This window comes from Ornithorhynchus anatinus, chromosome 1, assembly GCF_004115215.2.
Source record: "Ornithorhynchus anatinus isolate Pmale09 chromosome 1, mOrnAna1.pri.v4, whole genome shotgun sequence".
Taxonomy (NCBI): domain Eukaryota; kingdom Metazoa; phylum Chordata; class Mammalia; order Monotremata; family Ornithorhynchidae; genus Ornithorhynchus; species Ornithorhynchus anatinus.
Window position 1 is genome coordinate 147213494 of NC_041728.1, and position 72089 is coordinate 147285582.

Consider the following 72089-nt stretch of genomic DNA (forward strand, 5'->3'; position numbering starts at 1 on the left):
CTTGAAAATGACCCAAACACTTGGAACAGTGCTCAAAAGGATTTTTTTTTTTCAATTTTCTTGGAAGCAAATTAAACAGGATGTCTTTTGGTCTTCCACCAATGTCCGGAGTTATATCCACAGTAATCCACCTATTCAGCTAGGAAACTGGGACTTCCAGAGCCATAAAGCTGCTCTTGGCTCAACATAAAGTTCACTTTCTGTAAGCAACACGCTCACATATCAGTGGAATGTCACCAGTGCCCGTTGACACTTTGGGTTCCATCTGAAGGAGGTAGAAGCCTTTCTGACCTTTACTGACAGCACAGAGCTCCAAAATACTAATCTCTGTTTGTCTCCAATTTTCCTCATTAATTCCTGTTCCAAGTCTACATTTTCAGCCAGTCTTTCATTTAAAAACACAATCTCATTCAAAACCTGTCTGGTAACTTTATCACTGGGGTAACTGTTACCTGTGATGCAGGGCCGACCCGGGTCCTGGTAGCACTTGACATCATCTTTTGGACAGGTTACAGAGCCTTTTGAGTGAGTTGTTAGAAGCAGGCTCACCCTGCAATGCAGAAGCAGACATAGAAGAAAATTAGTGCATTTATCTGTCAGCATTCAGCTAGATTTTCAATCCAGTTCACTAGTCACAGGGTCTGGTTTTTTCTTTCTCTGGGGAGTGGAAGCTGATACGCTGGTAGGTAGCAAAGGTGTCAATTATAAATTGGACTATTGACTCAAAAAAGGTAGGCGTGGAGTATATTTTAGACAATACATTTTCACCTAGGCATTTAAGTATTTCCTCCTAGATCGTCTATATGTCGAAATAATGCGAAGAGAATGAAATCATTTTTGCTATCAAAACCTGGTAGTGCCTTCTCGATTCAAAATGACTCAAGTTTTAAACAGTCTCTCATCTGTTTTTTTTATCATCCAGGGTTGGCCCTGACCAAGTCGAGGAACAAGACAGAGGCGCACTGTGTCTTCCTCCTCTGTACGGCCCCGAGAAGAGGTGGGTGGGGGAGTGATCTGTCTGCTTCTAGCTCTGCTGAGACTTTTTTTGAACAGATAGTGACCATGGCAGAGGAGCTGTCAGTAACTGGTAGCTGGGGAGGAAGAGGGAGTCTGGAGTTGGGGCAGTAGACTCGTAGCATTTGGCCATTTACCAACTTCGATTGCCATTAGGTCGGTACTGTCTTTGGAATACCTTAATTTCAAAATCTGCTTTGAATCTCATAAATTCCCCCTATTTTCCCTCCTATTTAGATAGTGAGCCTCGTGAGTGATAGGGCCTGAGTCTGACCTGATTATCTCATATCTCCTCATCACTTATTGCAGTAGTTGGCACATAGTGAATACGTAGCAAATACTGTGACTATTATTATTATTATTACTACTAATGATAAAATTATTGTGTAGGAAGGGACTTTGCAGCGGAAACTGCTCCAATAATGAAGCAGGATTCCAACTTCCTCTTAATTCTCTAACTCATTGCATGTCATCCATCTCTTAGCTAACTAAACCGAAAACTTTTTGGTAAATGAATTAGAACGTGAACTCAAGGTAGGATGTGGTACTTTGAATTTCTTTTTAAGTAGTCAGTGTTCTTTCTTTGGACTGGTTGTACTTTAAAACCACTTCTGCTTGAAGTAAGCCTGATAACCCTGGAGAACCAGGTAATTTAATAATCCTATTTACCAAGATTGCACGTTAAAATTTCCCCCAAGTGCTTGAGGACCGTATTTTTTTCTGGCAGCTCAGGAAAACGGGACTACAATTCTGCTGGGAGCAGGACACAAGCAGGGACCAAAAAGAAAGAGCAATCTAATTAACAATGGTATAACTGCAGGATTTTGAATTTCAAATCCCATTCTCCCAAATCTGGTCAAGTTGACAACTAACAGTTTGAGAAATCAAATAGCCAAGGCTTCCTTCCAAAGGTTGGCAAGGAAACCATGAAATTCCAAACCACTCTAAAAGGCATTAGCGGTTGAACAATAGAAAAGTAAACAGGGAGTCTTGCCACCTTCAATATTAGATCCATAAGAACCTCTGTAAGTAGAGTTTGGAATACCAAGCAACAAGAAATCAAGTAGCTGGTTTAAGCACAATGTCCAAATTTAAGATTAAATTGTCCTGATAAATAACCTGTTATAATTCATTTGAGGACATTTTTTCTCAGCTTTCTGTCATGAAGCAAAGGCAGAGGAGAACAGGAAGAAAATTAGTAGAGATGAACCTCTGGACAAACTATTCTCCATCACAAACATCCTTTGCTTGGGTAGAAAATTTAGAAAAATGAATTTCTGATAATAATAATAATAACTGTGTTATTTGTGAGTGTTTTGTGTACTCTGTGCACTATACTAAGTGCTGTGTTAGATATACGATAATCAAGTCCCACATTCATTCATTCAATCGTATTTACTGAGCACTTACCATTTGCAGAGCACTGTACTAAGCACTTGGAATATACAATTTGGAAACAGATAAAGACAACCCCTGCCCAACAACGGGCTCATAGTCTAGGTAGTTGGCAGCTAATATTTCCAAAACTGTCGTTATTTTCTAGCAAGACCTGTGGAAGAGCTTGGTCCTCAAAATCAGGAGACCTGAATTTTAGTCCCAGCTCTACCACTGACCTGGTTGGGTGAATGTGGGCAAGTCAACTTCCTGGGCATTAGTTTCCTTATCTCTAAACTGGGTATAAAGTATATCAGCCCTGAGTGGGATTGGGACTGTGTCCAGTCTGATAATCTTGCATCCATCCCAGGGTTTAACACTTAGTGCTTAACAAATGCCATTGTTATTATTAATATTACTATTATTGAGATCAAATTCTAGGTAAAGAAAAAGTAGTGCTGATTGTGCTGATTTAGGACTCTCATATTCTTCTGAATGGAATTTCAAAATAGTCTCAAATAATGTTGGGAATAATGTTGAAGATCATGAGGAGAGGAAGACTAACGGATCAGGCACACATAACGTCACATCATCTACCTCATTAAACTGGTTTAGTGGATAGGGCATGGGCCTGGGAGTCAGGAGGTCATGGGTTCTAATCCAGGCTCTGCCACTTGTCTGCTCTAAGGCCTTGGGCAAGTCACTTCATTTCTCTGGGTTTCAGTTACCTCATCTGTAAAATGAGGATTGAGATTGTGAGCCTTATGTGGGAGAGAGACTGTAACCAACCTGATTTGCTTGTATATACTCAAGCATTTAGAACAGTACCTGCCAAATAGCAAGCACTTAACAATTACCATTATTATTATTATTATTATTGTTAATAATAATAATAAATGATGGCATTCCAACATATTGACTAGGTAAAGTTAATTTATAAAGTTTCAGAATTATGCTCCAAGAAGAAATGAGGGCAAAGGAGTTTTTTTCCTGTAAATTTCAGAGCCTTTACAGGATCCTCTGGATTCATGTAAATTTGACTACTGAGTCAAAACCCACTTTCTTTATGTTTTATGTGTAGGGAAGATGTCCTGCCTAAATTTATTAAAATCACAAAATCATCCAGCCTTTGGACTTAAACAGATATTTCTGTTAATATCAAGAATGTTTGAGAGTTACGTTTTACCTTTTTTATGGTATTTAAGTGTTTACTACGTGTCAAGCACTGTATAAACAGCTGAGGTAGATATTAGCTAATCAGGTTGGACACAGTCTAAGGCCCATGTGGGGCTCATGGTATTAATTCCCATTTTACAGGTGAGAGAACTGAGGCACAGAAAAGTTAAGTGACTGGCAAAGCAAATCAGGTGGGTCCCACGTGGGGCTCATAGTTTCAAACCCCATTTTATATTTGAGGTAACAGGGCCCAGAGTAGTAAAGTGACTTGCCCAAAATCACACAGTAGTCAAGTGGAGTAGCTGGGATTAGAACCCATGACCTTCTGACTCCCAGTCCTTTGCTCTATCCACTATACCATGCTGCTTCTCTAATTATGGTATTTATTAAGTGTTTATTATGTGCCAGGCACTGTACTAAGTGCTGGGATGGATCCGAGCAGATCGGGTTACCCACAGACCCTGACCCACATGGGTCTCACAGTCGCAATTCCCATTTGACAGATGAGGTAAGTGAGGCACCAATAAGTAAAGTGACTTCCCCAAGGTCACACAACAGACAAGTGGCGGAGTCAGGACTAGAACCCATGACCTTCTGACTTTCAGGCCCATGTTCAATCCACTACGTCACGCTGCTTCTCCAACCTGATATGAGCTGCTCCAGGACAAGGGACCATGTCTAATTCCTATTTGAGCATTCTTTTACCAATAATAACAATAATGATAACATTTAAGTGCTTACTATGTGCAAAGCACTGTTCTAAGTGCTGGGGAGGATACAAGGTGGTCAGGTTGTCCCACGGGGGGCTCACCAGTCTTGCTCCCCATTTTACAGATAATGTTGGTATTTATTAAGCGCTTACTATGTGCAAAGCACTGTTCTCAGCGCTGGGGGGGATACAAGGTGATCAGGTTATCCTACATGGGGCTCACAGTGTTAACCTCCATTTTACAGATGAGGTAACTGAGGCACAAAGAAGTTAAGTGACTTGCCCAAAGTCTCATGGCTGACAAGTGGCTGAGCCAGAATTTGAACCCATGACTTCTGGGTTCTTTTCCCATCCTTAGCACAGTAGTTGCTTAATAAATATGATTACTACTATGACTACTACTAAAATGATATATTGTTTCTTCCAAAAATCTAGGGATTAAACATTTAAGCAGTAGTATCTCCAGGATTCCTATGCATTCTTAAGACTGCTCTTTAGTAGCAAATCAGCATTTGAGAACTACTATTGAAAAGAGAAATAATGGGATGCATATCAACCTTCTATACTAATCTCCTTACTGTGCATAGTAACTCCTCGAACTCATCAAGTTGATGAGTATATGCAACAATATAATCATGGAATAGTGCAACCTTTTGATCTTCTAGTTTGTCTTAATGCTGATTTTATTGATGCTATATGCTGAAAAAGAAGACAGTGATGTAAAGCAAGAAAATATTCAGTAAAGCACCCACATATATGGATGCATGATTCAAACACATGACTTAGAAATCGGTTCAGGTTTTCCCCATATACTAGAAGTAAACCTGCCTAGGCAACAGAGGCAGCATCACATATTCACAATGTACATGGCCCCTATTCTTGGCAGTTGAAAATAATTTTTCATTGTTTCAAGTTATAGAACAGTTAATGCGTGAACCTCCCCTGATATTTTTGGATTTTTTGAAGCTGTCGACAGTTTAGTTGTAAAACTGGTGATGGGGACCATTTTTCAAAGAACTGTTTTAGTTTTCAAATATTAAATGGTTTTCAATTAATCTTAATTAAACATGGACAAATAATCAGGCTTAAGTAACATTTTCCTTTCACATTTCATTAAATATTACCCTATACCATAAAAGGGATGTTAAATTTATATTAGAACACAGATTTAAAAAATTACACTCATTCAGCTGTAAAGTGTTAGGTTGTTGTTTCCATTTACAAATTTACCCTTTTTTCAAGTATGAAAACAGAGAAGGAAGTAGTATTTTTAATGCAAATATAACCAATATTTTTGGAAATTGTTCTGGCCATTATCATTATGTTTTATAGAGACCAGTAGAAAGAGCATGGACCTGGGAGTCAGAGGTCCCAGATCTGCCATATTCCTGTAGTGTAACTTTGGGCAAGTCAGTTAACTTACCCATCACCCTCATCTGTCAATTGAGAATTTGATTACTCTTCTCCCTCCTAGTTAATCAATAGTTTTTATTGAGTGCTTACTATATGGGCTGAGCAATTACTTGGGAGAATACAATATAACGGAGATAGTAAACAAGTTCCTTGCTGACAACTTTCATTCATTCATTCATTCAATCGTATTTATTCATTCATTCATTCAATAGTATTTATTGAGTGCTTACTATGTGCAGAGCACTGTACTAAGTGCTTGGAATGTACAATTCGGCATCAGAGACAATCCCTGCCCAATAACAGGCTCACAGTCTAAATGGAGGAGACAGAAGGCAAAACAAAACAAGTAGGCTGGCGTAAATATCAAGATAAATAGAATCAAGGATATATACACATCATTAACAAAATAGAGTAATAAATAATATATACAAATATGCACAGTGCTGTGGGGAGGGGAAGGGGGAAGAGCAGAGAGCAGGAGAAAACCCTACTGAGAGCTCATCTCCTCTGGGAGGTCTTCCCAGACTGAGCCACCCCTTTCCCTCTGCTCTTTCTCCCCTCCCTATTCCCCCCCATGGGTCAGTAACCGTGTCTGACATGCTTATCTGGCATCCGTCCCAGTGCTTAATACAGTGCTTGGCACGTAATATGCATTTAACAAATTACCACAATCATTTTGTTCATTATTAGAGTTTGCAAGCTCTGAGTTACCCACCAGTGCACATTCTCACTACTACAGATGTGTTTCTTCCAATCATATCCACTGCATATTTGGAGTAAAAACACCTTTATTTGTAGAGGATATCAGGAAGAATTTAAGTTGACTGCCCATTATTAGTGGATAGAAAAATTCCTGGAATTTTTACATTTCTCCCTGCCAAGAAATTTGAGATATTTTTCTTTATTTCTCCTTCGGTTCCAAGTGCTTTTTGGAATTGAAGAATGAAGAGGTAGAATTTAAGTCTCAATTTAAAATGAATATTATGATTTCACAGGCTGGGACCATATGGACACCAAAATAAAAATGTCCAAGGTCTAAAAACTTCCTTCTGTGAATATGGTTTCACACTGCAACTTAGCCTGGCAACATTTGGAGTTGATTTACTGTCTCTTAATAATGAGCTAAGATTGTTTTCCTACACATAGGGTTGCACACTGACCAAACAAGGCACATAGCGAGTTAATGCTGAGATTTCTAGCCCAAAAACTCTTGAGAGAATCCATGGCATTAAGATCCCAAAGGGGAGATCTAGTTTTCACCTCTTTCAATATAATCCAGCCGTGAGCAACAGAGAGAACATAGTAGGTTCACTGAAAGAAATAGCCCACAAACAAAAAGTGAACATGCTAAAGAACAGAAAGGGATCATGAGGTGAGCCACTGTTACAGAGCTGACACAAGTTTTAGCATTGCCTTTCAAAACTACAAGAAGAAACACTTCATGGCCATCATAAACTAGTCAAGCAGACATGACACCTTTACTCCAAGGAAATTATATCAACTGAAAAGATAGTTGAGAACAAATAAAACTGCCAGGACTGGACCGATCTGGCAAAGGTAATCTAAAGCTAATATGGCATGGTAGACGGTTCAGAAAATGGCCTAGATGAGGACCATCTTAGAATGATATTCCTGGAAGAGAGACTTTATCTCCAGTTTTGGTTTCATCCATTTATGATGAAGTAGGGAAGCAACGTCCCCTAAGAATTGCAATTGGAGAGTTTTCTGTACTCTACTAGTCTCGGCTATGGGAGAGACAGATAAGCAGAGGCCTACCTATTCCATTCCTAGCTTGGGTGGTGGCTAGCGAGTGGAAGGCAATCTGCTACAAGTCAAAACTCACCTGTCCTGGGCAGCAGCAGCATGGGAGAGAGTCGAGGGTGGAGACTCAAATTTATTGTGTCGAGGAAGGCAATGGTGAACCACTTCAGAAATTTACCAAGAAAACTCTATGGATTCACTACCAGAATGACTGCAGATGGAGGTGGGGCATTCTTCTATGGTGGGCCTGTTTTTTGATTTTTCAGAAATAAAGATTGACAAATTTTCAGGCTGATGGGCCACTGGGCAGGAATTCCAAAGAATAACGCTTTAAAGGGAGTTGGCAAGACAGGTTCCCTGCTCACAATAAGCTTACAGTCTAGATGGGGATAATAATCATAATAATAACATCACCCATTAGGTGATATCCAAGGGACCTCAAAGAATTACCTAAGCATCTAACTTCCTCCTGCAATGGAGTAAAATAAAGTAATTTAAGCTCCACTCTAGTTGCTGTGAAAATAGAACATCATTAATCACAAACAGAGAGGAGAGTGAACAAAATTTGAGAAAGGGCAAAACGATAAAGAGACACCATGAATGGCAGTGAATATCCCATCTTGATTTCTGACCAAGATAACAATCAGTAGTAATAATTATAGTACTTACTACATGCCAAGCACCGTTTTAAGCACTGGGGTAGGTACAAGTTCATCAGGTTCAACACAGTCCCTGTCCCACATGGGACTCACACAATTAACCCCCATTTTACAGATAATAATAATAATTACTATTATTATTATGGTATTTGTTAAGTGCTTACTCTGTGCTGAGTTCTGTTCTAAGCGCTGGATTTGATACAAGGCAATCAGGTTCTCCCCTAAGGGGCTCATGGTCATAATCCCCATTTTACAGATGAGGTAACTGAGGCACAGAGAAGTTAAGTGACTTGCCCAAAGTCACACAGCTGACAAGTGGCAGAGTTAGGATTAGAACCCATGACTTCTGACTCCCAAACCCGTGCTGTTCCACAAAGCCACTCTGAGATGAGGTAACTGAGACCCAGAGAAGAAAGTGACTTGTCCAAGGTCACATAGCAGACATGTGGCAGAGCCGGAATGACCCTGCAAAGCTTCCAGCACAAAAACAGTAACCATACTGATGAGTCCCTGGGTTTTGAAAGACTTCATTTATCTCTCATGGAGCAGCATATCCTCTACAGAGAGAATTTAGCTCGCCCCAAAAGACTTCAGTATAGGCCAGTTGTGAATCCCTGAGCACGGTTCATGGCCTGCAACTCCAACGAAGCATTCAAATATGTTATAGATTGGCGCCATGCCCAACCACTTCTGAACTTGAGGGCAGCTCATCTGGCCTGGAATCTCTATAGATTTCTGCCCTACTAGTCTCACCCAGCTGTTTGGTTTTCTTAGCGCTGACACAGTTTGCAACACTAGTGAATCAGGTACGGAAAATAAATCCTGCCAGCCTCTTCCTTTCCTCCAAGCAATAAGGAGCTTCAGAGTTTAACCACCTTTATGTCGGGTCAAGATGCAGAGGAGTCCAGCCGGGAACCCGGAGGCCTCGAAACAATCTTAAAGCGGAGCGAGGAAGACACAGGTGAAACAAATCAAACAGAAACAATCAGGGGTGAATTTTCAGTGTGGTGTGGCATGGAGATTCCCCGGCGGGATTTCCATTAACATGAATGGAAGTTGTATCACTAAATCCCTACACACTGAGCTGGAAATGCACCTCTAAGTGCTTGGCTGTATTACTTCTGATGGAACAAAAATGCCACGTGCCCAAACTGGTCAGATGCTATTGGGGATCGTTCTTCTGAGGTTCGCAGCAGAAAACAACTCAAGCCAGAACTCTACCAGTTAAAACAAAATGGTGCTCCGTCCACTTAGATCTAACCGAAGAGACACATTGCCAAGGGAGAATGCAGAGACTTCTACTCGTCAGCGGACTTCAACATTAAGGAGAACTGACATTCCAACCTAAATAGCTTTGGCGTCCCCAAATTCAGTTAGTGTTTTCCTTTTGCTTCAGTTAGTTTCTTACACAGAATTGTAGTATACTTCATCATTACTTTATGCCATTTATGGGAAACAAATTAGAATAGAGTGAATAGCTGACTTTTGCTAAACAAAAGTGGTAGTAGGGGATCAAAAAGAAAAACAGAAATCGCTTGATCCACCCACTTTCATTGCATAATTTATTTTAATTCTCACCCTCAGGCACCAATTTTCCCGTGACTATATTAGCTGTGGGCAAAATGGCGCTTTTTTCAAGAACCAAAAATCTGCCTTCTTTGCTCAGCCAGCCTTAACAAGATACCCACGAAAATGCATAGCAGTTGGTAAATGCTCTGCTTAGTTGTCTAATGATAAGTGAATTATCTAGACATCTCTAGATCGTGAGCTCTCTGTGGGCAGGAAAGGCATAAACTAACTCTTCAGTGCTTAGAACAAAACTTGAGACATAATAAGCACTTTTTTAAGGAGTTTGTTCAGGGCTAATTTATGCCAGGCTAGGGTAGACAGAAGCTAATCAGCTGGGACGTGGGCCACATGTCCCCCTTGGGGCTCACAGTCTTAATCCCCTTTGTACAGAAGAGGTAACTCAGGCACAGAGAAGTGAAGTGATTTGCCCGAGGTCACACAGCCGACAAATGGTGGAGCCAGGTTTGGCTCAGTGGAAAGAGCCTGGGCTTCGGAGTCAGAGGTCATGGGTTCGACTCCTGGCTCTGCCACTTGTCAGCTGTGTGACTGTGGGCAAGCCTCAGTTCCCTCATCAGTAAAATGGGGATTAACTGTGAGCCTCACGTGGGACAACCTGATTACCCCGTATCTACTCCAGCGCTTAGAACAGTGCTCTGTGTACGCATAGTAAGCGCTCAACAAATACCAACATTATTAGAACACAGGTCCTTCTGACTCCCAGGCTCATGTTCTAACCACGAGGCAACACCGCTTCCCAGAGACCATGCTGTTGAATGAATACCATTAAAAGAAACCAAACAAGAAAAACTCAGTTATACCGTATTCCCCACTTAGCGTAGTATTCTGCACAGAGTAAGCACTCAATGAATTCAACTGATTGGTTGATTGACTGAGTGTACACTATCTAGAATCTTGTTAGCAAAGCTAAACATGTCTTTCATATTGAAGTAAAGCAAGAAATTATTTAGAACGGGTGTTATATGGAAAGTGCAAGTTTATTGATATTTATATTTACCCAGCCCTCAGTTCCATAACACTTCTCTACAATTCCTCAGTATATTTATTTATTTTAATGTCTGTCTCCCGGTCTAGGCTATGAGTTCCTTGTGGCCAGGGAACATGACTACCAACTTTACTGTCCTATACTCTCTCAAGTGCTTTGTCCAGTGTTCGGCACACAGTAAGCACTCAATAAATACTCCAGATTGATTGATTAATCAATCGGTCAAATAATATAATTTATTGAGTACCCACTGTTCACAGAGCTCTGTACTAAGCTCTTGGGAGGAAACAATTGAAATCAATATTCATGATTCCTGCTCTTAAAGAGCTTAAAATCCAATGGAGTAGACAGGCACTTATATGAATTATAGAGAGAAGGAAGTAATAGAATATAAAGTATATTCATTCATTCAATCACATTTATTTAGCAATTACTATATACATGCCCTCTCACGGCTGCACCTGGAGAGTTTCCAGTACTCTACCAGTCTCAGCTATGGGAGGGAGAGTTAAGCAGAGGCCTAGCCATTCCATTCCTAGCTTGGCCAGTGGCTAGCGAGCAGATGGCAATCTGCTACAAGTCAACATTCATCCATTCTGGGCAGCAGCAGCATGGGAGAGAGTCCAGGGTGGAGACTCAAGTTTACCGCACAGAAGGCGGCAGTGGTAAACCGCTTCCGTCTTTTTACGAAGAAAACTATGTATACACTACCGGAATGATTGCAGATGGAGAGCGCTGCGTTCTGGGAGAGATGTGTCCGTGGTGTCGTTATGGGTCGGAGATGACTCGAAGGCATAGGACAAGACAATATGCAGAGCATTGTAATAGCACTTGGGAAAGTAAAATAATAATAATAATGTTGGTATTTGTTAAGCACTTACTATGTGCAGAGCACTGTTCTAAGCCCTGGGGTAGATACAGGGTAATCCGGTTGTCCTGTGTGAGGCTCACAGTTAATCCTAGAGAAGCAGCGTGGCTCAGTGGAAAGAGCACGGGCTTTGGAGTCAGAGGTCATGAGTTCGAATCCCGGCTCTGCCACTTGTCAGCTGTGTGACTGTGGGCAAGTCACTTAACTTCTCTGGGCCTCAGTTACCTCATCTGTAAAATGGGGATTAAGACTGTGAGCCCCACGTGGGACAACCTGATCACCTTGTATCCCCCAGCACTTAGAACAGTGCTTTGCACATAGTAAGCGCTTAAATACCACCATTTTAAAATTATTATTATGATGTTTTTTATTGGATTATGGGTCTATCTGGGTACACATATCTAACTGTGCTCCATCCAGTCGGAGGTGTTGATTTATAACAAGCTAATAAGCTGCTTCTGCCGACTGGTTCCTGCAGACAGGAAGCAGCATGGTGTAGTGGATAGAGCCTGGGCTTGGGAATCAGAGGTCATGGGTTCTAATCCCAGCTGTGCCGCTTGTCAGCTGTGTGACCTTGGGCAAGTCACTTAACTTCTTTGTGCCTCAGTTACCTCATCTGTAAAATGGGAATGAAGACTGTGAGCCCTACGTGGGACAGGCTGATTACCTTTTATCTACCCCAGCGCTTAGAACAGTGCTTGGCACATAGTAAGTACTTAACAAATACCAACGTGATTATTATTATTACAGTGCCTCCCTCATAGTAAGTGCTTAATAAATACCATAATTATTATTATCTGAATTGACTACCTGCCACTTACACAAAACTTTCATCTCCCATTGCTGCTTGTCATTACAGCTGGTGGGAAGAAATCTCAAGCTAGTGACTTCTATTTGCTATAGAGCATCTCCAGAGTCTCACAATCGTGGGTCCTGTCTCTGTGGTGTATCTGTTGGGGTTGGTGGGAAGGGTCCCCATGAGCCTCACTCAACTCCGCAAGCCTTACAAGTCTGCATCCTAGCTCCTTGGAGGGGCGTCGTGACTGCAGCCAGTGGTCAAGGCGTTCCCTTCTATATCCCTTGGCTTCATCAGTCCGGACCCTTCCACTCAAGAGGAGGCACATTGGAGTGGCAGGGGTGTCATGGGGACACCGATGAGGCTTAGCGGAAAGAGCACGGGCTTGGGAGTCAGAGGATGTGGGTTCAAATCCTGGATCCGCCACTTTTCAGGCTGTGTGACCTTGAGCAAGTCACTTCACTTCTCTATGCCTCAGCTACCACATTTGTAAAATGGGGGATTAAGACTGTGAGCCCCACGAGGGACAACTTGAACTCCAGCACTTAGAACAGGGCTTGGCAAATAGTAAGTGCTTAACAAATAGCATAATTATCAATTATTATGATTATTACTGCCATACCTACAGAGGATGGAACAGAGAGGATGCTCAAGGGAGCTTTGGAGGGTTTCATTCCATCGTCGCACCTCCAGAGGACAGAAAGGAGGAGGGGCAGGGGAGAGGTCACCAGGCTCACCAGAACATCCTCCCTCTCTCTTCCTCAACTCTGTCCCCTTGCCTCTAGGCCAGTGACTAATATAGATTAAACGATTAAGACAATGGATGAGCCAGAAAGACACTGGGGCTGTTTAGCAGGTAATCCTGAAGAACTTCACCAGATAAATGGGTCATAGTTCAAAATGATAATCCTTTGTGGAACCATTGTGAGCTCTGGAGTAGTACAGAAGGGCTGTAGCGAATGTTGGGGGGTAAAAAGTAGGGAGATCAGGATTGAATTAGGAAGGGCTTCCTGGAGAAAGTGTAATTTCAGAATGGTTTTGAAAATGGGGAGAGCTCTGGTCTCTTCCCTAAAAAAGGAAGAAAGGCCAGGCAGTGGGAAGGGCGTGTGCAAGAGGTGGGTTGCAGGAGAGATGACAATAGAAGCACAGTGAGTCGGTTAGTTTGAGATGAACAAAAAGTGTGAGCTGGAGTGTGGATGGAAAAGAGAGTGGGTAAGAAGAAGAGAGAGAGAGATGATTAGGCCTTTAAAGCCAATAGTTAGGAGTGTTTGCTTGAAAGAGAGGGGATTGAAGAGCCTTTGGAGGAGTGTGCAGGATGATTTAGAAAAATAGTCTGGGCAGCAGAGTGAAGCAGGGACTGGAGAGGGGAGAGCCTGGAGGCTCTCCAGCCGGGAGAACAGCAAGGGAGTTTATGCAGTGGTCAATCTGGGATGAACCCTAAAAGGAGGGTCTGGGAAATATTAGTTGGCAGCCTGCTATTCACTCAGTCCTCCAATTAGTGTTAGTCTAGTGAACTACATCCTGCACAAGGGGTAATTAGTAAATTGGGTGTGAGTAGGCTTGGGCTCTCTTCCTGGATTCATACATTCAGTAGTACTTATTGAGCACTTACAGTGTGTGGAGCACTTTACTAATTGCTTGGAAAGTACAATTCAGCAACAAATAGAGACATTTCCTACCCATCAACAGGCCCACAGTCTAGAAGGCAGGAGACAGACAATAAAACAAGTAGACAGGCATCAATAGTGTCACTATAAATAAATAAAATTATGGATATAGACACAGCATTAGTAAAATAAATAGAATAATAAAATAATGCTATATGTTTTATGGCAAGTGATTCACCTCCCCTTGCCTCAGTTCTTTTCTGCTCAGCAATGTTGATGTACCCCCTTTTACAGACTTGGGCTCTCCAGTGAACAAAATAGTAGCAGGGATGGGCTTTTAGCTCCTAAGGTCAAAGTTTTGATGAAGGGCAAACCGCAGCTATTGGTTTCAAGGCTCCCGAGTCTGTTTGGGTACATAAAGCAGCGGGGTTCATTTTCTCTGCTTTCTCAGTATATAGTTTCTCTGAGATGTTTCATTAGAAGAAATGAGTTCTTTGTTTCTCTCGGTCCATTTCCGCCGGCTAAAGGGGTGTTAACAATGTTTCCTCAGTCACGACCAGATTAATATTATAACAGCTAGGAAAGAAAAGTAGTAGCAAGAGACCATACTTTTTTTTTCCTCTCCAAAACGATGTAGTTCTCACAGTGTTAACTTCCCTCTTAACTCTCCTCCCCCACCAACCAAACCCCCTTTTAATGACTCCCCCTCCCTTCCTGCCTGCCACCAACTCGACCCAGATCACATTAGAGTCCCTGAGCTCAGGGGACAGTTCTCGTCTATCCGTCACCAAGGAGGCAGACAGGACAGGGGAACAACAAGTCATTTGTACCTGATGAGGAGGACACTCCTGGGAAACAAACAGATGAGCCACTCCATGAATCTGAGCCATTCTCCCGAGGTAAACAGAACTGCATGAGAAACACACCAATTATCAGGACCATCGTACTTAACTCTCTCACTGCTCCTCTGGCAGGCAGGTGGGGGACATGAAACTGTAACTCACCCCAAGATCTGATTCTGAGAAAGTTAACCCTCACAAAGAGGGTTAGAGGCTCTCGGAGTTGAATAACTTATTGCATTTGCATTGCTTGTTCTAAAGGGTATTTATTTGGGTGATAAATTTCAATAAGGACCAGTGCTCAACTAGTCTTCAGAGCTCAGTATAGTGTAAAAGGAAGAAATTCTGACTTTTTAAAAGGTAAACTACCCTATAGGGGAGTAAACAAACGATGATACATTTCTCAAAAAAAAAGGTAGACTTTGTATGTTATAGCTATAAAATCCAATGAGTCATTTTCAAAGCACTTAGCAGATATGTTGGCACTTGGCACTTGACAGATATGGAATATATATTCTTAAAATGGTCATTACTGATTGTTATGAATACTGAATTTGATTCTCCTCTATTTTAAGCATTTAATAAATTCAGTCCCAGAGGATCACACGGGATGGCGATGCAAAGTATGCACCCAAACCACTATGTCTTCCTTAGATTGGGAGCCCATTGAGAGCTAGGGTCTATATATATACACGTCATCCATTTCTTTATTTCCCAAAGCTTAGTACCCTGTTTTGAAAATTGTAAATGCTTAATAAACCCTGTTGCTGCTGTTACACCTTCCCATTTTCTCTATTGAACCTCATGCACCTACTAAAAAATAGAGACAGGATTATTATTGTTATGATTATCATCATCATTCTTATTATCATTATTGTTATTAATGCTATAATCATGCTATGTACCCAAAGTCTGTGTGACTTACTACACAGGTCAGACAGCCTGTCCTGGTAGAAAGAGACAGTACGTTGTCCAGAGTTACAATAAGGAATAGGTCTGTGAAGCTGCCAAATGGAAAAAAAAAAACTATAAGAAATCCCAGAATGAAAAGGTAGCCTAGGAACTGACCTTTGGGAGAGGAGGCTTCAACATTTCCTTAAAGCATGGAGTCCAGTTGTCAAGCTGTTTCCAGCTGAAAGATCTTTCCTCTTTTGGTATTGTTATTGAAAAGCAGGGTGGCTTTGTGGACAGAGCATGGGCCTGGGAGTCAGAGGACATGTGTTCTAATCCCTACTCCACCACATGTCTGCTATGTGACCTTGGACAAGCATTTAACATCTCTGTGCCTCAGTTATCTCATCTGTAAAATAGGTATTAAAACTGTGAACCCCACATGGGAAACAGGTTGAGTACAAGATCAGCTTTATCTACCCCAGCACTTAGTACACTGCCCACTAACACTTAACAAATACTGTTAAAACAAACATACAAAAAACCCCCAACAACATTGGAGTGCTAATGCAATCTAAATAAAATAGGCAGTGGAAGAACAGGTGTTGAGTTCCTATTTTACAGATGAGGAAATGGAAGCCCATAGAAGTGAAATGACTTGCACAAGATCATATAAGTAAGTAATTGGAGGGCAGCATTAGAACTCGGGTTTTCTGATTCCAAACTCTGTGCTCATTCCCTTAGGCCATGCTACTTCTCCAAAGTGCTTTCCTTTTTTCCATTGCTGGATCAGCTCTTTCATTCATTCACATTTACTGAGCGATTACTCTGTGCAAAGCACTGTACTAAGCACTTGGGAGAGAACAATGTAACAATATACAGACATATTCCCTGCTCACTACGAACTTACTTTTTCTTCCTTTACCAGTGAGTTCCCTTGTTTAGAGAGCTGTAGATAAAAGATGCGGGTTGGGCAAAAAGAGTTCTACCTGGGCTTTATAATAATAATACTAATGCTAGTATTTGTTAAGCACTTACTATGTGCCAAGCACTGCTCTAAGTGCTGGGATAGGTACAGAATAATCAGATTGTCCCACATGGGGCTCACAGTCCTAATTCCCATTTTATAGATGAGGTAACTAAGGCACAAAGAAGTTAAGTGACAGAACACAGCTGATAAATGGCAGAGCAGGGATTAGAACCCATGACCTCTGACTCCCAAGCCCACACTCATTCCACTACAGTCATGCTATTTCCCTATCCTTCCCTCCTGGCTTCCTTGATCAACAGTACTGTGCTGCTGTAAAATTTGCTTTAATGCTGGTAGATGACTGCCTTTCTTGACCTTGTTGCCAGGAATCTTCTCCTGCCTTTAGAGGTAGAGTATGGATCACAGCTGGTGCTGGTAAAACAACTCAACGGAGACTACTGCAATGAGCAGACAAGCCTGGCATACAGCAAAATGGGGAGGATTTGCTTTTCTTGAGCAAAAGCTTTGTGGGGTGCCAAGAGGCAGAGAGAAGAAGGCTTAAAAACAGACCCAGGCTGTGTATGGAACAAACCCACAGTAACAAAGTTCTATTCTTAAAAGCAAGACATGTGGCAGTGTATGTCAGGCTCACAGAGTTTTTCTCGGTCTGACTCGAAATCCGAGGTAAGTAATTGAGTTGTCTTTAATTAATCAATTGCATCTATTAAGAACCACCTATGGGCAGAGCCCTGTGATCTCTTGGAAAAGGCACAGAACTGGGAGCCGGGAGAACTTGGTTCTAATACAGACTCCACCCTTTACCTGCTGTGTAATCTAGGGAAAATCACTTAATTCTTCTGTGCTTCAGTTTTCTCATCTGTAGAGTGGGGATTATGACTATTCAATCTACCAATTAGGCTGGGAGTTGCACATAGAATATGGAAGGTGTCAGATCTGACTGAATAGAGAAGCAGCTTAGCTCAGTGGAAAGAGCCTGGGCTTGGGAGTCAGAGGTGTTGGGTTCTAATCCTGGCTCTGCCACTTGTCAGCTGTGTGACTTTGGGCAAGTTGCTTCACTTCTCTGTGCCTCAGTTGCCTCATCTGTTAAAGGGGGATTAAGACTGTGAGCCCCACGTGGGACAAACTGATTACATTGTATCTCCCCCAGTGCTTAGAACAGTGCTTAATAAGTGCTTAACAAATACCTTCATCATTAATTAACTGTAACCACCCCAGGGCTTAGTACAGCACTTGGTGCATAGAAGTGCTCAACAAATACCACCATTATCATTATTATGTCCTATGTACTTGGAAAGTCACAGAAGAGATAGCAGACATGACTGCTCCCCTCACGGAGCTTAGGTGTAGTAAGGGAGACAGACGTTTAAATAAATTACAGATAGGGCTTCGGTCACCCTTTTCCTTCACACGTGGATGAATTTCATATTCAGTGGCTCTTTAATAATATACAAAGGACAAACGTAAATATAATAATCATAGTATTTGTTAAGCACTTGCTATGCATCAACCACTCTTCTAAGAACTGGGGTAGTTACAAATTAATTAGATCAGACACAGTCCCTGCCTCACTTTGGGCTCACAGTCTAAGTAGGAGAGAGATCAGGAATTGAATTCCTATTTTACGGATGAGGAAAGTGATGCTCAGGGAAGTTAAGGGACTTGTCCAAGGTCACACAGCAGTGACGTGATGGTCAGGATTAGAACCCCTGTCCTCTAATGCCTAGGTTCTTTCCACTAGGCCACAGTGTGCCTCCACATCAACCAATGCAAATGTTACAAGTGATTTCTAACTTACCGGGCAATGCATTCTCACTGACACGCAGTGCCTGGTCAGAAGTACAGTAGCAGAGCGACACTTGCAGACAGTGAAGGAACTAGGTGGGAAAAGTTAGAAACCCATTCTCTGCATCGCACACCTAGGGCAGAGAGGACTAGGAGCTCCCTTTCTCAGCCACTCTGGCAGAAATAAATAACAAGAAAACTGTCTTACTGTTTTTCTGAGGTCTGATCCAGTTTCTATAGTGGCCTTGAGTGAGATTCACTTATACCGTGCCCAAAAGGAGCTTACTCTCTAATGGGGAAGGCAGGTAAGAATTACTTGCAATTAAAGAAACAGCATAGCTCATTTGTGGGCAGGGAAAGTGTCTGCTTATTTTGTCTGGTACTCTCACTAGCACTTAGTACAGTGGTCTGCACACAGTAAGTGCTAAATGAATGAATAGAGCATGGGCCTGGGAATCAGAAGGACCTAGGTTCTAATCCCGGTTCCATCACTTATCTGCTGTGTGATCCTGGGCAAGTCACTTCACTTCTCTGTGCTTCAGTTCCCTTATCTGTAAAATAGGATTAAGACCGTTTCCCCTATGTGGGACAGGGACTGTGTCCAACTCGAATTTCTCATATGTATCGCACTGCTTACCTGACACATAGGAAGCACTTAACAAATACCATTTTTCTTCTGGTTCCCAGACCTGTGCTCTAGCCACTAAGCCATGCTGCTTCTCTGAGTGATTTCCTTTTCTTCCTTAAGCTTTTTCTTAGTGAACTCATCAGACTGTGCAAAACTAGGACCAAGAGGCAATGATTCTAAGGTTCTAGGTCTCTTATATTAAGGATATTGCAATAACAGTTATTAAACAGTAAAAAGCAGACAACACCACAGTCTTCCCTATTTCACAATCCCCTAACTTTGGTATTATTCCCAATTCATCTCTCTCATTCAACCCACATATTCACTTTGTCACCAAATCCATTTTACCTTCACAATAAATCAATCACATTTATTGAGCACACTCTTGTGTCGAGCACTGCATTAAATACTTGGGACAGTAATAATAGTAATAATAATTATTATTATGGTATTTGTTAAGCACTACAGTAAATATAAGGTAATCAGGTTGTCCCAAATGGGGCTCACCATCTTAATCCCCATTTTACAAATAAGGTAACTGAGGCACAGAGAAATAAAGTGATGCCCCAAATCACACAGCTGACAAGTGCTGGAGCCGATAGTAGGACCCACTTCTTCTGACTCCCAAACCCATGCTCTTTCCACTAAGCCACACTGCTTCTACATTTTAACAATTTAACAGTGTTGGTAGAGATGTTCTCTGCCTATAAAGGAGTCTACAGTCTAGAGTCTTGCTGCATTCTAGAGTCTAAGTCTATCTTACTTCGCTAAAATCTGCCCTTTCCTTTTCATCCAGGTAGCTATTACATTGATCCAAGCACTTATCATATCCTGACTTTAGTATCACATCGATCTCCTCGCTAACCTCCCTGTCTCCAGTTTCCCGAATCATTTTTCAAGACAAACTATCAGTCCACATCTCCCCACTCCTCAGGGACCTCCAGTGGTTGCCCACCCACCTCAGAGCTAACAGAAACTCCACCCCATCAGCTTTAAAGTACTCAATCAACTTGCCCCCTCCTATCCTACCTTGCTTCTTTCCTGTTCCAACCCAGCCCATACGCTTCACTCCTCTAAATCCAATTTACTCTATGGCGATCTCATCTATCTCATAGCCAACCCCTTTCTCGCATCCCCCCTCTGATCTGGAACTTCCTCTCCCTCCATATATTACAGACCACTACTCTCCCCACTTTTAAAGCCTTTTCACATCTCTTCCAATAAATTTTCCCTGGTTAAGCCCTCTTTTCTATTAGTACCTGTCTTCTGCCTCACCTATACATTGTATCCTTTAAGAACTTGATTTTGGTCCTGCCCTCAGCTCCACCACAATTATGTACATATCTGCAATTTATTTATATAAATGTCTAATTTATTTAATTTACATTAATGTCTATCTTACATAAAGACTGTAAGCTCCTTGTTGGCAAGGTATGATTCTACCAACACTGTTGTATTTCACTCTCCCAAGTGTTAGTACAGTGCCCTGTAAACAGTAAATGCTCAATCAATACCACTGATTGATTGATTTATAAGTCCCCGATGAGTTACAGTTTATCAATAATAATAATAATGTTGGTATTTGTTAAGCACTAACTATGTGCCGAGCACTTTTCTAAGCACTGGGGTAGGTACAGGGTCATCAGGTTGTCCCACGTGAGGCTCACAGGCTTAATCCCCATTTTACAGATGAGGTAACTGAGGCACAGAGAAGTGAAGTGACTTGCCCACAGTCACGCAACTGACAAGTGGCAGAGTCAGGATTCGAACCCATGACCTCTGACTCCCAAGCCCGGGCTCTTTCCATTGAGCCACGCTGGAATGGGAGATTTTGATTCATAAATGCTTTTAAGAATTGCCATAAACTTTTCTTTGAGTACATTTTGATGTCCCCTCTGCCAGCTGTTCCAGAACTGTAGCACATCAAGAAGCTCTTTAACTCTAGCAAGGTTTGTCAGACATTTTCTAAATCTACTGAATGCACTTTTACTATCCAATACTTTGTGATGCATGTCAGTTAAGTTTTCTGGGCTAACGTCAGCTTTGATTCCATTTTATTTTCCTTTCATTCAAGAATCTTTTCTGACTCATGTCATATAATTATGCTAGGATTAATTCTGCTCAAGACTATTTAATCTCTTCTTGCTGTTCCCATGTTTAGTATAATTAAAAAAAAATCATCTGCCTATCCCCAATCAGGGGGCTTCCCAAATACATTTTCCAAGAACTATTCTGTGCAATTTTTTGATGGTGTTAAAGATGTTATTTAACAATATTCTCAATGACAGCATTGATGGAGAATAATTTTTACAGTGAGTTTTTTGGTTACAAAATATAGGCATATATTAGATTGAAAGTTTCAATTTCTCATGAGAATTTATGCAACCAGTATTAAAGTACTATTGTGGAGAGGACAAGCGGACTTAGTACAATGCTTTGCACACAGTAAGCACTCAATTAATACAATTAGTAATAATAATAATAGCTTAGATAAAATGGTTTTGGAATGCACTAATGAAAGGGACTTACAATGAAGTAGTAACCACTCTGTATTTTGTCATTGTTTGGAAAATTCAGTCTTATTTATAATATTGGGAAATTGAACGTGAGACAAATCTATTAAACTAATGGATCATTTTTCAAACATTTTCACTGGTTCTTATGTCAAACACAATCAAACTGAATTCCCAAACATATTAAATCCGCCTCTCTTCTATAACTCCCTAAAGTTGTTCCCATCTCTCCCCTCTTTGTCTTCTCATGTTTAGTTCTCATGGAACTTTATTTCTTTCCAGTTTGTTTTATTAAAAACAGACTCAACTGCTTTTAAAGTAAAATAGCATGATGCATTAGTCAAAATAGACTATTGAAATGATACACAATAGTTTGCCAAGTAGTTTGTTTTATCTTCTTTGAGGATCGTGCTTCTCTAACTCCTCCTTTCCTGTATTTCTCAGGCATTGTACCTAACAATTCCCTTTACCTTGCAATCTGTAAGGTCAGCTGGAGGTAAAACTCGGATGATGTGAAAGAGGGTGACTCTGCTATGTGATGGGAACTCTTTCACAGTATCATTTAGAGGTCACAGTTTCACCCCAGCAGATTTTCATAGGTGACTTCATTAAAAATTAAGCTTCGACTACACTACAAAACAGATTGGCAGGTGGCTAGAAATGGCTATAAATAATTGATCAGATTGTCCATCCTGATTTCTTTCAAATACTTTCTTTGTTATTTTTAGCACAAAAGAAAGCATATCTAAATACAGAGTTCGGTAGTGGCAAAGAGAATGCCACCGTGCTTAATAGAGAAACTCCTGCATCTGCAAACTAGCCAGAAATGGATCCGTTCCCATTTCTAAAAATAATTACATAAAGGAGAAATTGAATTAAGAATTTGTATATGCTATTCTACTGGCAGTTACTACATGTGCATTTATTAATAGAGAAAAACTGTGAGAAAACAGAGTCAAATTTAGGAAGATTTATCTCTTTATCTCCCTCAAGACTTTATCGGTAAGTTCTGCATTCTGCCACGAATGAACTGTTCAGAACACATAATTCCCATGTCTGAAAATTTGGTTGTTTCAGTTTTTAATATATCCCTAATGAGTGTGCTAATTGGGCCCAACGTTTGAAGGCTCTTCAAGTTTTAGAAGGAAATTCTGCCGGGTCAAAGCAAATGAGTCTGCTGGCGTGTGGGGTGGAGGCAGAGGGTGATGGGAGAGGGGTGGATGTGGGAGGAAGGGGGAAGTTGGGGTCAGAGGTGAGGTAAATGGAATAAGGTGTCAAGCCAGGGATCAAAGAGCTGCCTGTAATGCTTCTGCCTCTGGTTGCCTTGGGCACTTGAGTCCTTGGGATGACCCTGATCAAAGATGGAGAAACTTTGTCATGAGTTCTCTATTTGTAAACTCACAACCATGGCCTTACTAATATAGGCACTCAACAAATTCTCCTTAGAAACTTTAATTATCATTAATCTATAAAGTTTTCTCTGATGTCAAAGAGAATTAAGCCTGGCCTTCCTAATTCTGCCTTCACAGAGGTCTTTATCCTATTTGTACTGTGCGTGATAAAGTATTCATGGACTTTGTATATGGTGCACACACATTGATGCAGCTACAAAAGACTGCAGAACAGATCTGACCCAGCGATTCCAACATCCACTTTCTGGAGAGGAAAACCCAAGAGAAGACTTCAATTCCGGTAGCCTCCTCTCCACCTTTTAGCAGGTGGGCCCCAGGTGAGCTCCAGACAGTGGGATATGACACAGTCACTGCTTTTGTTTGATCGCTAGTTGCTTTCTTTGTCTGTTTGTTTTTCTGGTTGGGTTTCCTGTCTTGCTTATGAGTCAGTTAGTTCTTCCCTATTTGTTCTCTATATCTCGTTTGTTTCTGCTGGTTGCTTGACTCTTCAGCAACTGAAGAGTTGCTTCTTTGTTTTCTTGTAATCTGTTTTATGGTGGTGGTGGTGGGTTGTTAGGTATATGTTTGGTATACAGACGGGAAGGTTAAAGTGTCACTGGTAAGTACCATCTGGTATGTGGGAAATTGGAAAAATCCCACCTAAAGACACTCTTGACACCATCCTCTAGCCCTATATGACTTCCAAATGATTTCAAACGAGAACATACAGAATAAGGTAAAGGGATCTAAAATGCTTTATTTATTTACTTATTCATTTACCTACCTACCTATTTACTTATGTATTTACTTAATGTGGTAAAACAGGATCATTTTTACAATGTAAGCCTATCCCTGGTGTGATTTGAAACCCAAGCACAACTGGAACATGTCATTACCTGCAAATATATCATGGAAACTGATGACAAAAAATAAAAGTGACCTTTTTGTGGATCAGGCTGATTAAAGTGAGGGAAGTCGACCTAAGTCACAGGAAGTCTCTAGAACCTTTGGGAAACTTTCAGGTGCACAACTTCCTCTGTTACAAATTTTCCTGGTTTATGATCCATTAAGTGAATTGTTTCTTTCACTTGTTTTGAACAACCACCTTCAACCTTCAGGCTCATTCTGTTACTGTGGATTTTGTGGAAAACAATTCTGGGGCTGCATCCTTTACAGTTTGGAAGGCTTCAAGCTTATCCCCTCTTAGCCTTAGTACTTCCATACCCGAGTCATAATCATGTTCTGCTTTACTGTCAAATAGAAGCTTCTCCAATTCCCTTGACCATTTTGGTTGCACTTCTCATTCAATCGCATTGACTGAGTGCTTCCTGTGTGAAGAACACTGTACTGAGCACTTTGGAGAGTAAATACAATGGAGTTGGCAGACATGTTCCCTGCCGACAAGGAACACAAGGGCTTACAGTCAATATCTTCTCCAGATCTGTTATAAACTTCCTAGAAAGAGGAGACCAGAATTGCACTCAAGATCACAGCTGAAAGCAAAACATGGTTTTCTGGTGATAAAGTTATACTTTTCTTTTTCTCATAACCTTCCTGTTGCTTCATGAATTTTGGTGACCTTTCTGGCTTTTGCCACACACTGGACTAATGATTAGAAAGAATGATGTCTCTTTCTAGAGTTGTGACTGATATAGCTCAGAGCTCATTATCGTATAGTATAATTTGGTGTTTTTTTTCCCCCAGATGCATTACCTTGATTTCATTTACACTGAAACATCTACCATATTTAAGCACACCACTCTGCAGCTTTATGATGAGGTCATCCTGCCCTTTATTCCCATTTGGATGACACTTCTCCATGAGAAAATTCAAACACTATGCAAACTAAGGAATTTTATTGCATACTTCCTTTTTTGATTATTTACGGATTTAAAATCGATTATCTATCCATTATTTATATCAGCTAGAGTAATCTGCATCAAACATATATGACTGATAATGTCTCTTTCACATCCACATATATACAATAACATTCTATAAGTCTGTCAGACAGCTGGATTTCACACACCTTTGGTAAATTATGAAGTACACAGCACTTGGCTGGTTACCCCTTAAACACTTTGATACTCACCTGAGCCCCATAGCGCTTCTGGGGCTGTATCTGTATCTGTATACTCTACTATTTCCCCTATCTAGTTCATTTGAATGTCTGTTTCCCCCTGTAGACTGTAAAGTTATTTGTCGACAGGGATCGTGTCTACCAAATCATAATACGTTGTACTGTGCCAAATGCTTACTGCAGTACTCTGCACCCAGTAAGCACTTACCAAATACTTTTAATTGATAGATTAATCATTAGGCAGAATTGGGGTATAGATTTATTCTTACACCAATCAACCAATCAACCCTAACCAACCAATCAATAAGTTTTGTTAAACACTTACTATGTGCAGAGCAATATACTAAGCACTTTAGAAGCAGCAAGACAGTGGATAGAGCACAGGTCTGAGAGTCAGAAGGTTGTTGGTTTTAATCCTGGCTCTGTCACTTGTCTGCTGTTGTGATCTTGGACAAGTCATTTCATTTCTCTGAGCCTCAGTTTCCTAATCTATAAAATGAGGATTAACAACTGTGAGCCCCATGTGGGACAGGGGCTGTGTCCAACCTGATTTCCTCATTTCTATTATTATTATTGTTACTGAGAAATTACAGCACTATCATGTGAACCTAAAGCCCATCCTTAATACTTATGCATCTTTTCTATCCTTAGCAAACTTGCATGTATGTCTATTTTTATCCATATATTTCTTTATGGATTGAATTATTTATTCAGCTATTTCATCCTGATGTATATTCGTCTTCTTTATTTTTCCTCCTGCTCCTATTATTTGTAAATAATTTTTGTCTGTCTCCCACTATGGAGTGATAGCTTTTAGAGGGCAGGGAATGTGTGATTTGCTTCTTCTGTACCTTTCCAAATGCTTAGCACACAGTAAGCACTCAAGAAATACTAATCAATCAATGCTATTTATTGAGTGCTTATGGGATGCAGAACACTATACTAAGCACTAGGGAATGTACAATACAATACTGTGATTAGACAAGATCCCTACCCAATAGGAGATGCAGAGAAGCAGCCTGATGCAGTGGATAGAGGCCAGGCCTGGGAGTCAATAAACTTGTGGGTTCTAATCCCACCTCTGCCACTTATCAGCTGTGTGACCTTGGGAAGTCACTTCATTTCTCTGTTCCTCAGTTTCATCTGAAAAATGGGGATTGAGACTGTGGTACAGGAACTGTATCCAACCCGATTTACCTGTATCCACTCCAGTGCTTAGTACAGTACTTGGCACACAGTGAATGCTTAACAAATACTACAATTATTATTATTAAGGAGCTTACCATCTGGTGATCTACTGAATGATTTACTGATTGAAGCAAATCCCTGCCTTCAAATGCCTTAACTGCTATCCATTCTCTGTCACCTCCTTTACTCCTAGAAAAAAAGAAATACTTATGAAAACAATTAAAATGAGATTTTTTAAAAAAGAAAATATTATTAATATAGCAAAATTGAGCAATATTAATATAAAACATTTTTCACATTTTGGGAGGTCAGTCTTGATGTCTCTATAATAAATGCTAAATCTCTCAAAATCATATAGCAACTTATTTAGAATGGCTTAAATGTATATTCCAGTGGAAGGAAATCTAACTCAACCCCTCCCACCAGAGGGATTATGGATGGGAGATCCTCACAGTCTTGCAGAATTGAGTTAGACTAAACTCTAAGTCACTTACATCTCTGTGCCTCAGTTACCTCATCTGTAAAATGGGGATTAAGACTGTGAGCCCCAAGTGGGACAACCTGATTACCTTGTAATTCTCCCAGTACATAGGACAGTGCTTGGCATATAGTAAGCGCTTAACAAATACCATCATTATTAGTATTATCATTATTAAACCCCTTGAGGGCAAAGATTATGTCTTATGTCTATGGTCTATGTAATGACCATATTATTCTCCTAAGTGCTTAGTGCAGTGATCTGCCCAGAGTGAATCTCTCAATAAGTACTATTAAATTGATAATTTGTGGGCATATTGATATGGTTCTTTTGTGAACATCAACCCCAGTGTAGAGAAGCCACCTGGCATAGTGGATAGAGCATAAACCTGCAGGTATAAAATCATGGGTTCTAATCCTGGCTCCACCACAAGTCTGCTTTGTGACGTTGGGTAAGTCAGTTCACTTCTCAGTGCCTCAGTTACCTCATCTGTAAAATGGGGATTGAGACTGTGAGCCCCACATGGGACAGGGACTGATTTGCTTGTATCCACCCCAGGGCTTAGTACAGTGCTTGGTACATAGTAAGCGCTTAAATACCATGATTATTATTATCATTATTATTACCTTCTGGGTTCAGGAATTCATCCCATATGCCAACTCCATGAGTAGCAAAAAAACTCAAACAGTAAATAGTTCATTTAAAACAAAAATCAATTGAAGGTGCAAAACGGATATAATAAGGTTTAGTAATATTATGATACAGTGGGATTAAACAGCCAGCTGGCATTCAGTTAAATTTGGCCTCTGACCTCTGGATAAGAACTCTGTCTCTCAAAACATGACTCACTTGAGATTCACTCAACTTTTCCACTATTCATAAATAATAATGATGATGATAATAGTACTTCAATGCTATAAAAACTAATTCAAATCAGCATAGCCACGTCTGCCAAGAAACTAAATAAATTATTAATATGTTCCAAGACAAAATTTAATTCCCTCTTTGCACTTTACTTTTCCATGTGAAGCTGCTACTGTTCTCCAAGGGAATTTTTTGATGTGGGATGTAGAAGGAAATGTCCTCACCCCTCAAAATTTAACATCGCTTCTTCAAATGACAACTTGGTTAGACAACAATCCACCTTTTTTAGGGTGATAGCTCCTACTCCTGGAATAAAACTTCTGTTTTAAGAAAATTTTCCCAAAGTGTTAGATTACTGAGTTTCACACTATACTACAAGAAAAATAATGGGGAGGTTTTCCAGGAAGTGCATCGATCCAAACCATCTGCCACCCCAAGACAATGTACCTGTTTTCTACTTTCCCTCTTTGCAAGACAATTGTCACTCCTCCTTCAAACCACATCTTCATAGGCAAATGTTGCCAGATGCACTATGTGGGAAGCTAGGAACTAAAGGATAAGGCATCGTGGGAATCAGGACTTGTCAGAACTCCAGAGTATAAGTGGAGCGCCACATTCTGTTTTACCATTAACCCATCCTGAGAGGTAGGACGTAATTCAGTTCTTTAATTTTTGTCTTTTCATTTTATTGATTAATCATCTGTGGTGTCCCCTAAATGCATAACTCATCTCAGAGTTTGTGGCCTTTCCTTAAAGCAACAAAATGCACTGAAGAAACACTGCATTTGGTATACCCAGTTAGCAAGGTTAAAAAAGCTAAGCTTTCTTGTCAGTAGCACCTGCTATTTCCTTCCATAAAGAGCTGGGCTTTGTTCTTTTAACAAAAGTTCTTGTGAAACAAAACTAACCAAGAGGAATGATTAATTTCAAGCCCACAACATTTTCACAATTCAAGGGAAAAAAAATGGAAATAAAGCACATCAAAATCATATCTAACAGTTACGCACTAAAAGTTAGATGATTCTCTAATTTGGGGGTTTTCCTTTAGATATTTCTCTCTTCCTTCATTTCTTCTTAAAGCTAGGCATCTTTTGTTCCAAGATCACTTTCTGTCATTTCTCTCTCTCTCTCTTTCTTTAGGAACACATCTGCTCCTTAAATGAACTGTTCATGACTAAGTTATTCATTAGCCGATATCACTGTTATACACCTCCCTGCTTCTAACCACTGCCTGTTGCTTTCTCCTGTCTTGTGTATACAGCCATCAGATAGACAAGAAGTTATTGGTCACACATCGCAAACAGTCATTACAATTTGTGATAATTATTGGAACTCTTGCTTTTAACAAAAACAATATATTCGAAGCCTTGGTGAATGTGATATTCACTCCATCCCCAGTCCCACAGCACTTATGTGCATATCCTTATTCTCTGCCACTTCCCTTATCTATAATTTATTTTAAATCCTGCCTCCCCTCTCCTCCCCCTGAATATAAACTCCCTAGGGGTAGGAAGCAGCGACTACCAACTCTATTTCACTGTACTCTCCCAAACACTGGGGTACAGCACTTTCTACATAATAACTGTTGATTCGCAGTAATTGATGTGCTGAATTCTGTCTCTATATGTTTTTTGTTAATTGCCCTTTGTTTTTGGTGTAGGCTAAAAATAATTGAAATTGTCCTTTCAACTTTGAGTTTCCATTCTTGAATATCTTTTTTTATAATTCTCCCTGGTTACCCACATAGAAAAGGTAAAGTGTAAAGGAAACTCTGTTGAAAGTTAAATTGAAGCCCACAGTTCCTCCCACCAGATCTTAAGCTTGAGTCCCAAGGTCCTGCTGCTCTTGGGTGTTAGTTGAATTCGTATACCTGTCAAAAATAAATTCAGCCAATTTAATAAATACCACTATTATAACCAGTTAGCCTGTCAAGCAGAGGTGTTCTATAATGAGCAAGAAAAACAGAAAAAAACAAAAACCCTTTATGTCTTATCTTCTCTTTCCTCTCACAGAGATAAGATGAAACCACATCAAAAGATGTCATTAGAAACTGAAACAATGGGTTTTAAATGGCAGAGCAATATTTAGAGGAATAGGATGCTTCCAGTGTTTATAGTGTCAGTAAACTAAGGGACTAGATATTTTCTCTCGATATATGTCATGAGCTAACCCCTCACTTTGGTAGTCAAACTGTGAAAATGTCGCCTTTAACCTTTAACTCCAAAGGTAAGCTCCAAGGAAATCAAGTGTGGACTCAGAAAATAAAAAAGGATCCCCCAATTTTTTGTCAGTTGTTTCTCTCTGCTTTATCACTTACATAATGTTAACATTCTTTAAAAATGGGCAGATGGACCTCATTCAAGTTCTGACAGTAACTCTTTGTTATTGGTACAAATAGCTTCAGAGGTATTTAATTACCATTAGTAGTCATCAGTTTGCTGCTAGCTGGTGACATTTGGAATAGTAAGCAGGCAGGAGGCTTTGTGTCCAGTGAGTTCATAGAAAGTTAAACCTACTTTTGACAACAGATTCAAGCATAGCTACCATTAACCCCTCTTCAGTTACTGGATGATGTGTTTGAACAGTATGAATGATTAATGAAGGCTAAATAGTCTAGTTTCTATCTTAAAACCTTTTTGTTAACCGCCAAATAGAAGGGGGATTGGCAAGGTGAATGTATCTCAAGTATTCATATAGGCTGGCCTTGGCTCTAAAAAGCATTGCTTTGTCCACTTTTTAATTTTCAGGAGAGTTAGCAGCAAATAAGAAGCTCCTATCCTGATTTTTGTTTTCCTCTCTGAAGACTATCAGTCAACACAATTTCTGCCAATTTGGCTGTGAGAAGTGAACTTTGCTTACAATTCATGAACTAATTCAGTACATTCTTCCAAGGAACTGAGGTAAAACTGAGTCACAGGATAAGAGCCCACTCAAAAGTACAGAAACTTGCCTATTGTTTTTTGCCATAGCAAGTTCAAACCCTGTCTGCAAGAACAAACCTAATTTGATCAACAGTACTAAGAGAAGGGGAAAGTGAACTGAATCAGCCCAAGTGTTTTGGACTGTCTGAATGTTTTGGACTGTTTGACAGAACAGCATGGGTACTTTAGAGAGGTTGGCCCAGGGACCCTTTGACAAGCCTTCCCCTTGTTGAATCCTCCATGGTGACCCTTAGTAGCACAAAAATTATGGATGGAACCAGTCACAAGTGGGGGAAGAAACTGTATCCAGACTTTATTAGCACCAAGACTTAAAGAGACAGAGATTAAGAATGTGTACAGAGGACCCAAAAGGTGAAGGGGACAGATAATGGCTGGAAAGGAAAGTTCAAAAGGCAAGAAAGCTGGTCTTGTGAAAGCGATAAGAGAGGCCACTGCTATGGCTGAAGGGTTCTGGAGAGCCTGTCTGTAGCAATTTAATTCAGTTTCCCTCCCAAGATAATAACTGACCTGATAACCTTTATGTGCACATATTGCAAGCTCTTCTTTTCTTCCTCCAGAAATTCTACCTTTTTTGCACTCCACCATTTTACTGGGGGCATATACCCCCAATAAATAATATTAAATAAGTAAATAACATGTGTTCCACAATAAGACACATTTAGAGTGTCATCAAACATTTATTTTTTTTAATTTAAAGCCAATTGATGCTACACTCCTCCATATGTGATATAAAGTGAAGTGCCTAATATGTTTTGTCTTGTATTATTTCTATGCATCTTGTATTTGCACAGCCCTTTGTTAGACACTTTTATTTATTTCTCAATATAACACTAGGAAGTAGGTCATATATATTTTCTTTGGAAAGACAAGATCAAGGCACAATGAGTCGGATGGTAATATTATTAATATATTATTATTATTGCTATTATGACATTTGTTAAGCACTTACTATGTGCCAGGCACTATATTAATAATAATAATAATATTGTTGGTATTTGTTAAGCGCTTACCATAGTAACAGTGCTGAGCACTGTTCTAAGCACTGGTGTAGATACAGGGGAATCAGGTTGTCCCACGTGGGGCTCACAGTCTTAATCCCCATTTTACAGATGAGGTAACTGAGGCACCGAGAAGTTAAGTGACTTGCCCAAAGTCACACAGCTGACAAGTGGCCGAGCCGGGATTCAAACCCATGACCTCTGACTCCTAAGTGTTGGGGTGGTTAAAAGCAAATCAGTTTGGACACAATCCCTGTCCCACGTGGGGCTTACAGATTCAATCCCCATTTTACAGATGAGGGAACTGAGATACCCAGAAGTGAAATGATTTGCCCAAGGTCAAACAGCAGACAAGTGGCAGAGCTTGGATTAGAACCCAGGCCCTTCAGACCTCCTGGCCCATGCTGATTCCACTAGACCACCCTGCTTCTCTTGAGTGAAGTGTGTGGTCTGGGTTGTAATAGAAAATCAGCGAGGTTCGTTAGAAGGGGGAGAGATGATTGAGTATCTTAAAGCTGATGGGAAAGCATTTTTCTTTGATGCAGAGGTGGATGGGCAACTACTGGAGGCTATGAGGAGTGGGAAGACGTGGAATGAATCGTTCTAGAAAAATGGTCTGGCTAGCAGAGTGAAGTATGGACAGGAATAGGGAGAGACAGGAGGCAGGGAGGTCAGGAAGGAAGTTGACGAAATAATCAAGGCAGGATGTGACAAGTGTTTGATTGAGCATAACATCAGTTTCGATGGAGAAGAATGGTCAGATGTGAGAGATGTGGTGAACTTAGAACCAACAGAATTTGGTGGCAGATTGAATATGTGGGTTAAATGAGAGAGAATATGTGGGTTAAATGAGAGAGATGAGTTGAGACTAATGCCAAGGTTAGTGGCTTCTGAAATAGGAAAGACAGTAATGTTATCTTCAGTGATTGGAATGTCAGTGGGAGGACAGGATTTAGGTGGGGAGATGAGGAATTCTGTTTTGGACATGTTAAGATGAGGGGCTGGAGGGACATCCAAGTAGAGAGGCCACGTGGCTTAATGGATAGAAGCACGGGCTTGGGAGTCCGTGGTTATGGGTTCTAATCCTGATGTGTGACCTTGGGCAAGCCACTTAACTTCTCAATGCCTCAGTTACCTCACCTGTAAAATGGGGATTAAGAATGTGAGTCCCACGGGGGACAACCCGATTAGGTTGTATCCACCCTAGATCTTAGAACGGTGCTTGGCACATAGTAAGCGCTTAACACTGTAATTATGATGATGATTAGAGATGTCCTGAAGGAAGGAGAAAACATGAAACGGAAGGGAAGGAGAGAGATCAGGGCTTGAGATGTAAATTTGGAAATCATCTGCAAAGAGATGGTAGTTAATGCCATGGGAGTGAATGAGTGCTCCGAGGTAATGTGTGTAGATGGAAAATAGAAGGGGGCCCAGAACTGAACCATGAGGGACTCCCACTGTTAGAGGGAGAGGGTCAGAGGAGGAGTCAGTGAAGGTGCTGAGAAGGAGCAGCTAGAAAAATAAGAGAACCAAGAGAGAACAATTTCAGTAAAGCAAAGCTTACATAGTGTTTCCAGGAGAAAGGGGTGATCCACAGCATCAAATGGAGCTGAGAGGTGGCAGATGATTAGGATGGGGATAGGAGTCATTGGATTTGGCCAGAAGGAGGCCATTGGTGACCTTAGGACAGTTTCCATGGAGTGGAGAGGGTGGAAGCCAGATTGGAGAGGGGGGTCAGAGAGAGAATTGGAGGTGAAGAAATGGAGGCAGCAGGAGACATGCTCAAGGAGTTTGGAAAAGAATGATAGGAAGGTGATGGGGTAATAACCGGGGGCTGCCGTGGAGCCAAGGGGTGGTTTTCTTAGACTAGGGGAGAGGTCGACCTGTTTGAAAGCAGTGGGAAAGATGGAAAGAGTGAGTGGTTGATGGTGGTCAGGGAGGGAAGGAGAGAGGGAGAAATGTTTTAATAAGGTGCAAAGACTTAGGGCTGGAGGTGCAGGTGGAGGAAGTTTATTTTTAAACAGTAAATATCCTCCTGAGAAACTTTTGGGAAGTCTGCGGGAGTCGAACTGAAGGCAGAAAGATAGTGGGACTGGAGAGGTGCAAGAGAGATTTTAGGGAAACCATTCTAGATGCTTTTAATTTAATCAGGGAAATGGGTGGCAAGGTCATTAAGTGCAGGAGATGGGGGGAATGGGGGAGAGGGGAATTGAGAAAGATGGAGAACTATTTTTTCCTCTAGAATGCAAGCTCGTTTTGGACAGAGGACAAGTCTACCAACCATGTTACATTGTGTGCTCCAAAGTGCTTAGTAGAGTGCTCTGCACGCAGTAAGCATGCAATAAATATGACTGATTGATTGCTGGTCAGAGGACAAGGTAAAGCTATAGCAGTTGAGGGTGAGTTTGAGATGAACGAGGTTGGCCTTACGTTCAGATTTCTGCCAGCAGCATTCCTCTACTTGTGCAAAAAAGTAGAGCAAACTGTGGAAGTCATTCTTGTCTGTGGGTTGGCACTACGAGATCGACAGAAGGGTAGGGGAGTGAGGGAATTTGAGTTCAATAAGCAGAGCAGAGTCAGGGGTATGTATTTGTGCATCAAGAGAAGGTAGGTTGCATATGGAGGTCAAATGAGGTATGGCCTGGGAGTCAGAAGGACCTGGTTCTAATCCCAGCTCTGCCACTTGTCTGCTGTGTGACCTTGGGCAAGTCATTTCACTTCTCTGTACCTCAGTTCCCTCATCTGTAAAATGGGGATTAAGATTATGAGCCCTACGTGGGACTATGTCCAACCATATTACTTTGTATCTACCCCAGAACTTAGAATAGTGCCTGGCACATGGTGCTTCAAAAATGCTATTTTTTAAAAAATCAAAGATCTCTGTGTGTGAATAGGAAAGTTTGGCACGGAAAGGGCATGTTAGAGAAAAGGCAGGTGATAAGCATGGAATTTTAGAGCTGGTGAGGTTGGAGATTGTGACTAAAGATGATGAGATCAATCATTTGTCTAGGTTGATTAGCTGGTGTGGTGAGGTGGAGCTGGGGGCCAGTAGTGTTAATGAGTGAAAGGAAACAGGCAGCAAGATGGTAGTTGGAAACATCCACATAGATACTGAAGTCCCCAAAGAAGAATGAAGTGGATGGAAAAAGGAAAAGGAATATGAGAAAGGGGTCAAAGTGGCTCAGAACATTGGAGGTGGATCCTGGGGGTGGAAGATGTGAGTGACCAGTAATTTCAGTGGGTGGTAAAGGTGGATGATATGAGTTACAAAGGAGGGGAAAGAACAGAATGATATGGGGAGGAGGGAGGAGGAGAGGGAGGTGGTGTGAAAGCAGCTTTGAGGGGCAAGAAGGAATAATAATAATAATAATAATCATGGCATTTGTTAAGTGCTTACTATGTGCCTAGCACTATTCTAAGCCCTGTGATAGATACCGGTTTGTCAGGTTAGACACAGTCCCTGTCCCATATTGGGCTCAAGATCTTAATCCCCATTTTACAGATGGGGGTATGTGCCCAAGATCACATAGCAGACATGCATCAGAGCCAGAATTAGAACCCATGACCTTATGACTTTCAGGCCTGTGCTCTATTCACTAAGCCATGCTGCTTTTCTTAACCAACTCCTCCTTTCCCAGTGAGTCTTGGGGAGTGGCGGAAGATGGGTCCCTCCTACCCCCTTAGGATAGAGAGCAGTGGAGGAACCACTGTTGAGTGGGAGGAGAGCCCTGACGAGCGCCGCCATGGACGCCGCCTCCAAGCCCAGGAACGAGCTGTGGGTGGAGAAATACCGGCCTCAGAAGTTGATGATCTAATTTCCCATCAGGACATCCTGAGTACTATTCAGAAGTTTATCAGCGAAGACCACCTTCCCCACCTGCTCCTCTATGGTCTCTCAGGCACGGGAAAGCCATCCACCATCTTGGCCTGTGCCAAGCAGCTGTACAAAGAGAGGGAGTTTGACTCCATGGTCCTTGAGGAAACGTGTAATGCTCATGATCTTAGATGAGGCCGATGCCAAGATCCAGGATGCCCAGAATGCCCTGTGGCAAGGTGAGGGAACAGCGGCGGGGCCGGTGATGGGGATGAAAGTTCCATCTGACTTTAGGGTTTTGTTTTCCTTCAGCCCCACCACCCCCCAGGGTGATGCCACATATGGTCAACAGTTACCCATGCCATTCCAACTTGCTAAACTCTCTATCCCATCCCCGAGTCCTTCCGTTGGTTTTCGGCTGCAGAACAAACCATAGTGAGACTTGGGAAAACAATCACCAGACAAACCATCCTTCATGCCTGGTGACTTGGCTCCATCCTCAGCACCTGTGAACCAATAGTAATATTTGTGGTAGCCCCACAGCACTTATGTATATATCTATATACTTATAATCCTATTTATTTATATTGATGCTTGTTTACTTATACTGATGTCTGTCTCCCCCCTCCACCCCCCAGACTATTAGCTCAGTGTGGGCAGAGATTGTCTCTCTTTATTTGCTGTATTGTACTTTCCAAGCACTTAGGACAGTGCTCTGCATGCAGTAAGCACTCAATAAATACGATTGAATGAAAGAATGAAAGATAGGTTTCTGTGTTGGCCAAGAGGAGCAGTGACTGGATCAGGAACAGGTGAAAGATGAAAGGAAATTACTCTATAATGGAGCAGGGGTTCAACAGGCTGCAATTGACTAGAGCTGTATTTATTTTATTTATTTTATGGTATTTGTTCAGAGCTTACTACGTGCCAGGCACTGAATTAAGCTCAGGGGTGGATACAAGCTAATCAGATTGGATACAGTCCATGTCCCACATGGGGCTAACAGTCTGAATCTCCATCTTACACATGAGGTAACTGAGGCACAGAAAAGTTCAGTGACTTACTCAAGGTCACAGAGTGGACCAGTGGCAGAGCTGGGATTAGAACTCAGGTCCTCTGACTCTCAAGCCTGTGCTCTTTCCACTAGGCCACAAGGGAGAGAGGATGGCATGACGGGAGGGGAGGTGTTGGAGGAGAGTGAGATGACTTGGGGAGAACCAAAGGAGTTGCAAGGGCATGAAGTGGTGGTGGGAAAAAGGACAAGGATGGGGTGATTATTAAGTGGGGTTTGAGGGGATATGATGAGGTAGATGAATTATTGCTATTTTTGGAACGTTTATTATGTGCATTCCTTTATTCATTCAGTCGTATATTTTGAGCACCTAGTGTGCAGAACCCTGTACTGAGTGCTTGGAAGAATATAATACAACAATAGACACATTCCCTAACCACAAAGAGCTTACAGTCTAGAGCTGGGGAGACAGACATCAATACAAATAAATAAATGACAGATATGTTCATAAGTGCTGTGGGGCTGGGAGGGGAGAACAAAGGGAGCAAGTCAGGGCAACACAGAAGGGAGTGGGAGAAGCGGAAAGAGAAGCTTAGGGGAAGAGGAGGAAGGTCTCTTGGAGGAGATGTGCCTTCAATATGGCTTTGAAGTGGGGGAGAGTAATTTTCTGTCGGATTTAAGGAGGGAAGGTCTTCCAGGCCAGAAGCAGGCTAGGAGCTCTCAGCGGCGGCAAGATAAGCGAAAACTAGGCACAGTGAGAAGGTTAGCACTAAGGGAGCGAAGTGTGTGGGGTGGGGTTGTAGAAGGAAAGTAATAATAATAATAATGTTGGTATTTGTTAAGCGCTTACTATGTGCAGAGCACTGTTCTAAGCGCTGGGGTGGATACAGGGTAATAGGGTTGTCCCAAGTGAGGCTCACAGTTAATCCCCATTTTACAGATGAGGTAACCGAGACACCGAGAAGTGAAGTGACTTGCCCTCAGTCACACAGTGGACAAGTGGCAGAGCCGGGTTTTGAACCCATGACCTCTGATTCCCAAGCCCGGGCTCTTTCCACTGAGCCATGCTGCTTCTCTAGTAGTGAGGTAAGGTAGGAGGTGGCAAGGTGGGAAAGTGCAATACATCGGGAAAGTATGCAATACATTGGGAAAATACAATACATCAGAGTTGATATACCCAATCCCTGCCCATAAGGAGCTCACAGTCTAGAGGGAGGAGCTTACGAAGAGGCTTAAGTGTTTAAAATCTCTTTTGAAAGAGATTGTCAGCAGTTTACTCTGGTGTTTAACTGCAAGACTTAATGAGAAGGAAGACACTGAATCTTTTAGAGGGAATAGACGAATGTTGACGGGTAAACAGATGGCTATGTTGACATGTAAATTGTTGAAACATAAATAGGCCAAGGGTTTTCACCTTTCTGTCAAGACCCTTGGCCCTGATCTGTGCTCTGCTCAGGCTAAGTGCGGGTGGGGTGAGGAGGGTGGGCAAGGTCTGAGCTTTCGAAGGAAATGGCTGTTCCTTGGCTCCATCTCCAGGCAGGTCAGGGACAGTTCCAATGTCTGTTCCTGGTCCCAAGTCTGAGGCTTTCTGCAGTCAGTCTCCACCGTGTCTGAGGCTTCCCACAGTCAGTCCCAACCTTGCTCTACATTGTTCTGTGGTCAGTCCCCAACACATCTGAAGTTTCCAAAATAATAATAAGAATAATGACTATGGTATTTGTTAAGCACTTTCTATATGCCAGGCACTGTTCTAAGCCCTGGAGTGGATACAAGCAAATCAGGTTGGATACAGTCAGTCCCTGTCCCATGTGGGGCTCACAGTCTCAATCCCCATTTTTGCAAATGAGGTCACTGAGGCACCAAAGTGATGTGACTTGCCCAAGGTCACACAGCAGACAAGCGGGTGGAGCAGGATTAGAACCCATGACCTTCTGACTCCCAGGCTCATGCTCTATCCATTACACATGCTGCTTTTGTAGGAAAGTTGACCCCGCACTGAGTTTTAGAAACAGCCAAGCAGCATGCAAGGAACAGGGACAGAGAGGGTGACATACAAAGCAGTGGGGGTTAGTGGAAAGCACAGGCCTGGGAGTCAGAGGATCTAGGTTCTAATCCCACTTCTGCCAGTTGTCTGCTGTGTGAACTTGGGCAAGTTGCCTCATTTCTCTGTGCCTCCTTTTCCTCAACTGTAAAATGAGAATATAATACCTGTTTTCTCTCTTACTTGGACTGTGAGCCCCATGTGGGATAGGAACTAAGTTTGTTTCTCCCCCCAGCACTTAGAACAGTACTTAACACATAATAAGTTCTTACCAAATACCATAATACCATAGTAGGTCCTAACTGTGGTCTGAAGCTATCTGTTGTCAGTCCCCAATATGTCCAGTGCTTTCTGCGGTCAGTTCCAGCTGTGGTCAATTCCCCAACTCTGGAGTGCTCCGAGTCCCCCTATTCCGGTCCCCCCGGTCTCTGGATCAAGGACCCACCTTGCCTTGTGTGGATCCCAGTGCACTTTATGGATACCAGTGTTGATGATCAATATGCCTGACTGAGCTGGATAGGAGTCAGCTGCCCAGGGTTCTGTAGCATGTTCCACATTAAGTTGCCTATGGATTGGCTTTTTCATCTGAAAAATGAAGTGACCCCTCACAAGGACAGTAAGAGCTCAATAAACATAAATGAATGAATGAAAAATGGTGAGAGAAATCCTCCTAAAGCACTTTGAGCCAGAGATATCTGCACTGATCTTAAAGATCACAGGTTGGAGGCAGCTGGCTTCTGAAACATAAGGAAGGCATTTGTGAGGATAGAGAATGCTAATTCCATTTACTTCAGACAAGCACTCAGTCAGTCAATCGTTTTTATTGCACACTTACCATGTGCAGAGCACTCTACTAAGCACTTGGGAAAGTACAATGTAACAATGAACGGACATATTCCCTGCCCATAACAAGCTTACAGTATAGAGTCTACACTCTGCTCAGTAACATTCAGATGCACAGTTCCATCCAAAACACATCCACCAAACTAAGAAGAGAATAAGGATCAGGTCCCCACTGTTACTAATGCCTTGCACCTTAGATATATACCAAAAAAGGCTGCAGTTACAGAAACAGAGCTGAAAGAGCTCACCAAAGATCAATTTGTTTGTTCCTCTGCCTCCAGGAAAGCTAACTCCAAATGAGCATCTAGGTAGTTCACAGGGAATGCTTGAGAAAGAAATTTCACCTCCTTCTTCCAGGGTTTAATATCCCTACACTAAAAGGATATTCTTCCCTAATTCCTGCCTAAATGCATCATGCCCACAAGTGCCGAGATGAAGATTGGAGTAGAAACCTAAGGGATTGTCTTCTCGTATGATTAATCAATCAACCAGTAGTTTTCGTTCAGTACTTATGTGCAGAACATGGTATTGAATTTGGAAGAATACAACAAAGTAGACACAATCTCTGCCCTCAAGGAGCTTACTATTGTGGATGAATTTGTGGTTAGAGCAAGAGGATCTGCATGAAACAGGGAAGCAACTGTTATGCCTAGGACATTTAAAAAATCCAAGGACTCATATGGGCCTAACATACCAAAACAATGGGATGACTACTTGCTGCTAGCCCCTTGAATATATTTTCTGGCTACAATTTTGCCCCTGTTGCCCATTCTACCTGTGTATTTTCCTCACCACTTAGTACGCTGCTCTGCACAAAGTGAGCACACAATTCATCCTTTTTTCACCATCACCTCTCTTATGCTTCTTCCGACGTTAGTTGTGAACAGAGTCAATGCTCCTTTTTCCCTTGGCTTCTCCGACTGGAGTATCCATCTCCATACTGGCTCTCAGAATAATTTTGACACTGTATTCTGAAACAGAAACCCCGCTTTGAAATCAAAAGAGGATTAAATTTGGGTACGAAAGGTCACCGAACATTGTCAACTTTGTTTTGGGGCCAGAACGGTAAAGAAGAAAGAATTTTGGCAGGAATCGAATGTGAAGGATATGAATAGGGTGGACCAGTGCCTGGAAATCCTGCAGCCTAAACACACGTAGACTAAAATAACAGTGGGGTCTTAGGTAGGCCCCAAGGGGGAGGAGAGTGATGTCGGATTGTGAATGGGCAGCCTGGCAAGTCTTCGAAGTAGTTGCCAAGGCCTTCTGTTCAGAGGAAAGAGATGTTAGTGTGACAGAATTCATCCTATGTTACTAGAGAGAAAGAGATAAAATAAGGACCGATAGAACAGATGGGCTTTCTCTCCCTGTCTTTGAAGGAACCCATATCTCTGTGCATTAAGAAAAATAGAATCAAGAGTCTAATATTACTGACCTATGCAGGTAGAATTCAGTTCCATCATTCAAATAAATTCTACCAACTCTTGTAGAGAGAACATGTCTACCAACTCTGTTGTATTGCACTCTCCCAAGCACTTTGTACAGTGCTTTGCACACAGTATGTGCTGAGTAAATATGATTAATTCTAAAGATGATTTTCTGTGTATTTTTTTTTAAATCATACATTCTGTATTAGTCCTGGATAGCTGACTTCCAGGAGATTCTAGGGTTCTGGCAATTAATTGATTAATTATATTTATTAAGCTCCTATTCTGTGCAGAGCACTGAACTAAGCACTCGGAAGGATACAATACAATTAGTAGTAGATATAATCCCTGCCTCCCATGAGCTTACAGTTATGTGGGGAAAGAGATGCTAAAATGATAATAATAATGATGATAATAATAATAATGGTATTGGTTAATAATAATGTTGATATTTGTTAAGCGCTTACTATGTGCAGAGCATTGTTCTAAGTGCTGGGGTGATACAGGGTAATGAGGTTGTCCCACATGAGGCTCACAGTCTTCATCCCCATTTTACAGATGAGGGAACTGAGCCACAGAGAAGTTAAGCGGGCTTGGGAGTCAGAGGTCACAGGTTCTAATCACCGCTCTGCCGCTAGTCAGCTGTGTGACCTTGGGCAAGTCACTTAACTTCTCTGTGCCTCAGTTACCTCATCTGTCAAATGCGGATTAAAACTGTGAGCCCCACGTGGGACAACCTGATCACCTTGTATCCCCCAGCACTTAGAACAGTGCTTTGCACATAGTAAGCACTTGACAAATACCACAATTTATTTCATTTTAAATGACTCGCCCACAGTCACACAGCTGAGAAGTGGCTGAGCCGGGATTTGAACCCATGACCTCTGACTTTCAAGCCCGGGCTCTTTCCACTGAGTCACGCTGTATGCTTACTACATGCCAGGCACTAAATTACAGGTAGGGGAAAGCAACGTAAGTACACATATGTGTAATAGTGGAGGTTAGACGAACCAAAGGCTTAGATGACATGGAACTGCTGAAAATAAAGTTTGAAGGGGAGTTAAGGAGATGAGAATTAATCAGGGAAGACCTCCTAGAGGAGATGCTATTTTAGAAGGACCTTGCAGATGGTGAAAGCAGTGGCCTGCCAGGTAGGAAGCAGGTGGTCTTCGGGGGAAAAGTGAACATCAGTGCCCAAGAATGGTCAGAGGCTTGGTAGGATCCTCTGAATTCTCCACCAATGAATGCTTTGAAATTGCTACCCTCCCTCAAAGAAAAAGAGGTGGAGAATTAAGGTGAATTTCTGGAAAAACTGACATAACTAGCAAGTTACCATGGGTCATAGTGAATTGTTCATTCATTCAATAGTATTTATTGTGCGCTTACTCTGTGCAGAGCACTAAGAGCTTCAGAGAGTACAATATAATAATAAACAGACTCATTCGCTGACCACAGTGAGCTTACAGTCTAGAGCGGTGAGCTTAAAGTTCAGAGGAATTGTCCAGCAGCTTTACTGGTAACATGATAAATCTAGATTCTTTTCTACATAGGAATGTATTCTCCAGCAACGATTTTGTCCCCTTTTCTAAATTCTTCAGTCATCATCATTGGCGTAGAGGGGAGGGAGCCACTTCTGAAGTCCAGTTTGTGCGGAAGACTCTATCTCCTTCAGTCCTTACAAATCCCCCATTTTACCAAGTGCCGATATTTCTGGGAACAGAACTTTCCACCGCTATCATCCTTCCCTAAATACTGTACTGATTGTTGGATTGTTGTACAGTCTTCAGGTAAGCATTAGATTATAAGATGTTTCTAATGAACAAATAGAGTCATCTGAGTGTCCTTCCCACCACTGATATGTTCTCCTCCTGCCGGGAACTCCCTGCATCTTCACATCTTCACTGCTCCTAGCACCACTGAGAGCAGTGTCACTTAGTGGATAGAGCACGGGCCTGGGAGTCAGAAGGACCTGGGTTCTAATCCCAGCTCTGCTAGATGTCTGCTGTGTGATCTTGGGAAAGTCACTTCACTTCTCTGGGCCTCAGTTACCTCATCTATAAAATGGGGATTAAGAGCCCCATGTGCTACAGGGAGCGTCCAATCTGAATGACTTATATCTAACCTAGCATTTACAACAGTGCTTGGCACATAGTAGGCATTTAAGAAATGCCATATTTATTATTAGTGTTATGGATGATGATGGTATTTGTTAAGTGCTTATGATGTGCCAAGCACTGATCTAAGCGCTGGGGTAGATAAAAGGTAATTAGGTTGTTCCACACTGAGTTCACAGTCTTAATCCCCATTTTAAAGATGAGGTAACTGAGGCACAGAGAAGTTAAATGACTTGCCCAAACTCATACAGCTGATAAGTGGCAGACCCGGGATTAGAACCCAAGACCTCCGACTCCCAAGCCTGTGCTCTTGCCATTAAAACCCGCTGGCAAACCAGTACTCCCCATTTTCAAAGCCCTCCTAAAATCATCTCTCATTTAAGCTAATAATTGTTCATTATTAATACTGCTGGTGGAATAATTAATAAATATTTAGCATAAGATATTTCTTCCCTGACTAATCTCTCAATTCTCTACATTATTTCCCCTGTGACTGCATCACCTAAACCCTTGAGCCCAAACCCCCTTAGATATTTGGATATACATCCCACCTCTTCCTCCCTCCAGCATATACGAATATATCTTTAAACTCAGTAACTTTTCCCTACCTATAATTTATTTTATTGCCCATCCCTCCCTCCCCCAGTAGACTATAATTCCTTGAGTGCAGGGATCATGCTTACTCTAATCCACTCAACTCTCCTAAGCATTTAGCACAGTGCTTGCTGCACAAAGTAAGTGCTCAATAAATGCTATTGATTGAGAGAATTCATCTTTTAGTGAGTTTGTGTGAATATTACTATAATGGTTTCCTACATTATGCACATTATTAGTCACCCTAGCGCTTAAGTATAGTGCTCTGCACACAGCACTCAGTAAATATGATCGATTGACTGACTGATTTCTAGTGCCATTTTACAGATGAGGTCTGTAATCTGAGGTCTGAGAAGCAGCGTGTCTCAGTGGAAAGAGCACGGGCTTGGGAGTCAGAGGTCATGGGTTTGAATCCCGGCTCTGCCACTTGTCAGCTGTGTGACTGTGGTCAAGTCACTTAACTTCTCTGTGCCTCAGTTCCCTCATCTGTAAAATGGGGATTAAGACCGTGAGCCTCATGTGGGACAACCTGATGACCCTGTATCTACCCCAGCGCTTAGAGCAGTGCTCTGCCCATAGTAAGTTCTTAACAAATACCAACATTATCATTATTATTATTAGTGTCATTTGTTTTTCTGTACTGTCACCTGAAAGACAGATCAAAGTCACCCAGTATCATCAAGTTCAAACAAATTCTAGGTTCCTGTTCAAATCAGAATTGAGGAAATACCCCTTTATCTCCATCCTGGAAGTGAAAGACTTTTGTTGTCTTATGCTATCAAGTAGCATCCGACTCATAGTATCTCCATGGACACATCTCTCCCAGAAAGCCCCACCTCCATCTGCAACCATTCTGGTAGTGGATCCATAGAATTTTCTTGATAAAATATGGAAGTGGTTGAAGTGGTTTAACACTGCCTTCTTCTGCACAGTAAACCTAAGTCTTCACCCGTGATTCTCTCCCATGGCAATGCTGCCCAGCACGGGGGAGTTTTGACTTGTAGCAGATTGTCTTCCACTTGCTAGTGACTGCCCAAGTTAGGAATTCATTCATTCATTCAATAGTATTTATTGAGCACTTAGTATGTGCAGAGCACTGTACTAAGCGCTTGGAATGTACAAATTGGTAACAGATACAGTCCCTGCCTTTTGACGGGCTTACAGTCTAATCAGGGGAGACAGACAGACAATAACAATAGCAATAAATAGAATCAAGGGGATGAGCATCTCATTAAAACAATAGCAAATAAATAGAATCAAGGTGATGTACATCTTATTAATGGACAGGCCTCTGCTTGACTCTCCCTTCCATATTCAAGACCGGTAGAGTACTGGAAACTCTCCATGTGTGATCCTGTGGGCACTGAAAGGCTGTGTGCAGTAAATTGCTACTAGAGTGCTACATATCTTTAACTAGAGAAGCACCGTGGCTCAGTGGAAAGAGCCCGGGCTTGGGAAATCAGAGATCATGGGTTCGAATCCCGGCTCTTCCACTTGTCAACTGTGTGACTGTGGGCAAGTCACTTCACTTCTCGGTGCCTCAGTGACCTCATCTGTAAAATGGGGATTCAGACTGTAAGCCCCACGTGGGACAACCTGATTACCCTGTATTTACCCCAGTGCTTAGAACAGTGTCTGCAGATAGTAAGCTCTTAACAAATGCCACCATTATTATCATTATTATTATTAACTAGCATTTCCATTATTATTAGTTTCTTATGCCTTCCGAATTGCTTAATAATCTGTGGTACTTTCTGGTTCTGGAAACGATTTAATTGTTGTAGCAGGCTGAGCCAAGCAGACACTGTAAGGTAGGTCCACATGAAGGCCATTCTAGATAATGTTAATGTAATTAATATTACTATCTGTGTGACTCCAGGGAGGAGGTTCAAGGGCAGGGTGGGGTACCACCATGTATTTCAGGCTGGCCATTGTTCTGGGTTTCTCTGCAGAAATAGATTAACCAAAATGTTCTACCTCTCTCTGCTCAGACCTAAAAGAACCAAAGAGAAGCAGACATGCAAAACTGATTTCTCCCAAGGTCCAACTCCTTTAAGCTTATCAGAGGCGAGATGTTATTAGAGGTGAAAAATGTGGTCAGTATTAAGCCATTTGCTAAGCCCACTCATCAGTTTCCTTTTTAACTGCCGTTTGCTATTTCCATTTAGGTGCATACATGTTCGCAAAGCCCAGAGCCTCGGACAGTTCCGGCTTAGTAGTTGGTCTGTGAATACTCAAGCTAGAAAACTTTTCCTCTCCCTTTGCTATACATAATTCACTGTGACTACTGTAGAGAAAATGCCTTTACTTCTGTTTTCTGACTGAGCAACTCACTCTTCCCCTCTAAGAATCTGCCTTGTTTCTTGTTGGTTTTATAACACCATTAGCAATGCTTTTTAGAACATGATTGTTCTTCATTATTAATACTGCTGGTGGAATAATTGATACATATTTAGCATAAGATATGGTTTGCCCAAAGATCGCATCTGTTTTCATAATGTTGTTGATTTAGGATATTCCAGTTAAAGGTAATGAACCAATTCATCTCCACAATTTGTTATATTTAATATGAGCATTCCTTGCACTTTGTCCAGAGACTATAACCACACATTAATCTTGATCAATTACCAGTAAGCATTTAATGAATGCTTCTGCCAGTTTGTTTTGGAATGCTCTTTAGCACTCTTTACGGCTTCTGAGAAAATTTGAGGAGGAAATTGTCACTAGAAGACTTCTAGCTGCCCTGGTAATGCAAACACCAATGATACTCATTAGGAAAGAGCCTGGGCTTGGGAGTCAGAGGTCATGAGTTCGAATCCCAGCTCTGCCACTTGTCAGCTGTGTGACTGTGGGCAAGTCACTTAACTTCTCTGTGCCTCAGTTACCTCATCTGTAAAATGGGGATTAACTGTGAGCCTCACGTGGGACAACCTGATGACCCTGTATCTCCCCCAGCACTTAGAACAGTGCTCTGCACATAGTAAGTGCTTAACAAATACCAGCATTAGAATGGACTCAATGCAGAGCAGTCAATGTCAATGCAGACACATTCCCAGTGCTCAAATGGTTAAGATAGCGCAATAATATATCTGAAGATAATTTGCAAAATGCATGTAAACAAAGATAATGAGTCTTCACGGAAAAGCTTATTTTGCATTTAGGAAAGATGAGTTCAATTTTCCTCATTTTACAGCTATTAGAAAATATCAAGGGAGATAGTCTTGAGGAACAATTAGCCTTTAGATAACAATGGTTCTTGACCCCACAGCACTTATGTATGAATCTTTCAATTACATATTTTAAATTATTTATATTAATGTCAGTCTCCCCCTCTAGACTGAAAGTCATAGAGGGCAAGAAATGCATCTGCTAACTCTGCAATACTGTACTCTCTCAAGCACCCAGTACAGTGATCTGCACAAAGTAAGTGCTCGATAAATACTATTAATTGACTGATCGATTTGTTCTCTCATATCTTCAAATAAAATCAATAGTCAATGGGCAAATTCCCAAGGTGCAGTGTTTAGCTAGTAGTCCAAAAGAAATGGAACAAAAAGTGTTTGAGAGAATCATATGGATGAAGAAAATAAAAAGACTATTAGGTGAAATTCTACTTTCTGGCACCATAAAACTTTTTCTTATCAGATATACTATGAGTGTTTTAACCAGTCCTAAACTAAAGGGACTGGAACAAATACTAAATCATATGAAGGTCCCTTTTCTCCCCCCCACCTCAGCCCCACAGCTTAAGTACACATCCATAATTTATTTATTTATATTAAATGTCTCCTCCACTAGACTGCAAGGTCACTGTGGGCAGAGAATGTGTCTACCAAATCTGTTATATTGTTATAGTGTACTTTCCCAAGTGCTGTGTCCAGTACTCTGCACACGGTAAGCACTATTAAATGCCATTGATTGAAGGATTCCATAAAACAGGGCTCCTGGACACCTCCTGCTAGAAGACTGCCTTCACTACACTTAGAGGCAATCAGTCAGTCGAGAGTATTTAGTGAGTGCTTACTTTGTGCAGAGCACTGTACTAAGCACTTGGGAGAATACAATACAACAGCATTGGTAGACATGTTTCCCTATCACATTGAGCTTACAATCTGGAGGGAGAGACTGGTATTAATATAAATAAATAACAGAGAGGGGCATAAGTTCTGGGGGGCTGAGGGAGAGAGAAAAAGAGAAAATTAAAGTGACGCAGAAGGGAGGGGGAGAAGAGGAAATGAGGGTTTATTCAGGGAGATGTACCTTTAATAAGGCTTTGAAGGTTGGGAGAGTAATTGTCTGTCAGATACGAAGAAGGAGGATGTTCCAGGACCGAGGGAGGACATAGGCGAGAGGAGGAGGCACAGTGAGGCTCTGAGGATTTGGAACTAAGGACTATTTACCTGGAACAGTGGGAAGACTGAGGGCCCCCACATCCTGGCACCATCGTTTTACTTGTCTTGACATTGTTCTCTTGATTGCTTAACTCTGCTTCTTGTTGTTGGGATCTGTCTTCAAATAATTATCAAAATGCAATTGCGTACAGTGCTAAACATTTTTACCAAATATTTTTTGTTTTTATTTACTTTTCTCAGTTATTTCCAATTTCACCCTTTCCATATAGCCTGACCATCAGGAAAATACCCTCGGGAAAATGCCCTCAAGGCATCAAAAATGCTGAAAGGACTGCCTTACAAATATCAATCAACCAATCAATCAATCCTGTTTATTGAGCATTTACTGTGTGCAGAGCACCATACTAAGTGCTTGGGAGAGTACACTATCACAACAGACACAGTCCCTGCCCACAACAAGCTTACGGTCTAAAGAAAAATGCCATCGGGTAGACAAATGTAACTTTCTTTATGCAGTCGGAACAGCCTGTCATGACCATTCTCAATGCTAATTTCAACCTCTGCTTTTCCATTGACTTCTACATTACCCAGATGAGCAGTGATAGGAGAATAGAGTAGTCATTGTAGCTGTTCCTGAGAAAATGCTTTGATAGAAAAAGAGGCAGCTCTAGTCCAGAGCTCTAAACTTGGCTGATAAGGTTCCCCTTATCCACACAATAAGACAGAGTTCTTGTCTACTCTTATGCTCTGTACAGAAACCAGCCCAGATATCCTGCTCGAGGCAAACACGAGGTGCACCATCAAAAGTTGATTGTACGGCGGGGGCTGCCATTACCTGAGTTGGAAGAGGATCTTGTAGCAATAGGGACCTGGAGGGGGCACAAAGGGAGGTCAGGTGGCCCCTTGGAGAATTTGTCAAAATTCAGGGGTTTGGGTAGGATTCTTTAGTGGATACAGCATGGGCCGGGGAGGCAGAAGGCCTTGGGTTCTAATCCCAGCTCCACCAAGTGCTGTGTGATTCTATGCAAGTCGCTTAACTTCTCTGTGCCTCAGTTACCTCATCTGTAAAATGGGGATTAAGAATGTGAGCCCCATGTGGGACAGGGACTGTGTCCAACCTGATTAACATGTATCTACCCCTGCACTTAGAAGAGTACTTGGCATATAGTAAGTTCTTAACAAGTACCATTATTATTCTTACTTTTGGCAGTCTGGCATGGCCCATACAGTGTACTGTAATGATAGTATATTGAATGGAGGGTCCTGCAAATTATTCTCTCCCTCAAGGCTGATGAATGTCTGATGTCCACCTTGATAATACCACTTTTTTGTGTTTGGTATCTGCTAAGTGCTTACTAAATTCCAGTCACTCTACTAAGCACTGGGGTATATTCAAGATAATCAGGCTGGATCCTGTCCCTGTCCTCCACTGGGCCCACAGTCTTAAATCCCCATTTTGCAGATGAGGTAACGGAAGCACAGAGAAGCTAAGTGCCTTGCCCAAGGTCACAGATCAGACAAGGGGTAGAACCAGGATTAGAACCCAGGTCCTCTATGTCCCAACCCCAAGCTCTTTAAATCAGGCCACGCTGCTTCTAACTTAGAGGAAGCTACACAGTCTTTGTTGTTGTTGTTATTAGAAACTTAGAGTTTACAGATTGAGTATAATTTTTGTAATTTTAAAAATACATTTTGCCTCTGTGTCCCTTTATAATAATAATAATACTTCAGTATTTAAGCACTTACTACGTGCCAAGCACTGTTCTAAGCACTGGGTAGATACAAGGGCATCAGGTTATTCCACGTGGGGCTCACAGTTTTAATCCCCATTTTCCAGATGAGGTAAATGAGGCACAGAGAAGTTAAGTGACTTACCCAAAGTCACACAGCTGATAAGTGGCAGAGGCGGAATTAGAACCCACAACCTCTGACTCCCAAGCCCAGGCTCTTTCCACTGAGCCATGCTGCTTCTCTTTAAGCAAGCCTCTGCATATCTAGGAGTGACATTTTCCTCATCTGTACTTAAATCACCTCCTGGGTGAAAGGAGGTACAGGAACTCTGTCAGGGCAAAGGAACCGTCAGTGCCCAGCATCCCAGGTTGGTACTTGTGTACGAACAGCACAAGGAAGAGACGGGGTTGGAAGCTCTACATAACAGACCCAGTGTGTAAGTATATAAATGTCCACTGGACTTTAAAACTTGGAGGAAAAATTGGCTCCACAATGAAATTACAGAGCCCCAAAAGTTTAATGAGCTTTCTAAACCCTTTCTTCATTTGATCATCATTAATTTTAAAATTTTATTAGTGGAACCATGCTTTTAGTTCATCCTTTGTGTGGATGAAATTCAACTCTTCCAAGTCTGCAGCCTGTTTAGGTCGCACGGTCCCTGTTACCCGTGGAGCTCACGGTCCAAGGGGGAAGGAGAATAGGTATTGAATCCCTATTTTACAGATGTGGAAACTGAGGCACAGCGAAATGAAGTGACTTGCCGCAGGTCACACAGCACATAGTGGCAGAACTGACATTGGAACACAGGTCCTCTGATTTCTAGGCCCAGCCTCTTTTCTCTGGTCCGTGCTGCTTCCTAAAAATTTGAAAATGTCGAAGGACTAATAGAAAATACTTTGAAATGGGGAAAAAGGATGAAATACATTGAAGGATGCTTTGTAAAAAGTTTCATCCCCTACAGCTATCCAGGTTTGAGCTGGAACAAGAAGTTCTCATGGTATGGTTGGCTCATGTGAAACCTGGAGGAAAGAAAAAAATTCTCAAAGGGACTTGATCCTCTTAGATTCTCAGCCTAATTTACAGATTGGAGAATCCTGGAGAAATTACTTCTACACATATGAAATGGGGGATCTTTCCAATCCATTTTCCTTTCACTGTTATTATTTCTAGGCCTGGGTGTCATTTTTTCTCCATCTTCTGCCTGACATAATGTAATGCAATAAAACTGTTTTTGAGGATACCCAGGTCCTTGTCATTCTGTTAGAGAATATTTTGGGTTTACATTATGAGTCAGCAGCTGGGTTTCTGAACTTGGACAGAAGTGTTTTCAAGAACAATGAGATAATTGTAAAGTTCTATGAATGTTACACTATTGTTTGAAGGCCCCGGTGCTAACAAAGATGTTTTCTTTTTTTTTTCAGGTATTCTTACAGTTAAGCCTTTGGCTTCACTGGTTACTTCAGAACAGTAAACTCCACACAGAAATGTATCATTTTAGCACCTGAATGATAACCATTTTGGGAAAGATATCCACATGCTACAATGGGTAAATGACAGTCAATCATCCTTGTAATGTCCCTGGATAATTAGCATTAGCCTGTCTAATTACTCCCGTGAAATGTGAGTTGTCTTTCTTGGATTTCTGAAATATGGTCTGAGGTGTCTCAGGTAACACAGTGGTTAGCCACAGGCTGGTCAACTGTGCAGACTAAGAAAATACAGCTAGTTCCTTTTTTATAAGGAAACGTGAAGGTGCTTTTTACTTTCAAGTCACTTATTTCATATTAGTTCATCTCATTAGTAGCTATTTCTATATTTTAATAAAGCAATTAGTGGCTACAGCGTGGAACTGGGAGTCAGAAGGTCATGGGTTCTAATCCTGGCTCCACCACTTGTCTGCTATGTGACCTTTGGCAAGTCACTTTACTTCTCTGTGCCTCAGTTACCTTATCTGTAAAATGGGGATTGAGACTGTGAGCCCCACATGGGACGGGGACTGTGTCCAACCCGATTTGCTTGTATCTACCTCAGCGTTTAGTAATAATGATAATAATAATAGTAATGGTATTTGTTAAGCTCTTACTATGTGCCAAGCACTGTTACAGTGCCTTCCCAGATGGAGCCCCCCTTTTCATCCGCTCCTTCTCCCCTCCCAATGGCCCTTATTCCCTCCCTCTGTTCTACCCCCCTCCCCGCCCCACAACACTTGTGTATAGTTGTACATATTTGTACAACTTTGCCTCCCTTACCTCATCTGTAAAATGGGGATTAAGGCTGGGACCCCCACGTGGGACAACCTGACTACCTTTTATCTACCCCAGCGTTAAGAACAGTGCTTGGCACCGAGTAAGTGTTTAACAAATACCATCATTATTATTATTCTATTTATTATTCTATTAATTTTATTAATATATATCTATAATTCTATTTATCTATTTTGATGCTATTGATGCCTCTCTACTTGTTTTGCTTTGTTGTTTGTCTCCCCCCTTCTAGACTGTGAGCCTGTCGTTGGGTAGGGACTGTCTCTATCTGTTGCTGAATTCCATTTTCCAAGCACTTGGTACAGTGCTCTGCACACAGTAAATGCTCAATAAATATGATTGAATGAATGAATGAAATACCATAATTATTATTAATAATAATAATGAAAAGACCTCAGGGGTTAATTTACAAAAAATACATTAATTTCAATACCTAAGATTTATAGGATAATGGTAAAAATGATCTGGTAATAATCAAGATTCATAAATGGGTCTTTCTGCTACCAGATTTGAAAAATTACAGTACATAGCTGCAAGTAGAAAACTGGCAAACAGGTAATCTTGATGCACTGAAATAGTATTTGCAAAAACAACACTATTCCAGTAATAGAACATTTATCTGTGCATTTATTTAATGTGATTTCATACAACTTATAAATTAAAATACATAAGTTCAATCATTATTAATCATGCTGTTGATTTTACTGAGAAATAGCCTGGTGGTTTATGTATCTGCCACAGAAAGACTTGAGAGTGGTAGTGGGTGAGGGGGAGTTTGAACAGGAGAGCTCTTTTCTATGATACCCTACTCTACCGACTTCCTCTACTCTACTTCACTCTACTCTATTCTAGCAATTCCCTTCCTATCCTTGCACTGTAGATTACATAATAGTAATAATAATAATAATAATGATGGTTTTTCCTAAGCACTTACTATGTGTCAAGCACTGTTCTAAGCACTGGGGGAGATCCAAGGTCATCAGGTTGTCCTACATAGGGCTCACAGTCTTAATCCCCATTTTACAGATAGGGAACTGAAGCCCAGAGAAGTGAAGCAGCTTGCCCAAGGTCACACAGCAGATAAGTGGCAGAGACGGGAATAGAACCCAGGTTCTCTGACTCCCTAGCCCGTGCTCTAGCCACTAAGCCATGCTGCTTCTCCATCTCTTCAGCGCTTGACCTATAGTAAGTGCTTAGGAAATATTATTTCAACCACAGGAGATATGAGAAGCAGCATGGCTTATGAGAAGCAGCTTGGCTTAGTGGAAAGAGCAAGGGCTTGGGAGTCAGAGGTCATGGGTTCTAATCCCAGCTCCACCACTTGTCAGCTGTGTGACTCTGGGCAAGTCACTTAACTTCTCTGTACCCTCAATTACCTCATCTGTAAAATGGGGATTAAGAATGTGAGCCCCACATGGGACAACATGATAACCTTGTACCTACCCCAGTGCTTAGAACAGTGCTTGGCATATATTAAGCACTTAACAAATACCATCACTATTATTTTTGAAGAGTGGAAAGATATGTGCCCAGAAAAACTGCAAAAGATCAATCAATTAATGATATTCACTGAGCACCTACTGGATGAAGAAGCCTGTACTAAACCATTGGGAGATGACATTAGAGGCTCCCAAGAAGCTTATAATCTAATAGGGATAAGAGGCATAAAATAATTTGCAAATTGCAGGATTTGAAAATGGGGAGGGCTGTGGATTGACATACTTGAAGGGGGAGTTGCTAGAAGAATTAATGGTGTGAGCCAGGGGTGAATAATAAGTCATGGTGAGAAGGTTAGCTCAGAAGGAATGGGCTGTGAGAGTTGTTTCTTAGTGTGCAGTGTGGGTAGAAACACAAAATCAACACCAGGAGCAAGTCAGGGAGATAGTGACAATATTCTTAGTTCTTGCCCTCCGATTTTTTTGCTAACAAAGTGAATGAACCACTTCACAAGCAGAATAGAGCTTCGATTAATGTGGACTGCTTTAAATTAAGCTGAAAACAGATTCTGATTTCCTGTTTTCCAAATTGATTCCAAAGTTAAAGGAAGGTGAGGAAGTGAAGCATATCTGGCAGAAGATTAGGGACTTGAGGGTAGGAGGGCAGAAAAATGAACTTACAGTGTGTTCTGGGGATTGGGGTTCAAATGTCCTCAAGGGCCAGGTTGGTAAATTTTGCTACCGTCATCAAACTATGCTTTACTTAACCCCGCTAGAACAATCTATTGTGCACCCACATCTTAGAACCCAAGAATTCAACCATTCTCTGTGCTTTTTTCCTCCCTGTTCTCTTACTGCTCAGAAAGATGAGGCACTTCGCAGTGGTGTTTCATGCTGATGTGCACAATATTTCTACGTCTTCAAGGAATAGCTCCTTGCACTGTGGCATTCCACACACGTAAAATAGAATTTTATGAATCATTAAGCAGCTTTGAATGGGCCAATGGTTTCATGCAAAACATCAACCTAATGACTAGCTCCAATGCCTGCTAAATATACAGATTCAGAACTGAAATCCCCTGCATTGACCATAACTGATTACATTTAATGGGACAGATTCTTCCCTTCTGCATTCATGATCAAGTAGTAAAGCCCCCTCTCCAACCTCTCCCATTCATCCCTCAACTAAACTTACAAATGGAGCAAAGAGAGAATTACTCTAGTTACCAGCAACCTATATAGCTGCTAGAATAGGATTGGATCTCGTCCACTGAAAACCTCTTTAAAGGCATGTATGCTTAGCCATGACGTGGACCGGTGAATTGCCACTTATTTCACAATTGTGATTCCTCTTAGGTACTGGGTGCTTAGGAAAATGAGTTTCACAAAGGATTATCATCATTGTGAACTAGGACCGATTTATCTGGCGAAGTATTCCAAGAGGAGCAGATAAGGTACTGCAGGACCTCATTGCCTCATCCACTGTCTAAGATGTTTTACACTATTTTAGTTTCTGACATAGGGACCTTGGTGCAGAGGGGCGGGGTTAAAATAATAAAAGTAATGACCGTATTTGTTAAGTATTTACTATGTGTCAATCACTGTTCTAAGCACTGGGGTAGATTCCACCTAATCAGGTTGGACACAGTCCCTGTTCCCCATAGGGCTCACAGTCTTATCCCCATTTTGCAGATGAAGTAACTGAGGCCCAGAGAATAATAATAATGGTGGTATTTGTTAAGCACTTACTTTGTGCCAAGCATTGTTCTAAGTGCAGGGGTAGACATAAGGTGATCAGGTTGTCCCACGTGGGGCTCACAGTCTCGATCCCCATTTTACAGAAGAGGTAGCTGAGGCAGAGAGAAGTTAAGTGACTTGCCCAAAGTCACACAGCTGACAAATGGCAGACCTGGGATTAGAACCCACGACCTCTGACTCCCAAGCCCGGTCTCTTTCCAATAAGCCACACTGCTTCTCAAAAAGAAATTAATAATAATGATGGTATTTGTTAAGTGCTTACTATGTGCCAAGCACTGTTCTCAGCACTGGGGTAAATACAGGTTAATCATGTTGTCTCACATGGGATTCACACTTTTAATCTCCATTTTAAAGTTGAGTAACTGAGGCACAGAGAAGTGAAGTGACTTGCCCAAAGATCTCACAGCCGATAGGTGGCAGAGCCAGAATTAGAACCCATGACCTACTGACTCCCAGCCCCTGCTCTATCCACTACACCACAGGCTGTGAGAGGGAGGTAGGACAGCATGGCTTGGGAGTCAGAGGTCATGGGTTCTAATCCTGGTTCCGCTATTTGTCAGATGTGTGACTTTAGGCAAGTCACAACTTCTCTGTGCCTCAGTTACCTCATCTGTAAAATAGGGATTAAGACTGTGAACCCACCTGGAACAACCTGATTACCTCGTATCTACCCAGTGCTTAGAACAGTGCTTGGCACATAGTAAGCACTTAATAAATACCAAAATTATTATTATTATTATGGTGAACCTGGCTTCTATCTCTTCTGGAGAGGCCTCGCTGTCTCTCTCCACTGATACAACCCCTCCTGGAGCCCTTTCCTCCAGTTCTCCTCTGTCTCCCAGGGGGGCAGTGGTGGCCCTGGGGTTCAGGTTCACCTCGACCAGACCCTTGGGGACATAATCTTTGGCACCCAGGCCCGATATAGAGGGGACAGGAGAGATCTGGTCTACCCCAACTCTAGCAGGGTCCTGGCCCGACGGAGTGACTGAGAGGGGATCCAGCTTTCCCTGACTCAGTGAGGGCAGGAAAGTGGATGCCAGGCCATCCAGCAGAGAGAGGCCATCACTTTCCAGGCTTCCCAGTTGGGACTTTGGGGTCACGGGGTCATGGGGTCCCTGGGGGTGGCAGGGCCAGGACTATGATGTCCCAATCAGGGGTGCTCCCCTTTTTGAGGCCTCCCCATCTACCCAGTAGAACACCTCACCCAAGAGCCGGAACACAGCATTGTGAGGCTCATGGGGAAGGAGGCTCCCCCCTTTCCCTCTGCTCTCCCCCCTTTCCCTCTGCTCCTCCCCCTCTCCCGTCCCATCCCCTCAGCACTGTACTCGCCCACTCAACTGTATATATCTTTATCACCCTATTTATTTTGTTTAATGAGATGTGCATCACCCTGATTCTATTTATTTGCTATTGTTTTAATGAAATGTTCTTCCCCTTGACTATTGTTCTTGTCTGTAGGTCTCCCCCGATTAGACTGTAAGCCCGTCAAAGGGCAGGGACTGTCTCTACCTGTTGCCGATTTGTACATTCCAAGTGCTTAGTACAGTGCTCTGCACAGAGTAAGCGCTCAATAAATACTATTGAATGAATGAATTAATTTTTTCAGAAACATCCTCTCTGTCCCCCAAGTCTCTGTGTCCCACTATGATTTCACTGCCTCGGAAGATTGGCAGATCTTCCGGTCAATCAGATCTTGTCTACGGGCACCAATCAGAGGACATGGATCATGAGCTCATCATAAATCAACCCCTCAACCAGTTGGAAGATGATTAGATGAGGGTGCCCAAGGATAATTATAATCGATTCAATAGTACTTTAGGCAATTCACACTTGTATCTCATACCTCATACCTGAACAATGCACTGGAATGAGGAGCAGTGTGGCATTATGGAAAGAGCACAGGACTGGGATTCAATAGATTCATTCAGTCATATTTACTAAGCGCTTACTGTGGGCAGAGCCCTGTACTAAGCACTTGGGAAAGTAGGATACAACAAGAAACAGTGACATTTCCTGCCCATAATGAGCTCACAGTCTAGAGAGGTGAGACAGAAATCAATACAAATAAAGAAAATTCCAGATCTGGAATCTAATCCCGGCTCTGCTATTTGCTCACTGAGTGACCTTGGGTAAGTCACTTAATAGCTCTGTGCGTCTGTTTCCTCATCTGTAAAAAGGAAAGGGAATACCTGTTCTCCCTCTCCCTTAGACTTGAGCCCCATGTGGGATAGGGTCTGTTCCTGACCTGATTGCATTGTATTGACCCCAGAGTTTAGCACAGCGCTTGGCAAATAGTAAGTGCTTAATTGATATCAGTGTTATTCTTAACAGCATTACTGTAAAACGGCACTCCTTCCTGGCAAAATTCTGCATCCTTTCTGGCCAATAATAATAATAATGTTGGTATTTGTTAAGCGCTTACTATGTGCCGAGCACTGTTCTAAGCGCTGGGGTAGACATAGGGGAATCAGGTTGTCCCACGTGGGGCTCACAGTCTTCATCCCCATTTTACAGATGAGGGAACTGAGGCACAGAGAAGTTATTGCCCACAGTCACACAGCCGACAAGTGGCAGAGCTGGGATTCGAACTCATGAGCCCTGACTCCAAAGCCCATGCTCTTTCCACTGAGCCACGCTGCTTAGACACTTATTATGAGCCAGGCACCTTTCTACCTTCTGCTCTAGAGTAATGAAAATAATAATGATGGCATATATTAAGCACTCACTATTTACTAAATACATCTAATGGGACTTTTGTCAAACAGAAATATTCCATCAACTTCATCTGTTACATCCCTAGAAAAATTGTAATCTGTGGTCATGGCAGTTTTTTTCAAATGGAAATCTTCATATAGGTACTTTATATGAGTAGAACAGGGAGATCGAGGACTATAATCTCTGTAGCCTGGAATGCTTCTAGTAGACCTGGGTTCTAAGCCTGGCTCTGCTACTTGTCTACTGTGTGACCTTGGGCAAGTCACTTAACTTCTTTGTGTGTCAAACTGCAAAATGGGGATGCAATACCTGTTCTTCCTCCTACTTGACTGAGAGCTCCAGGTTGGGCAGAACTGTATCCAGACTGATTAATTTGTATCTACCCCAGAATTTAGAACAGTGCTTGACACATAGTAAGTGCTTAACAAATACCACACGCACACACATACACAATATGGATCTGGACACACTGGGACACTCTGCTTTGCCAGAATGAAGGCCAGAAAAAGAGAAGCAAGGCAGGAAGCATCAGTGAATATTTCCAACATTTAGAAAGGTCACAAGTTTGTGGTTGCAAAACCACAGACTAGTAATCTACTGTAGCTTTGGTTGTTGATGATTTATTGCTTGTGCTAATTTTATTCCATTCTTCTCTTTTTTCTCTCTGTGTCTTTTGCTAGGATTTTATGTGTCTTTGTGTCTTTTGCTTTCAGAACTAAGATCCCCGTGTATGGGACTGCAGCTGATTCAGTATCCTAGTGCTTTAAGTAGCGTATCTTCAGTGCTTTGAAAACCATGAGTATTCAGCTAACCGGATCATCTTCTTCAGCTAACCAGACCATCTTCCCCTGAGAATCAGCAGCAGTAGCAGCAGCAGCACATATTATGTGCAGAGCCCTGTAATGAGGGCTTGGGAGAGTATTATATAATAGTGTTGGCAAATATGTTCCCTGCCTACCACGAGCTTACAGCCTAAACGGGGAGACAGACATCTACATAAATAATATAGAATTTATAACAAAGTTAGGTACATGAGTGATCCAATTAATCATTCAGTGGTATTTATTGAAAGCATACTGTGGGCAGGTCATTGTACTAAGCTCTTGAGAGAGTACAGAACAAGAGATTTAGTAGACACATTCCCTGTCCACAAGGAGTTTACGATCTGTGACTGCCAATTTTTCTCTGCATTAAACAGAACTCCTCCCTAAGCTCTTCACCAGCTGCCTCTGTCTTACCTTTCTACTGTTCTCTCTCACTCTGTACCAACTCATACTCTTCCCTCCTCCCAAACTAACTTACCAACTGTACCTCCCTCTCAACACCCTCTTCCACCTATTTGACCCATTCTCTTTGCCTGGATTCTCTCCTGTTTCAAAAAAGCTGGGTCACCTCCCTCCTTACCTTCAGAGGCCTCCTCAAAACTAATTTCCTCCAAGAGGCCATTTTTATGGTATTTGTTAATTGCTTGCTACTTGCCAGTTACTGCATTAAGTGCTGGGGTGGATAGAAGATAACCAGGTTGGATATAGTGTCCCACATGGGGCTCACAGTCTTAATCGCATTTTACAGATGAGGTGACTGAGGCCCAGAGAAATTAAGTGATTCGCTCAAGGCCACAAAGCAGAAAAGTGGCAGAGCTGGAATTAGAATCCAGGTCCTCTGACGACCAGACCTGGGCTCTTTCCACTAGGTCACACTGCCTTCCCCAAGTATTTTCTGCCGTCCTTGGAATGTTAGTGTCTCAACCAGTATTGGTCTTTAAAGAACTTAGTATAGTGCTTTGGACACAGAAAGCGCTCTGTAAAAGACACTGATTGATCACATTTATTTGTTCATTTAATTTGGCTCTTTTTCCTGTTTACAACCTCATTTATGCTTATTCTATTATTTCCACTGAATCCATATAATTTTATCTATTTCCCTCATTAAATTTAAGCTCTCCAACAGAGTAGATTTTGTCTGCTACTTTTAATGCATTTTGCCAGTTGCGTAGTACAGACCTTTGCCCACAATATGGGCTCAATAAGTACTAATGAATGAGTTGATAGGTGTAATAAATAATGACTAATAGTAATAAAAATTAGTATTGTTGTAATAAATGAGTAGTGTAATAAATACATAATAATAATCTCTATATAGAGAGAAGGAAAGCATGCATTTTAGGAGATTTTGAAAAATTTCTGTCAGTTGACTGTCACTTCCAATTTCCATTTCAAGATTGGCTAGCAGATGTGAACTAGAGTCACGTCTCTTTCTGCAGACCTGGGATTGGGTTGCCATCTTTACTGTAGCCACAAAGGGCTAGCTCAGCCCAGAACCTTGGCTCTGTTTCCTTACCCTAAAATGGGGAGTCAAAGTGTGTAATGCCAGGCGCAAAACCAGAGGCAGCCAGGCTTCAGTTCGTTGATCAGGAAGCTGAGCTTAATCAAACGCAGCAGGAGCTGGGCGGAATGGCAGGGACTGGAAGGGCATTGCCTGGGATTGCAAAAGTAGCAACTGCCACTTGAGAGAACTACCCAAATGTCATGATGTAGTCAGTGGCTAGCTGGTACTTATCCTGGGGGAAAAAGTATGTGTATGTATATGTGTGTCTGCCTGTCTGTCTGTCCATGGAAAAAGGGAAGAAAAAGACAATCACATTTTTATTTTGGGTCCTAGGAAAACTAAAGTAAATATAAAATCAGTGATACCTTCATTCAGATCTGAAATTCAAACTCAACTCCGTATCATGCTGTTCTACGTAGATTATACTAATTTCAAATAGGTCAGATAGACTGTGTACGGAGTACTGACCACAGGAACTTCCTATTCATAATCATCGCTTCTCACCTCACTCACAGATGTACAGGAGAAAAAAAGTGTCATTTGGTTTAATCCTTCGGCACAGGCAGGTCAGGTGTCCCACTGTGTTAAGCACTAATGCACTTAGCTTTAGCTTTCAGTGTCAAGAAATCCCAAGTCTTGGAGCTACAGGCAGGAGAAAAAAGGAAAAAAAAATACTTGCTACAGGAACAGCATTATTAAGAGTAGTTGTACAATTTGGGTAAATAGATTCTTCTAGTTGTTATGACTTGGGCACGACTTTTAGAAAAGCTCTGTGATAAGATTATAAGGTTATTTTAAATTGCATCTCTAGCATTTATGTACTTATAACCTGCTTGAACACCTATGTATAATAGATATCCATATTCAGTGGTAGCTTCCATTTTTAATCTGATGTATTCTGATTTTTAATAACAATGATAATAATAATAGTGTTAGTTGTTAAGTGCTTACTGTTCTAAGCTCTGGGGCAGATATGGGAACACAGCCCCTGTCTCACATGGGGCTCACACTCTCACGCCCATTTTACAGATGAAGTAACTAAATCCCAGAGAAGTTAGGTGACTTGCCCCAAGTCACACCACAGATGTGTGGCAGATCCGGAATTAGAACACAGGACTTTCTGACTCCCAGGCCCATGTTCTATCCACTACATATTTATTCTACTGCCTATCTATTGTATGTCAAAAGATCGTATGCTCCTTGAGAGCAGCGATCATGTCTACTTACTCTATTGTTGTCTCCTAAGTGCTTAGTACAATGCTCTGCACACAGTAAGTGCTCAATAAAAACCATTGATTGATTCGATCCTTATTGAACAACCGAAATTATTGTCTGCCTTTCCCAGTTAGGTTTTAACTAAGGGAATGTTGCCTTTATGTCTGTTATCCATTCCCAAACACTTAATACAGTGTCTTGAACTCTGTTTAAGAGGAAAGTTCCTTGATCTTGAGTGTAGTAGAAAGTGAATCAATCATTGGCATGGTAGAAGCATAAGCAAAACATCAATAAGAAATAAAATGCATTAGGGCCATCTATTTTTTAAATATTACAATCTTTAACATTGATGACAAACAGCACTTTGACTGACTACAGTATTTAAAAGTACTTGAGATTCCATAATGATTTTATAAAGATAATATATGCCAATGTCATTTTAAAAATATTTCTATAGGTGCTCTTTGAGGTTCATCAGAAATGATGCTACAACAGTATGTGCCTGTGTTCATAAAACCAATATGAATTCCATAATCTCTTCTACAGTATATATGTGCCTATATATATGTAAACCTTATATATATATATACACATATATATATACATATATATGTATACACACACACACACACACACACACACACAGAGGCTTCCTTCCTTTACTGTAGCCTTTGCTATGTAAAGGGTTTAATGCTGTCTTCATTTCTGCGTCTTGGTATTATTTTCTTTTCAAAACCCACGCTCTAAAAAGCACTTCTCTTTTTCTAATCGCCATACCCCAAGCTAATGGATCTTCAGGCATAGTGTCCCACCCGGCTATAACTTTGCCGCAATAACAGAAGTTGTGTTTTGCTCGCTCTAGAAACATCACTAGGGAGGGTGAAGTCCAGGACAAATTACCTAGATCAACTCATCAGCTCATGGGAGAAGAACAAGAGATGGAAAGACCAGAAGTTCCACCCTTAAGATTTTCCTATGCTTTTCCCTCTCCCATGGACCAACTTGGTGAGGTGGTAACAGACTTGATGAGGCATCTGCTGCACCTTCCCTTGCCCTGGGGCCCTCAGCTTCTCACAGTGAAGAGAACAACCAGGAAATTCTGCTGCATGGGGCAAGGAAGACAATGGCAGCACCAGCGACGGTGAACACAATGACTCTTGCCCTTCTCTAACTATCCTGACCAGCAGCAGATATAATAATAATAATAATGTTGGTATTTGTTCAGTGCTTACTATGTGCAGAGCACTGTTCTAAGCGCTGGGGTAGACATGAGGGAATCAGGTTGTCCCACGTAGGGCTCACAGTCTTAATTCCCATTTTACAGATGAGGTAACTGAGGCACAGAGAAGTTAAGTGACTTGCCCACAGTCACACAGCTGACAAGTGGCGAAGCCGGGATTCAAACCCATGACCTCTGACTCCATAGCCCGTGCTCTTTCCACTGAGCCAGGCTGCTTTCATCTCAATCCTACTCAATGATCGGGGAGAAACTGGGGCTGTAGAGTCTGGGGCCCTAATGGCCCTATGCTGGAAATAGCCCCATTTTTGCCTGTTTTGGTCATTTTGCTATTTTGATGTCTTTCATTCCTTCTCTCCTTCTCCATCGCTACACTGATAATAATAATGTTGGTATTTGGTATTTGTTAAGCGCTTACTATGTGCAGAGCACTGTTCTAAGCGCTGGGGTAGATACAGGGGAATCAGGTTGTCCCAAGTGGGGCTCACAGTCTCAATCCCCATTTTACAGATGAGGTAACTGAGGCACAGAGAAGTGACTTGCCCACAGTCACACAGCTGACAAGTGCCAGAGCTGGGATTCAAACCCATGACCTCTGACTCCAAAGCCCATGCTCTTTCCACTAAGCCATGCTGCTTCTCCTGATCCTCGGGGACATTAATATTCCAATGGATGTTTCTGACAACCCTCCAGACACTTGCTTCCTCTCACTCATCAACTCCACCAACTCCTGTTCCACCCTACATCACTCAGTCACCGACTCAGGCAGACACTTGATCTTATCACTGTACAAACTCTAAACACAACCTCCTCACCTGTTTTCTTTCCTATATACCCTCCCTCCTCACAAAATGTTTGGCCTCTTCCAATTGGTTCAAGTCTTCATGCCCCATTTGGTGTCCCTACCCAACCTACTCTCAGTAGAAAACCAATGACCCCAACTCCATCCTTTCTACTGAACTAAACTCTCTTGCATCCTGTTCTCTCCAACAATCTCAACATCCCATCTGGAAGTCCTGGTTTACCTCCGTAATACACTTCCTCTGCTTTCATGCTCAAGTCATAGAGTACTACTGGCAGAAATCCAGACATCAAATCAACCTCATATATCTCAAACTCATCCTCACCTGCTGTGATTCTGCCCTCTCCTCTGCCCAGCAAAAATACACTGCCCATACCAACTGTTTTAAACTTTTATCTCCCTCCTTTTATCCCCCTCCCTCCCCACCTCCCCTATCTCTTTCCATCATTTGATCACTAAATTGCAACAAACAGGCATCAATTCCCCAAGATCTCCCTCACGCCTCTCTAGTACCACTCCCTCCTGCCATCCCTGACTAACGTCTCAACCCCATACCCTGTTCTCTCTCCTTTCTACATCTTCCATGCACTCGGGTCTATGCCCCTGATAAGCAGTTTGATACTTACCCAACCCCCAGGACCACAGCTTTTAAGTACATATCCTGACCTTTCCCTCAATCTGAAATGCACTACAACATGTCTCTCCCTCCTAGCCTGTAAGGTCCCTGAAGACAAATATAATATCTAATGAATCTATTTTACCCTCCTAAGTGTTTAGTAAAATACTGCACTTGAATAAGCTCCAAACATATCATTGATCAATCGAAGTATTTTCTGAGTACTGGAATCACATTGTGACATCCACTTCCAGCTTCCTTATTGCATTCTTGAGTATGCCTGCATAGAACAGTTTCAACAGTCCTTGCTTCAGTAATCAAGCCTCTGCTTTGAGGATCAAAAAAAGATCTTCAGTTCTCATATTGCCAGGAATATTGTCATGGAATAATCTTAGGATCTTGATGGCAGTCAAAAGTTTTTATTGGTTTGCTAGAATCTGAATCTGACAGTGGTAACAAACACTTGTGCTAGAGTTATGATCACCATTTATAGGTCTTGATATTGATCCCTGTACCAAGAAAGATCATTACCTCAGTGGCAAGAAAGAACACTGGAATACTGGGAATGTGTAGTTAACCATGCCTTCAATAGTTAATCTGGCTAGGATCTTGACAGGAACTGAACATGATGAGATCGCATGCCAATCGGACTAGACTTCTAGACTGCGAGCCCGTTGTTGGGTAGGGATTGTCTCTATCTGTTGCCAAATTGTTCTTTCCAAGCACTTAGTACTGTGCTCTGCACACAGTAAGTGCTCAATAAATACGATTTAATGAATGAATAAATGCACTGCACACAGTAAGTGCTCAATAAATATGACTGATGAATGAATCAGCTCCCTTAACCTTCATTTTGAAGATGATGACGTGCTCTAGTGCATAGTAGATAGGCCTGTGTCCAACCAAATTTACTTATATACACTCCAGCATGTAGTATAGTGCCTGGCACATTGTAAGCACTTAAAAAATACCCCAATTATTATTAATGTCATTATTATTAGAGTATGGGCTCAGGAGCCAGAAAGAGCTGGGTTCTAATTTCCACTCCACGACTTGTCTGCTGTGTGATCTTGGGCAGGTTACTTCACTTTTCTGTGCCTCAGTTACCTCATCTGTAAAATGAGAGTTTAGACTGCGAACTCCATTTAGGACATGGACGGTGTCCAGCCTATATCGACCCCAATCTTAGTACAATGCCTGGTATATAGTAAGGGCTTAACAAATACCAGAGACAGGAGGCTGGGTAGAATGGTGCTTTTAAAATCCACAAGCAAAGAAAAAAGGTAAAGAGGCTGTACCCACTCTTCTTCAACATACGTAATATTGAAATCATGTCACAAGATTTCAGAGTTGCCATCATTTTTTTTAATGGTTATTAAGGTCACATATCCTCCAAGAGACCTCCCTGATTAAACCCTCTTTTCCATGGCTCACTCTCCCTTCTGCATCGTCTTTGCATGAAGATCTGTGACCTTTGGACATCTGATATTTGATCCACCTCCAACCCCACAGCACTTATGTTACATATCTTTAAATTATATGTTATAAATTACTTAGTTATTCATATTAATGTCTGTCTCCAGTTCTAGATTGTAATCTTGTTATGGACAGGGAACGTTTCTACTAATTCTGTTGCATTGAACTCTTCCAAACAGTGCAGTGCTCTGCACATAGTAAGTGCACAGTGAATATCACTGATTGATTGACTGATTAATTCTAGGGGCCTTTATCAGTAAAACGTGCATTGTATTTCCTCTTTAAGTATTTCACAATTCATTTTTGCAACATGGCTAAGAGGCTGAAATTGACACTTCAGTTCTAAATTTGGGAACACTGAGATGCACGGTAGCCAGGCCTTCAGAGGGAATTCATACCTGAGAGTACATCTACAGACTTCCTGTCCTGTGAGTCAAAGCATCCCCTTGCCTTCAAGAAGCAGTGTATTCTTTTATGTGTACTTGAATTTTACTGAAAATCGAGATGAAAATACCCCAGAAAAAGAATTTAGGAAATAGTCCTCTTCCACATTAAACTTAAGGGATAAAGACAGCAGTGTCTGTGACAAAAATCTGTTGCCAAATTGTACATTCCAAGTACTTAGTGGCTCGGGATACAGTAAGTGCTCAATAAATATGATTGAATGAATGAATGAATCAAATATGGGAACCAGGAAAACCATCCCCTATTTTCCCAGAGAAATTGACTACAGTATGTTTGAGAATTTCCTCAGTTTCCCATCAAGAAGTGTGTTGAAGCAGTAGCCACCTTCCATCCTAGACTTAGAGACAAAGGTAGCAATGTCTTAATTAATAATAATAATAGTAATAATTATGGTGTTTAAGTGCTTACTATGTGCCAGGCACAGTACTAAGAGCTGGGGTGAATTAAAAAAAATCGTGTTGGATACAATCCCTGTCCCATGTGGGGCTCACAGTCTCCATTCCCACTTTATTTACCTGAGGCACAGAGACCTGAAATGACTTGCCTAAGATCACACAGCAGACAAGTTGGGGGGCTGGGATTGGAACCCATGACCTTCTGACTCCCAAGCCAGGTCACTACCCGCTACACCATGCTGCTTCCACAGGTAGGGTAAGGTCTTTAGGCATATCGAGCAAAATATTCCCTTGTTTCCCAGAGACATATTGACTATAGTATGTTTGGGAATTTCCCCAGTTCCCCATCAATAAGTGTGCTGAAGCAGTAGCCACCTGCAGCTCCGGCTGGAGGCTCACAAACAGAACACATCCCAGCTGGCCTTTGCAAAAAGAGAATTCCCCTTCCCCACCACCCTCCCCCACTTCCCCATCTCCTATCTCTGAATGCAGCAAATTAGCTTTTATTTTGGACAATTTGTCAATTTCATGGAGTAGAGGAACAAATGTTCTTTAAAAAAAAAAATGCCAAAAGTACAAACAGAAAATCAACCAGAGGCAAGACGCTGACATGCTGCTTTTGAAGGAAACACTTCAGACTTTCCCTTTCCGTGTTAATCACAGTGGCCTCTTCAGAATAGACCTCGTTTTCTGCAATGTTGCCTTAAATACACTCGGTTTTAAATGGGACATCCTATATTATTAGTAAGTGTATCGTGGGTCTGACGATATAGCTCTTCTTTCCCAGCTGTATTGGCTGCATTAGGTTCTTCTTGAGTGATCCCTTTTGCCTGAAGCAGGGGTAGGGAGTCAGTTTGAAAATTCCTGTGTCTTATCCACTCCCTCCTTCCGTCCTCAACTCCCCACGCCTCAAACACTTTCTCCAAGAAAAACACCTGGCTAAACCCCATCTAAATCCAGCCATGCATTGTACCAAAATAGCACTCTTTAAGAAAACTAATGGAACTGTTTAATAGGCGAGTTTTTTGTTGTTTTGTTTTGTTTCTTTTCTAGAAAGCCAGCTTTCTCCCTGAAGAATTTTCGGTTTTTTCCCCTCCAACCGACGTGGCTTGTCAAATTGGGCCTCAGTTTTTATCCCTCCAGGAAGGCACCGAAAAGCTTAATTGGAGATGCCAGGGTAGTGGTGGGAGAGAGTTAGCATGGCTGCATCGCAGCCCGCTCGATTTCTAACGTTTTCTCTTTTTCTCCGGACCCCACGGCTCTAAGACCGGATCCCTGACTGTGCGTCCACTGCCCGGCCCAGCCACACTGGCTCCTCGCTTCTGTACGCTTCACTCTCCTTAGCTTCTCTGAGCTGGCGTCATCTATCTAGTCACATTTCTCCAAGTTTGCCATGTGCACTGACCCCGCATTGACCCTGAACCATGATACAAACTATGGGATCGTAATGAATCTCTAACGACCCACAATACCTCTCTGAGGATTCAGCCTGCGTTCAGCTATGCCCCTACCCGGTGCTAGCGTCGGCAGACCATTCAGACGACAGACAGACTCACCGCCTGGAAGCCGCTGCCAAACGAGGTTTGCTGCCCACACTTCTGGGAACTGGCAGGGCGCGGCTGCTTCTTTGACAATAAGCTGGTTAGAAAGGGGGCTTTCATCGTAAGTCGTCGCCCTCTACGTGAGGTACTTATTCTTAACTTCTGTATTCAGTCTCATGGGAGAAAAGAGCTCTATTCAGTCGGAGATGTAGGGATTGTTAACGGAGCCGGATTCTGAGCGTTTCCTACCAGCTTAAATTATTTTACAATTTGAGGGTTTCACTTGATGAAATGAAACTTAGCATGACATAAAACTCCTAAATAATGATATGGAGTCTAGGTAATCATGCCATTGCCAGAGGGAGACTTTTGCTAGCCAAGTCTTACAAGGAATTGCCAAAGAGGAGGAGGACTCTTTATGGTGTGGGCCCATGAGCAGAGAGATGGCATGATCAGTTAATCAATCAATCAATCAATCATTCAAGGCAAGGTATTTATTGAGTGCTTGCTGTGTGCAGAGCACTGTACTAAGCTTTAGGGAGAGTACAGTAGAACAAAATTGGTAGACATGTTCCCTGCTCACAAGGGCCTTACAGTCTAGAGAGTCCTGCTCTAGAGCCTTTTAGACAGGTGCTGGGATGTTAATCTCCCCTTTCTCCTGATTCTCTAACAGACTACACCTCTCTGGGACTCACCTATGATCTAATAGTATTTATAAAAGGCTTAACATTTTTTAGAGACAGGTGTTTACATTTACAGAATAGTCTGTTTCCTCTGGTCAAAGCAATCTACAGATTTTCTGTTCACAGGTGCAATAGGAGATGTCTCAATTTCTACATTTTGAACACATTAACCTTCTTAAGAATGAAAGGTGATGTACCTCACCTTTGCTTGAACTCAATGAGTAGGGTCGGCGAACACCAAAGTCAAAACAAGAGAAAGAGGCTTATTCGGGTTTATTTCCTATCAAAAAACGTTGGGGGATTATTACCTCCAGGGTAGTGGACCCATAGGTTTCAGTCTGATTCAGGATTCCCAGTACTTGTCCACTGTGTGACCTTGGGTAAGTCACTTCACTTCTGTCTGCTTCAGTTAACTCATCTGTAAAATGGGGTTTGAGATTGTGAGCCCTACATGGGACAGGGGTGGTAGCCAATCCAATTTGCTTGTATCCACCCTAGCACTTAATACAGTGCCTATCACATAGTAAGCGCTTAACTGATACAATAATAATAATAATGATTATATTATTACATACATGCATGAAGAGAGGTAGGGGAGAGAGAGGCAGAGGCAGAAAGCGTGTGGACATGAACAAGAGGAAAGGAAAAGAATAATCTATTGGCAACACTAGGAAGAGCTAAGTTCATCCTCTACGACAGGTCAAAGCTTTTGTACTTTTAGAGAAGCGGCGTGGCATAGTGATAGGGCACAGGCCTGGAAAAATAATTATTATTATTATCGTATTAGTTAAGCACTTACTATGTGATAGGCATTGTACTAATAATAATAATGATTATTATTATTATATGAAGCCAAAAGGAGCTAAGGCCTGGCTAATGCAGGTGGAAAAGGTTGCAACATTAATCATTTTGGTTTAGTGACTCTGCTCTTGGAATGTATGGCGCAAGTTTTCCCACAGCACTGGAGAATACAGGACACACCTTTGCTGATACATGCATTTTTTTAAAATGCAATGTTGAAAGCAAAAGAACACTAACTGAAACAGGGTTGCCCTGGGGACGGTTCCCCCATCCGAGGTTGGGCTAACCCCAACTGAAGAGATTCCCTTGGAGGGTAGCCCTTGATGGCCCTCACTGAACATGCCACACACACCAGTTTGCAGAAGATGCCTGATCTTAGAACATTTCCAACACCCCCCCCCCCTTTACAGCAGAAGCATTGTTTTCCCCTCCCAAGTCTTTATGGATGAATCTGCTGCATGAAAACCACAATATCTGGCCACAGTGACCAAGGGGGAGGGAAGCTTGGAGCTGAAAATTAAAGATAAATGTAGAGTCTCTAGACCGTGAGCTCTATGTGGGCAGAGAAATTTCTGCCAACTCCATTTTATTCTACTCTCCGAAGTGGTTAGTACTGTAGCCTGCATACTGTACTCACTCAGTAAATACGATTGATTGATTGACTGAAAGTATCCAGTTCTGTATCTGTTTCTGGTGAGGGACAGGCCCGGTAAAAATCAGACAACCTGTTACACCCTGCCACCCACGATCCTTCCTTTGCCTATAAGTTGGACCCACTTCTTGGACTCCTAAACAATGGGACTCCGGGAGTGGAAGTGTCAAGCTACCAGGGTCACCACCACTATAATCATCTCCTCTTCCAGCTCTACGCCACTTCTGGCCTCAAATAACAGGGACTAACACCAAGATCCACCCTTTCCTCCCCAACCAAACTGTTATCGTGCTGGTACAAGCTCTCATAATATCCTGACTGGATTATTGTGTCAGCCCCCTCTCTGATCTCCCTTCCTCCTGTCTCTCCCCATTCCAGTCTATTCTTCATTCCGCTGACCAGATCATCTTCTACAGAAACGCGCTGGGCATGTCACTCCCCTCCTCAAAAACCTCCAGTGGTTGCCTATCAACCTTCACACGAAACAGAAACTTCTCACTCTTGGCTTCAAAGCTCTCCATCACCTTGCACCCTTCCTACCTCACCTCCCTTCTCTCTTTCTACTGCCCACCCTGTGCATTCTGTTCCTCGGCCGCTCACCTCCTCACAGTCCACCGTTCACGCCTATCCTGTTGTCGACTCCTGGCCCACATCCTACCGCTGTCCTGGAATGCCCTTCCTCCTCACATCCACCAAACTAAGTCTCTTCCCCCCTTCAAATCCCTACTGAGAGCTTACATCCTCCAGGAGGCCTTCCCAGACTGAGCCCCCCTTTCCCTCTGCTCCTCCTCCTCTCCCCTTCCCCCCTCCTGCCCTCTGCTCTTCCCCCTTGCCCTGCCTCAGCACTGTGCTTGTTTGTATATATCATTTATTACCCTATTTATTTTGTTAATGAAGTGTATATCTCCATGATTCTATTTATCTTGATGATGTTATCTGGTTTTGTTTTGTTCTGTATTGCTTTGCTGTCTGTCTCCCCCCTTTAGACTGTGAGCCAGTTATCGGGCAGGGATTGTCTCTATCTGTTGCTGAATTGTACATTCCAAGCGCTTAGTACAGTGCTCTGCACATAGTAAGCGCTCAATAAATACTATTGAATGAACAAAATGAGGTCCTTTCCACCGGCTACATTTCCAGCAGCGGGGTAGAAGAGAGGGAGAGAACCAGCAGCAAGTATAAAAGGGGATGAGAGAATGAGACATGCTGAGACAAAGAATATGTACATGAAGAGAGGTGGGAGAGAGAGAGGCAGAGGCAGAAAGCGTGTGGACATGAACAAGAGGGAAGGAAAAGAATAATCCATCAACAACACTAGGAAGAGCTGAGTTCATCCTCTATGAGAGGTCAAAGCTTTTGGACTTTTAGAGAAGCGGTGTGGCACGGTGACAGAGCACAGGCCCAGGAGAAGTCAGAACGTCATGGGTTCTAATTCCATCTCCACCACTTGTCCACTTTACTTCTTTGTGCCTCAGTTACCACCTCTGTTAAATGGGGATTGAGACTGCGAGCCCCATGTGGGATAGGGACTGTGTCCAACCCAGTTCGCTTGTATTCACCTCAGTACTTAGTACAGTGCCTGGCATATAGTAAGGGCTTAACAAATGCCATCATTATTTTGGGGTCCCCTATCTGAGACATAGATAGGCACTCAAATCCAGCAACATGATTTAAGTTCTCGATAAAGGAATGACCCTATCCCTTTGTTTCTGCAGTCCACAGATCCCATCGGTGTTCATTGGCTTTGAGAATTAGGTTAGTTGGAGCTGGTTAGAGGTTGGTTGGCTTTGGGGAAAAACGTGAAGCCTCACTTTCATTCACCCTCAAGCTCAAAATGAAAAGTTGGCAACTGTGTGAACTTCCAGCCTGACAGGGAGCCTGGTGGGTGGCCAGTTCCTCAGTAACTTTAGTCCAGTACTTCTGTAGAGCTGTTGTTTGGTGGCAGGGCAGGGTGGCTCTTTAAAAAACAAAAAAAACCTCTCCTTACTCATTCTTATCTTTTCCAAGTCCAGTGTTTGCTTGCCTGCTGTGATTTCACTTGGCCCAATTCTCTGGGGCAGGGCTCTGGGAATGCAGTAATATTCCCCGGGAGCCTCAGCGGAATATGCAGCTTCACTGTACTTTCTCCCCAATTAATGGTTGAAACAAGACCAATTTGAACTGTGTGATTATTACAAAAATGATGTCATGACTGGTCAACTGGCCAACTGGAAGAATGACAAAACGCTGCTCTTTAAAAGAATGGAAAG

At 42.0% G+C, this 72089-nt stretch overlaps 1 long non-coding RNA gene and 1 other non-coding gene across 2 annotated transcripts; both read left to right on the plus strand.

Moving 5' to 3' along the window:
* The first annotated feature begins 11121 nt into the window (after nucleotides 1–11121).
* Nucleotides 11122–11259, plus strand: LOC114816016. The gene has a single exon (XR_003763795.1). It is a non-coding gene; the product is annotated as a small nucleolar RNA SNORA7 (small nucleolar RNA).
* A 3469-nt stretch (nucleotides 11260–14728) lies between these two features.
* Nucleotides 14729–58545, plus strand: LOC114807780. The gene is made up of 6 exons (XR_003755851.2): nucleotides 14729–14848; nucleotides 17036–17333; nucleotides 23123–23322; nucleotides 50881–51005; nucleotides 54516–54613; nucleotides 58313–58545. It is a non-coding gene; the product is annotated as an uncharacterized LOC114807780 (long non-coding RNA).
* Nucleotides 58546–72089: the final 13544 nt, after the last annotated feature.